The sequence below is a fragment of the Quercus robur genome, chromosome 5 (genome assembly GCF_932294415.1).
Source record: "Quercus robur chromosome 5, dhQueRobu3.1, whole genome shotgun sequence".
Taxonomy (NCBI): domain Eukaryota; kingdom Viridiplantae; phylum Streptophyta; class Magnoliopsida; order Fagales; family Fagaceae; genus Quercus; species Quercus robur.
Genome location: NC_065538.1, coordinates 20,610,744 through 20,682,832, shown reverse-complemented (window position 1 = coordinate 20,682,832; position 72,089 = coordinate 20,610,744). Strand labels below are relative to the sequence as shown.

Below are 72,089 nucleotides of genomic sequence, written 5' to 3'. Positions count from 1 at the left end.
GGTCAAAGTGCAAGCGGATCATTGTCAAGATCCTAATGCTATTTCCCTTACACAAGAGGAGATCTCAAACTTAGTGTTTAAGAAGAAGTCCGGTATTGTAAAAGGACTTGGCATGAGACCTTCCTCTTCTCTAGTAACCACCGCCTCCTCTAATTCATTGGTGGAGTATATCCAACGGTTAGAAAATGAGATAATTGAGCTCAAAGAGGCAAGAGTTAGAGATCAAGAGGAGCGAGTTAAGGACCAAGATGCACGAACTAAGCAAGATGAGGTCCAAAAAAATATTCTTAACTTTTTGAGGAGCAAGGGTTGTGATGATGCTCTTACTTATGGGGGTGGTTCAACTTCAAGTTAAAACACTTTTTGGTTAGTACTTTATTTGCTTTCTACAACTTATACATTAGGAGTTGTGATTTTAATTTATTGGTGTGGTTACTCTTAATGCATTGTTAGAAATATTTCTTATAACATAGTTAATGTTTTTACTTTACGGTTTTAACGAATTATTGTTTTTATATTTGTGCAGATTTCTTATTGGTGGCTTTTAGGGGATTTACTTTTGGCATTACTTGAAGACATATGAAAACATCTTCCGTTAGTTCTAAAATAGGGTTTAGGTAGAGTTATTGTCTGTATTGCAAACAATTATTGTATAGAAGGAGTTTGAATTAGATACTTGTTTTATTTTTTACTTGTGGAATGTATGGATCTTTTTTTATAAATTTGTTGTTGAGATAAATGTGTTATTCAAATGTGAGGTTTTAATAATGTAATGACAAGTTACAGGTTAATATCAAAGTCATGAAAAAAATAAAAACAGAAAATAAGTTTTAGTGACGAATTTTTTCATCACAAATATAGCAACAAAAAATTGTTTTAGTGACGAAATTAATATAGCAACAAAAAATTGTTTTAGTGACGAAAATTTCGTCACTAAATATAGCAAAATTTTGTAAGAAATGGTTTTAGTGATGAAAAATTTTGTTACTATATGTGCCTGGATTTTCTTAAAAATAGTTTTAGTAACGAATTTTTTCGTCACTATATGTACCCGAACATAGTTTTAGTGACGAAATTATTCGTCACTAAATATGATTTAGTAAACTAAAGTATTTTTAGTGACGAAATATTTTCGTCATTGAATAGTGTTTTTAGTGAGGAAAACATTTAGTGACGAAACGTTTTTGTCACTAAAAGTTTTTTTTTTTTTTTAAATCAAATCGGACTTTTAGTGACGAAATTTTTCGTCACCAAGACTTTTAGTGACTGGGCTACAGTAACGAAATGAGTTTCGTCACTAAAAGTCTAATTTCATCACTAAAGGTCCTTAGTGACGAAAAATTGGATTTTTAGTGACGATTTTTTTCGTCACTGAAAATACTTTTTTTTTTTTTTTTCCAATTTTTGAATCCTTCAGTGACAAATAAGTCTCCCCTTCCTTGATCACCAGTATCGGGTCTAAAAAGATAACAACATAGACAATATGCAGTATCTTTCGTAATGCTATATTCCAAGCAACTAGGATATTCTTTGAACCACAATGGATTAAATCGATGCTTTGTTTTGCCAAATTGACTTTGTGTAAAATCATGGTCAACTGGTTGACAAAATTTATTTTGTAGATAATGCCTTCTAATTTGATCTCTTTCATTAGGATGATAGTTAGAAATTTTTATTCTTAAACTAGGATTCGGGGGAAGATTTGCAACATCCTCTTCGATATGAGTTTGTTTAGGATTTGATCTAGACTCATTATTATGACCAGGATTCCCCATAATCTCAATTAACTACGAATATATATGTCATATCATTAAAATAAAGAAAAATAATTACCAATTTATGATTAAGAATAATCAAATTAAGAGATCAATATAAATAAAAATAGATTATACATATAATTTGAATTATAAATTCATGGTTAAGAATAGTCAAATCAAGAGATCCATCTAAATATAAACAGTTTAAACATATAATTTGATTTTTCAAAAAATTAAATAAATAAATAAATCAAAGTAAAAGTATTAAGAGTATGCAATATACTTGTGAATATTTGAACGTGATTTAAAGACTTTTAAAAATCCAGTTTGAATGTTTTTAAAAACTCCATAGAAACTCTAAGGTACAAACCGAAAGAGACTGGTATCAAAATAATTTTTTTTTTCTTTTTGATGGGAGGCATGCTTTGTTTACATTATATATACACTTTTTTTTTTCAAGAGTTCTATTAGGCTGTTGGTTCTGATTCCTATTCCGTGTAGGTGCAGCAGTAGTTTTTTTTTTTTTTTTAAATCATTACCAGGTGGGACCCATAGTTTTATATTAGAGATGTAGTACGTTTTTGTTTTCAAAATTCCATTAGGTTGCTGTGTTCAAACTCCTATTCCATATAAGGCTTGTTCTTTTTTGTTTTTGTTTTTTGTTTTTTGTTTTGCTTTTGTTTTTTGTTTTTTGTTTTTTTTTTTTTTTTTTTTTTTTTTTTTTTTTTTTTAAATCATTACTAGGTGGGGTCCATTGGTTTTATATATTAGAGTTGTAGTAGGAGTAGAAGTCTACTGAGAAAAATATGTCGTAAATTGAGAAAAAGTTAAACAAGTTAGTATATATACAACCCAATAAAAAGAAAAGTTTTTTGCCTTTATGTCAAGAGGGGCAAATAAGACATTTTAGTTCAATATAATATTATTATTAGTGAAAATTTTGAAAGTTCAAGGAGGGCACCTTCGCCCCTCCCTCTGCCCCTATACAAAAGTGCCAAATCAGTGGGTATCTTGAAGGAGATGCCTAACATCTACACAGACTCCTGGTTTCAGCACAATGGAGAGATTGCTGAACTTAACAAACTGATCAATGCCACATTGGATGTTATTGAGCACATCTTAAAGTTGGAAGACCTAGCTGTTAAGTATGTTGAAGAGGATTTTTCGGAATTGCCAGAAGCAGCCTTGCACTATATCCCATTATATGTTTACTATGCTATTGACACTATCGCAGCTTGCACAAGTCAAATGTATTGCCTCTTTAACGATAAGTAAGTCTTTTGCCACTGGAATTTTGTATATATGTTGAATTCATTTGAGTAGAATTTCACTACCATAACATATAATTTGGGTTTGACATAAAGTGAGTGTTCATCACTTTTCTTTTGCATCTCCTTCTTCTTCTTGTCTTCTTCTTCATCACTTCATCTTCTTCTTTTTCTGCTTCTTCTTCACTTCTTCTTCTTCTTTGCAATATGGGTTTCGATGATTCTTTATGGATTTGTATATGGGCAATATGACAAGTTTGGGTTTTAGATTTAGGATGAGTTTGACAAAGGAATAGAGTCAGGGAAGAGAGAGAATCAGTTGGCAGAGATGAAGAGAGAGAATTTGATAAGAGAGGTGAAGAGAGAGAAATATTTAAAAAATTAAATATATTGGGTTATAGATTGACCCCGGTTAATTAATTTAATTACCTAAGTTTATTAATTAGGTCAAATTATATGCAAATCGTGGAGGCACCAACAAATTACCAAATAAACTAATAAGCAGTGAAAAATAAATAACACGGAGATTTGTTGACGAATGGGGAAAATCTCTCGTAAGGCAAAAATCCCACCGGGTGAATTGTAGGTCACCACTCCTAAGAATCCACTAACCAAGAACAAGCGGTTACAAGTATAAGGAATCTCACCACTACCCTAGACTATCTCAAAATACCAACTTATAGTTGAATCTTTCCACCAATCTCCAATTGGACTTGTTCTTGTAAAAAACTTCTTCATATGCATGGATCCCAGTACGTGACTAACTCCAAGCAATTGAATGATTATTGTTGGCTACAAAGTTCTTCATTTTAAAGCATGTTGAAGATCTGGAAGCACTTAGTTATAAAACCCGAAGACACAAACACAATAGCTTCTCACAGAGAGTGTGAGTTCTCAAATTGTGTTTCTGTGTCTTTGATGACTTTAAATTAAGTCTTTTATACGGTCTAGGGTTGTAGAGGATGAAACCCTAGCAATCCAAGTCATCATGGGCTGAAATTCAGATCTGAGAATTCTGAAATCGTAGATCTTGATAAATCGAGCTTGCGTCGAGCTTCTTCTTTAAATCTTGATAGATGCTAGTGTCGAGAAATACTAAAATCATTTGTTGAGGGGAAATTTTTTGATGTTCCCAAATAGAAAATAGGGTAGCCAAGCCGAAACTCGACGATGGGCCCTTGAAATAAAGCCCAAAGGCTTTTGGTGTCGTGTAAGCCCGCCCAAGCAAGAGATGGAGGTTGCACCCTAACAAGAAGATAACAATAAAGCACAATAAACATGTTACTGCTGTTAGTTTGTTATAGTATTAGTCCTTTTACAATATCATAGTTCAAATCAATTCTCTAGTGGTACGGTATTATCTCCAGCCAAGGGTAATTTTAGGTTAATAAGAGTGTTTACATGGTAAAAATCATATGTTTTCCTTATTATTATTAAGTCAATATAAGGGAAAAACTTCCATAGTTTCCAATACATTATGGCCTTCATCATAATAATACTAAACAAGGATTAAAGACTTTATAGTTACAAATACATGAGGAAAAATAGGATGGAATGAAGGGAGAGAGAGATCCCAACTTAGTGCAACAAGTATTAAACTAAGATTTTGATGAGTAGATGTGCATAAGGCATGAATGAGGTAATGTGGGTTGTTCTGAGTGAGTGGGATGGGATTAACATTGAGGTTAAGGCTTTAGTGAGTAGTGGGCTAAACGGGGATGGTGAGCTTAAGGAGAGCTAAACCACTAGTAAAATGGCAAATAGATCAGGAATTTCAGAGGGAGTCTATCCCCCCTTGTGGGCTGAGATGCTTTTGCTTTTATAATGGAGTTTTAGAGAAGCATTAATTAACAAGAATCCAAAAAAACGTAGGATAGATTTAGGGGAGCCAGACAACTGCATTAATAACCTGGATTTGGCCTAAAAATGGGAGATTTGTTTTTGGGGCTGCCTTGCTTCTTTGGGTAATGGTGGGATTTTGGAGTGTTTGGGGTAATCTTGCATTAAAATTTTTAAGGTTAGCTCTACCATTGTAGCTCACTTTTTAGAATTGGTGGTGCTAAAAATAGCTATTTAGCACCACCAATGCTAGGGCTCTTATAGAGCTACAATGACTCTTCATGTGTGGAGAGCTACTGTAACTCTTCAAAACATTTTCAACACTTTGAAGAGACTGTTGGAGTTCGTACTCTCCCAAATGGATGGAAACATTATTTTGAAGAGTCTCGTGATGACATTATTAGGCCTAGTGAGATGTTGAATATTTTGGTTTGGGAAAATAGAAAGGGCTAAATATTTTAGCCCCCAAAATTCATTTATAGTGCTACAATGACTCTTCATGTGTGGAGAGCTACTGTAACTCTTCATAAAAAATTTCAACATTTTAAAGAGACCGTTGGAGTTGGTACTCTCCCAAATGGAGAGAAACATGATTTTGAAGAGTCTTGTGATGATATTATTAGGCCTAGTGGAGATGATGATCATTAAAAAGAGAAAATTTCAACCTAGAGCTTGAGAACTCTAATAGGTTGATAAAAATTGTATACTTGAACTGAAGGTCACAATTATTCTTTGAAGATTATGGAAAGAATTAAAAACGAAGTATGCTACAATTTGATCATAACTATCACAAATGTGTATTTCTATTAAACACGAGAATTATAGACAATGTTATGTTTCAACTTTCTATAACAAGATTATTATAATTTTTATTTAAAAATAATTGTTTATAAATTTACTATATAAAAATTTTAAGAAAATAAAATTATTAAGTAAAATTTGAACTTACTTTGTCCAATTGCGTCATCTATTATAGTTTATAAGTAAAATATATTGCAATTTTGAATATATGAACTTTTCACTAGAGATGATTATATAATATATTTGAAAAATGTATGCTTCTTTTTAACTTGGCACACCCTTAGAGCATTCTCATCAGTCTGTGTAAAATTTTCTATCTATTTTAAAATAAAAACCCACTTTTTCAATTTTACACATTCACTTGTCAAAACATCCCACATCAGAATAGCTATTTTACATCAAATTTTATTAAAATATTAATTTTTAATTATTCTCCCAAAAAATTTCTCTCCCCTCCTTAGCCAAAAACCACCCCTTCAAGTATAAAACAAAGTCTTCAACTCTAAATCAACCTCTGTAATAGATAAAGATACAGCCAGCTCTTATCTAAAATTCATATTGAGGATAAAAATAACTTCAGATGATGTATTTCAAATATTTGTTTTCAAATAATTTGTTGCGTATGTTCTCATAGCCCTATCAACCAAAGTTTCCTACAAAACCCAAAACCCATCTCAAAAATCAAATCTTACACAAAATTTCCAACAAATCTTAAATAAAACCTAGGTTCTCAAATATAAAAAACCTAAAACCTAGATTTTTAAGATTCTCAAATATCAAAACCCAACTTTTGCGTTTCCAGCAAAACCCAAAACACAACAAAATTTCCAACAAATCATACCCATAACCCTACAATTTTAGGCTATATACTATGAGAAAGAGAGAAATTGCAAACTCTAAAAATCACTCATCCACCAAAATTACCGCATCTAAACTTCCACACATACCAAAACTCCATTGATGAACCAGAAAAATTTCGAAGCCCAAGAATGAAGGTGATAAAATATTTTAGTATGATCTCCAACTCCAAGCCCAGAGAAGCAGAATCAAGGAGACGATCTTTCAAAGATGGCCATAGATGATTGTTGCTTAGACAAAGAGAGTGTGTGTGAAATTGAGAAAGAAAAGGCTTCGGAGCTAGAGGAAAAGAGAGAGAAGTTGAGAACAGTCTAACTTGGTGAGAGAAAAAATAATAAAAAAGTGAATGCAAAGCTATAGTAATCATGTAAATTAATATACATGGTTTTTTTAAGCGATTGCTGTAGCAACAATGGAAATTTGCACAAATTTAGCTCCACTGATGTGGGTCATTTTTGGAGTAAAATGTGTAAAGTTGTCTACTTTTTCTATTTTGGAAGGACTGATACGATTGTTCTTATGCTTTATGTCTAAACTCAAGAGGTCTGTGCTTAAGTGTGCTTGAAACTTTTAACTACATTGTTCCGTGTATGGATTTGATTTGCAGTGCAAGCATTTTATTTTAACTAAGCAGTACAAGATTGACTACTATGGAAAGGTTTAATTATTGCAAAGACAATTGCTACAGCCTACATGTCTCTCCACGAAGAACATTTTTTTTTTTTTTTTGGGTTTATTTCACACACACCACTAAGGAATTGTTGAAAGCCGTTAAATTCATTAGTACTTGGAATCAATTGTTCATGTTCTTTTACCATTTTCTTCATTATGTTTTTGGAATAAAGATGTCATTAATCATATTATATATATTATTATTCAATGTTTTAGTCTAAGATGGTGCCACTTTATATTATAACTGAGTAACTGACCAATGCTCTTGTTTTCTTCTCCTCCAGGTGATTCTACTCCAACACCATCAACTGGCTATCCCATAGATCTTTCTCAAAGTATATTTCCATATGAAGAATTAGCCATGGCAACTAATGGTTTCTCCGAGAACAACTTTATTGGTCAAGGTGGTTTTGGTCATGTCCATAAAGGGGTCCTTCCAAATAAGAAAGTGGTTGCAGTTAAACAGCTGAAATTGGACAGTAAACAGGGAGAGCGTGAGTTTAGGGCGGAAGTTGAGGTCATTAGTCGTGTCCATCACAAACACCTTGTTTCATTGGTTGGATATTGCATTTTTGGGGAACAAAGATTGCTTGTTTATGACTATTAATGTATATTATGTTATGGGCTTTAGGCCCAACTAGTTTACTTGTTTAGCACACTTGTACTTGTACTACACTTTACTTGTACCCCACACATAGGTTTACTTGTACTACACACATATGCCTCTTATATAAAGGCACACATGTATATTCTTTTATTACGAAATACAATACAATCATTCTGTATTTCTAACATGGTATCAGAGCCACTACTCTAATCCTTTGGTGTGCCGCTCTTAAGCAATCTTGTCTTCTTGGGTGTCATCTGCAGCCGTTGTTGTGAGTAGCACCGCTGCCTCCACCGTGACTTCAGTACATCAAAGACCACTGCCTTGCCGCCACCACCGCTTCCGCTTCTCCGATCAGACCACAGATTGCACCATTGGAAAGTAATCTCTTTGATCTACCTTTCTGTGAAATATCGTCTTCATCGGACCTTCCACACGCCACTATAATTCTCAGCGTTATTGGCACGCACCTCCACGTGCCGCCAATACTCTTCACATGCCATCACGCACCTCCTCTCTCCGTCATGCGCCTCCACGCGCTTCCACGCGCCAGAACTCGGTCCGCTGACGTCATCATTAGTGCCACGTCAGCCCTAGTTGCATCAGCATCTACTCATCTGCTGACATCAGCGCCACATCATCCTGTGACTTCATCTGCTGATCGTTGACCGTTGACTTTGACCAGCTGTTGACTTTTCTCCAAGGTTGACTTTTTCAATCCAGGTTCTCCTTACCCAGTTTTTCGCGTAGATTTCATTTTTGCAGTTTGTTTTTGCATATTGTGTCTCTAAATGGATAAAAATGATGTTTTTCTTCCTCGCCCCATCAATACTATATTGGAGGGGAACAAGAATTACTTATCTTGGTCTCAAGTTATGCGCAGTTTTCTCAAGGGTCGCATGCTCTGGCATTACTGTATTGGTGCAATCGTCATTCTTGTCAAAGGAGCAAGTGAAGAAGATGCTGCCTTCCTTGGTCACATGATTGAATGGGATAGTCACAACCACATGATCCTCATATGGATTCGGAACACTTTCATTCCCTCCATCTCCAATCTGTTGGGCAGTTTTGATGATGTAAAATTAGCATGGGATATGTTGGCCAAAAGGTACTCCACTACTCACGGCTCCATGAAATATCAGTTAGTGGTTGAATTACATCAACTCAGGCAAGAACCAGGGCAATCCATCAATGACTACTATGATCAGCTTCGCTTCATTTGGAGCCAAATTGACCTTTCTGATCCAACTTGGGCATGCTCAAAGGATGCTCAGCAATATGCTTTCATCAGAGATGATTTTTGCCTCTATGAATTCCTGATGTCCCTTCACAAGGACTTTGAGCCCATTCGAGGTCAACTTCTAAATCGCAGTCCTGCTCCCTCTCTTGATACTACTGTGAATGAGTTGGTTAGAGAAGAAGCTCGTCTTGCAACCCTTCAAGCTCAGAATAAGCTCAATGTTTTGGCTCTTACTCCTTTTGCTTTGCCCATAAAGCAAACTCAGCACTTAGGTGACTCCTCTGGCTCTAGCAATCGTCGCAAGCAAACCAACAAAAAGTTCTGCAACTATTGCAAGCATCCTAGTCACACCATTGAGACTTGTTACCGTCGCAACAAATCTACTGTTGTTGTTGCTAATACTGAGTCTACTCCATCGATGGCTTCCATTTCAGCTGAGTCCCAGTCTTCTAGATCTACTATCAACCTCTCTCCCACTGAACTACAGGAGATCATAGCTCAGGTTGTTCGTATGGCTGGTAATGCATCTCTTTCCACTACTCTCTCAGTTCTACCCGGTAAGTCTCAAACTTGGCTTTTTGATTCTGCCTGTTGCAATCACATGACACCTCACTCATCCTTATTCTCCAAACTTGACCCTGCACCATATTCTCTGAATATTCATATAGCTGATGGTTCCACCATGCATGGGAATAGTTTAGGTTTTGTTTCGACCTCCAACCTCTCTATTCTTGGAGTCTTCCATGTACCTGACCTATCCTATAATTTGTGCTCTATGGGACAATTAGCTGAACTAGGTTGTCGCCTTATTTTTTACTATTCTGGGTGTATTGTGCAAGATCCGAGGACGGGACAAGAGTTTAGGACCGGCCCTAGAGTTGGGCGTATGTTTCCCGTGGACAATCTTTATCTTCCACCTGTTGCTCCTATTTCTGTTGCTGCTGCAGTTTCTTCCTTACCGTCTCTCGCACTTTGGCATTCTCGTCTTGGTCATGCATCATCTTCTCGGGTACAACAATTAGCTTCTAAGGGTCTGTTGGGTTCCATGTCCAAAGACAATTTTGATTGTACTTCATGTCAGTTAGGAAAATAGCCAGCTTTACCTTTCAATAATAGTGAATCCATTTCTAATAGTATCTTTGAGTTAATTCATTCTGATGTTTGGGGACCTTCTCCTGTTGCTAGTATTGGTGGATCTCGATATTTTGTTGTTTTTATTGATGATTATTCTCGTTATAGTTGGATTTTTCCTATGAAATCTCATTCTGAAATTTTACTAATATACAGCAACTTTGCAAAAATGGTTGAAACACAATTCTCCAAACGTATCAAAACTTTTCGTTCTGATAATGCTCTTGAATATACTCAATATGCATTTTAAGCTCTGTTACATTCCTATGGCACTGTACATCATCTAACTTGTCCAGGTACCTCTCAGTAAAATGGTCGAGCTGAAAGAAAACTCCGTCATATTCTTGACACTATTCGTGCTCTTCTTCTTTCTGCCAAAATTCCTGCCCCATTTTGGGGTGAAGCTACTCTTCATGTTGTACATGCGATTAATCGCATTCCAAGCACTGTCATCCATAATCAGACTCCGTATGAGCGTCTTTTTGGGTCACCCCCTAACTATCATCACCTTCGCTCCTTTGGATCTACTTGTTTCATTCTTCTTCAGCCTCATGAGCACAACAAACTTGAGCCTCGATCTAGACTTTGTTGTTTCCTTGGTTATGGTGATACTCAAAAAGGGTATCGGTGTTATGATCCTGTCTCTCATAGACTTCGTGTTTCTCGTAATATTGCCTTTTGGGAACATCGATTATTTGTTGAACTCTCTCACTTTCGTTCTTCCCTGACTACCTCATCTGTTTTAGAAATATTCCCAGATGAGTCTCTTGTTCCTTCTACAAATACTTTTGATCATTCTTTGAACTTCTCTCCAGATATTTTTTATTCTTCTCCTAGACAGGTCGAAGATGAACGGGTTGATGACGAGCTATCCCACCTTCGGCCTGGGTCCCCTGCTCCTACTCCGCCTGAGGATCCTTCACAAGACATTCCGCCTCTCCACTCAACACAGGTAAGATCCATTCCTCCACATTTACTTGACTATCATTGTTACACTGCCCTTGCTACTCTTCATAAGCCTCAGACCTATCGTGAGGCCTCCACTGACCCTTTATGACAGATTGCAATGAAAGAGGAACTTGATGCATTAACCAAAAACCATACTTGGGATCTGGTTACTCTCCTTCCTGGACAGTCTGTAGTTGGTTGTAAGTGGATCTATAAGATCAAGACTCGCTCTGATGGGCCCATTGAGCGCTACAAGGCTCGTCTTGTTGCAAAAGGTTTTACACAGGAGTATGGGATTGATTATGAAGAGACTTTCGCTCCAGTGGCTCGTATCTCCATTGTTTGTGCCCTCTTAGCTGTTGCTGCTACTAGTAAATGGGATCTTTTTCAAATGGATGTTAAAAATGCCTTCCTTAATGGGGATCTGAGTGAAGAAGTCTATATGCAACCTCCTCCTGGCCTCTCTGTTGATTCAAACAAGGTTTATCACCTTCGACGTGCACTTTATGGCCTTAAACAAGCTCCACAAGCTTGGTTTGCCAAGTTCAGCTCCACTATCTTTCGCTTGGATTACACTATCAGTCCATATGATTCTGCATTATTTCTTCGTCACACTGATACAGGCACCATTTTACTTCTTCTATATGTGGATGATATGATCATAACTGGTGATGACCTCAGAGAGATTCAAGAACTCAAAGATTTTCTCAGTCAGCAGTTTGAGATGAAAGATCTTGGACATGAGCTAGTATCTGTCTGCTCCACGATTAACTCACTGTGCTGCTGTTCTGTGCATACTTCAATACCTGAAGGGCACTCTCTTCCATGGCCTTTTCTACTCAGCTCAGTCTCCTCTTGTACTTCGTGCATTCTCTGATGCTGATTAGGCAGGAGATCCCACTGATCGCAGGTCCACTACAGGTTATTGCTTTCTCCTTGGTTCTTCCTTGATTTCTTGGTGAAGTAAGAAACAAACTTTCGTGGCTCGCTCCAATACTGAAGCAGAATATCTTGCTCTTGTTGATACCACATCTGAGCTCCTTTGGCTATGATGGCTTCTTAAGGATTTGGGTGTGTCCACATCCTCTGCTACTCCCCTTAATTGTGACAACCTGAGTGCCATTCATATTGCTCACAATGATGTCTTCCATGAACGGACTAAACACATTAAGATTGATTGTCATTTTATCCGTTATCATCTTGTCCATGGTGCTCTCAAGCTGTTCTCCGTATCCTCCAAAGATCAACTTGCAGATATCTTCACCAAGTCACTTCCTAAGGGACGCACTCGTGATTTGGTTGACAACCTCAAGCTGGTCTCACATCCACCTTGAGTTTGAGGGGGGCTGTTAATGTATATTATGTTATGGGCTTTAGGCCCAGCTAGTTTACTTGTTTAGCACACTTGTACTTGTACTACACTTTACTTGTACTGCACACATAGGTTTACTTGTACTACACACATATGCCTCTTATATAAAGGCACACATGCATATTCTTTTATTATGAAATACAATACAATCATTCTGTATTTCTAACAATGGCTTTGTCCCAAATGGTAACTTGGAATATCATCTGCATGGTAAGTCATTTTCTATAATTTCAATCTTCTTTGGGGCAATTTCCACTAACTTATCTTTGTACTTTAAAATGGGATTTGCTTGGAATAAGGGAAAAAGATGTTTGTTGATTTTAGGAGAATGCTTATCGTTGTTCATATTATTAGAGCCAATAAAAAATTATAAGGTTTCGTGACATAGAAAGAATGATAAAGAGAAATCCTGTGGCTTGTAAAACTGCATAACAAAACATGTGGCTAGTATTAACGGTAGTATCACTGGTAAACGAAAATTAAAAAAGTAATTAAATTAGCCATACTTTTAGAAATAGATATAATATACAAAAAAATCATTTATTTTCTCATGAATTCTCTACTTAGTGATTCAAGAATACAGCAAGACTCCAAAAGAATACAGGCTTAAATGTGAAACCTGTATTCTTTTGTAATCAGTAATTAAGTAAGTGTTGGATCACAGCTTATTGTTCGGATTTTTACAATTTGAATTGGTAGTCTAACATGTTTATGTACGGTGAAACTACTATAAAGCGTTTTATTGGAGCAAATTGACAATGCAGGATTGAAGAGACCAACTATGAATTGGCCAACTAGACTAAAAATAGCTATAGGCTCTGCAAAAGGATTGGCATATCTGCATGATGAGGACTGTGAGTTCTCTTTGTTTACCACATTAATTGCGAACCTTATGAATATTTTCTTGTTATAGGTTATGTCTCCTTTTGAGCTCAATGTATCTTCAAGTCAGCCCAAGATCATACACCGTGACATCAAAGCAGCTAATATTCTTCTTGATTATAATTTTGACGCAAAGGTTAGGTTTATTCTTCTTGGGATTAAAAAATTCCACATCAGCAATTATATTAAAAATCTAAGTAAAAAAATATTTTCTTTTCTTTTCTATTTTCTCTCACTTTCTTGGCAACCAAACACTGAACAAATATGAAGAAATGTCATTTCAAGCTCAAAAACGCTAGAGCTTGGATGAGCTCTTCTCTTCTCTCCCAATACGATTGCTGGTCAGCTCTCAAGTACGCAAACGACACGAGCTTGACGAACGAGACAATGTCATTTTTGGACTCGTTAACCCACTTGACGAGCAATGCACTGAGCCTGTTGTTTTTGTACGATAATTTCGGAAACAACACCGCTTCGTGGGTTCCAACGAGGACCGAGTGTGATGGGTTTTGGGAGTCGGTGGGGAAGTCCAGTGGCAGGTTTAAAGGTGGGGTTCTGACGGACTTGAAGGCGGGCGTGACGGTGAGTAAGGACGGAAGTGGGTCTTATAAGACGGTGCAGGAGGCGGTGAACGCAGCACTGGAGAACGGATTTGATTTTGTTATGAGGTGTACCAAGCATTGAAGTCCTGTGACCAAGGCGTGATGACTCGGTCTTTGTTCGAGTTGACTCGGCTCTTCGCGTTGCTATCGACTCGTTGTTCCTCACTTGCCATCTCCGCAGTTGCAGTTCCCTTAGCCGACAAGAATGGAACAACGAACAGCGACGGCGGCAGCTGCTGAGACTGAAACCGGTGGCTCCAACTTTGATGTAGAAACATCAGAGATCGTCGCCGAAGAGAATTTGACGAAGAAGATTGAGGGAAAATGGTACACCGAAACACTGAAAAGTCTGAGTGTTTTTTTTTTTTTTTTTTTTTAATTGTGAAGGGTTGGGTTGAATTTGGGTATATTATTTTTGGGTTAAATGGTTTTTTTTTTTTTTTTTTTTTTTTTTTTTTTTTTTTAATTGGGAAGGGTTGGATTGAATTTGGGGATATTATTTTTGGGTTAAATGGGGCCCAGTGGGTTTTTAGTTAAAACCCAATAATCATTGGGTCTAATTGGGTTGATACCCATTTAACCCAACTAATAATTGGGTGGATTTGGGTTCAATTAGAGTGGGTGAGTTTGGGTGGGCAAATGGGTTTGGGCTTATTTTGCCACCCCTATCTCTAAGAAGGAGTTTTACATACATATATACTTAGATTAGGTTAGAATAAAAATTCTATCTTGTAAAAAAAAAAATGGAAGTTAACTTTTCAAATTGTCTTTTTGACATCACACGGCTTTGTACTTTTTATTATTATTATTATTATTATTATTATTATTAAAAGGATAGAAACATTAATGAGATGTAAATTGAATATATTCTTAGTATAAATAGTGGAACTAATGTAATACGTGTTTAATGACGCCTGCTTATAATTCGGTGTTTAATGACTTACCTGAAGCATCCAAAAGTGTAGAGAAGTCAACAAATGCTGCAACGGTGCAATCAATGAGAGAATACGTGGGTGACAGGCCAGGAAAGGAAAAATATCCGGATATGGGAGCAATTAATCCAGATATGGTGCAATCAATGGGAAATGAAGAGGGTAAGGCGCCAAAAAAAGAAAGACAGCCGTTTGTGGGAATTAATTATGGGAATTCTTCTGAAGAGACAAACGGCCAAAACAAATGTGAGCCGGCTAGGGTTACGCCCACTAGAATTTCGGACCAACCGAAACGTGTTCTCCCTGTTTGGACACGCAGAGATAGGCCAGCCACCAAAGGTCTGAGTAAACCAACAGAAAAAATTACAGGAAAGAAGAGACAATATGTGAGTACCGATGACCATGTAGAATTGTTTTCCAAACGCCTTCAGATTGCGGAGAATGGTGAGGAGGCATCTAGTATATTGGCGGAGGCTGATGTTCAGCCCCGCCAGGAGCAATGAGTTGCCTAGCCTGGAACTGTCGTGGGCTTGGGAACCTACGTACAGGGAGAGAGCTTGTGGAGTTGACACGGGCAAAAGATCCCTCTGTAGTGTTTGTGGCTGAGACACTTACAGATGATGCAAGGCTGGAGATTGTACAAAGAAGCATGGATTATGATCATAGATGGGTGGTTCCACGGGAGGGTAGAGGTGGTGGCTTGGCTTTGTTTTGGAAGTCGTCAATAAATCTGTCAGTAGTGGGGTCGTGCAAATATTATATTGATGCTATCGTAGATGGGGGTTCCAAAAATGAATGGAGGCTAACCGGATTCTATGGTGAGCCTGATACAGTAAGAAGATCAGAGGCATGGGATAAGCTCAGGTATCTCAATTCTCAATCTGAAGTACCTTGGTTATGCTTTGGGGATTTTAATGAGATAATTAAACAAGATGAAAAGGTGGGAGGAGCTCTAAGACCCCATAATCAAATGCAGTTGTTTAGAGAAGTGTTAGACGAATGTGGGTTTATGGATTTGGGGTATGTGGGACCAAAATTCACATGGGCTAGACATTATGATAATGGTAACTCAATATGGGAGAGACTAAACCGGGGTTTGGCCACTAATAATTGGTTTCTAAAATTTCCTGGTACAAGGGTTCACAATTTAAGGTGTGATTCTTCGGATCACAACCCAATCCTCATCGTGTTCTCAGGATTGGATCCTCCTAAAAGGAAGAAAGTGTTTAGGTTTGAAGAAACGTGGTTGTCAAATCCGGGGTGTTCTGAAATTGTTGAAGCAGTGTGGAATAGGTGTGATAATGAATCTTTGGAAGGGATTGTAGGTAGAGTTGAAAAATGTGGAAGGGATTTGGGTTGGTGGGAGAAGAATGTGTTTGGGAATGTAAGAAGGGAGTTGGAAAAATTGAAAAAACTTCTACCCAAGGCTGAGGAGGAGGCAATTCTTAGGGGTGACAATACTAGAATTAGAGAACTAAGAAAGGAAATTGAAGAATGGCGGGATAAGGAGGCGACAATGTGGGCACAAAGATCAAGAGTTTTATGGGCAAGACAGGGGGATAAAAATTCAAGGTACTTTCATAGTTGTGCTACAAAAAGGTACCGAAAAAATTTGATTGAAGGTATGAGAGATGAAGAAGGTGCATGGAAGACCAACCCGGAAGAATTTACAGAAATTCTTGTAAGCTACTACCATTCACTTTTCAACTCCACGGGTCAGTTGGATTCTTCACAGGTATGGGAGTGTGTACCTAGGGTGATTACTGATGAGATGAATGCCCTATTATGCAAGAAATTTGAAGTACATGAAGTAGAAGTGGCTTTGAATCAAATGGCTCCCCTCAAAGCCCCTGGTCCAGACGGAATGCCACCTCTTTTCTACCAACACTTTTGGGGAACCGTTAATCATGATGTTACTGCCTCCATCCTCATGTGGCTAAATTCAGGGCAACAATGGAGGAGTGTGGCAAAGTATTGGAGATTTTAAATGCCTATGAGTTTGCTTCTGGCCAAAAAATAAATAGAAGCAAGACAGCATTGTTTTTCAGCAAATCAACCAATGAAGTCTTAAAGGAGCAAATTAAAGAGGCATGGGGTGTACCAGAAATTATGCAATATGAGAAGTACTTGGGTCTACCATCCTTTGTGGGGAAAAGGAAAAAAGCAAGTTTCAATTACATTAAGGAGCGTGTGTGGAGAAAACTTCAAGGATGGGAAGGGAAGTTACTTTCACAAGCCGGTAGGGAGGTATTGATAAAATCCGTTATCCAAGCCATCCCCACATACACCATGGGATGTTTCAAAATTCCAATCGGTCTGTGCAATGAAATTGAGACCATGATTAAAAAATTTTGGTGGGGACAACGTGGAGATCGAAGGAAGATACATTGGGTCAAGTGGGATGAGTTGACTAAAGCCAAAGGAGTGGGTGGCATGGGCTTTAGAGACTTAGCAAAATTCAATGACTCTCTATTAGCAAAGCAAGCGTGGAGGCTCTTGCATAATCATAATTCCCTTTTCTACAAAGTGTTCAAGGCGCGGTTCTTTCCAAATTCAACCATTATGGAGGCCAAGGAATCAAGGATGGGGTCTTATGCTTGGAGGAGCATACTTGTAGGGAGGGATGTCATTCGAAGGGGAGCTAGATGGAGAGTCGGTGATGGAAAAAAAATTCGAATTTGGCAAGATCATTGGCTACCAAGAAAACATCCACCACAAGTACTTTCTTCTCCCTTGACAGATTTTGAAAACTCTAGAGTTGATATTCTTATAGACCCAAGTACGAGAAGGTGGGATGAAGAGATGCTACACGGTCTGTTCAGTGCAGAGGAGGCAGAGCTAATCAAGACCATCCCCTTAAGTAGTGGAGCTTCCGAAGATATCCTATATTGGCCTCACTCAAGCAATGGTCACTATAGTTGCAAGACCGGTTATAAATTCTTAAAAATGGATGAGGAGCTGCCTGCTGCACCACAAGTCTCTGTAAATGAAGAAAAGAAACTGTGGAATGGAATATGGTCACTCCGAATTCCCCCCAAGGTGAAAACACTGCTTTGGCGTGCATGCCGTGAAGCTATGCCGACGAAGAAGGCACTATTCCGTCGAACTATTGCAACGGACTCAGACTGTGTTAGATGTCACGGCCATGATGAAGACTCATTGCATGCTATGTGGTCCTGCCCAGAACTAGACACGGTGTGGTCGAACTTGGAGCTTTGGAATTGCAGGTGTGATGTTCAGTTCATGACCTTCAAGGAGCTGCTGTCGTGGTTAATTGCAAACAACCATCAAACAGAGGTCTTTGCTGTAACGGCTTGGACAATCTGGAACCAGCGGAACCGGGTTCGTCTCAACCAATCGGCGGACTCACTTCACCAAATCCCTCAGATTTCAAAGTCTTGGCTAGCCGAATATCAAGCTCGGCAACTTCCTGTGACTATTCCAGTGCAGCAGAACCGGAATACCAGAACTTTTTGGAGGCCACCACCATCGGAGCTTTTCAAAATAAATTTCGATGGCGCCGTCTTCAAACATGAAAAGAAGTCCGGCATTGGAGTCGTTATAAAAGATCACCAGGGCTCTGTGATTGCCTCATGCTCAAAACCGGTGCACCAGGAGCTAGGCAGTGAGGATGTTGAGGCAAAGGCTGCGGCATGGGCTCTGTTTTTTGCTTTGGACGTGGGGGTGAAAAGGGTAGTACTTGAGGGTGATTCTTTGTCTGTTATCAAAGGGTTAATGGGGGAAGGAAGGCTGCTAACTCCAATGGGATTGATCATTGAGGAGGCCAAAAATTTATCTAGACATTTTGAAGAATTACATTACTCTCATGTTAAGAGGGATTGTAATAATTTAGCTCATAATCTGGCTAGACATGCAGTTGGCATACCGGATTTGTTAGTTTGGATGGAGGATATTCCTTCACATTTTCATGATGTACTTCAAGCCGATTTATTAGGCTTATCTGAATAAAATATGTTACGTGTCTTCCTCAAAAAAAAAAAAAATGTAATAGATGCAGTACTAGTTCCCAATAAAACATATATATATATATATATATTTATTTATTTATTTATATTATGCAAAAGCTTAGTTGTAGGGGTAAATTATTATTATTATTAGTAGCAAACTAGTATTAGTAGTAATTACATCTATATACATTTTAAAAACTATTAAGTTTTGTTAATAAATTATATAAAATTTGACTAATAAATACATAAATAATATATAGCGCTAACTCCGAAACAGTATACCAATATTAACCAGTACCGAAATATATCATTATTTTGACTAAACTAAAACGGTCTCCAATACGAAATTGAGTACTCCTTTGTTACAAACTATTTCACAATTTCTTTGTTATGCCTTTAATGTGGCTAGGGACAGACCCTGGTGGGGGCTCGGGCCCCCTGGTCCAAAAAAAAAAAATATATATATATATACATATATATTAGTCATTCTATATTTCATTTTGTAGTTGATCCCCTTCTCTCCAATCAGTTTAGCAAGTCTGTAAGGTTGAATTTATTCAACCATCTTATTAGCTTTATTCCGTGCCAAATTTCCTTGTATTTCAGCATTTAGTAACCCTGTATTTAGGTGGGTTTGATGTAAAGGTAGTGAGTGAGATAGAGTGAAGTTTGCTCAAGAGTGTGCAAGAAAACAGAGACTCGCGGCTTGGCCTCGCGGGTGACTCGCGGCTGCTAGCCGCCAGACGAAGCACACGTGCCAAGCATGCCGGAAGGTGAACAGTCATGCTAGCTGGAGCACTACATGACAAAACAGGACAACTGGCCATACGGTTATCTTGCGACTGGATCTCGCGACTTAGTCAAGCCGCGAGGTCAAGCCGCGAGCCACCCATGTTTTGTAAAACCTGATGTTTCACATTCCTCTCCCACTCCAGTATAAATACCCCTTTTACCCACGATTGTAAGAGAGCTTCCAGAGAGAATTTTGAGAGAGAAACTCAAAAGAAAAACAAGATTGATTCACCCACAATCTATACATTAGAGTCTCTTCAAATTCCTCAACTCTCTTCCTCTCTATTGTCAAATCCTTGAGAGGCATTTTACCAAACCTGGTTCTCACCATTTTCATTACTATGAGAAAGCTATACGCCGAGGGCTTCGGTTTCCTCTTCGATAACACATCGCGTGTTGTCTTTGTGTTTGCATCTTCCTTCCTCTTTATCTTTGCCTTTTTATTATCTACTGTGGGTTGTGATTTTAATTTGGCTTAGATAGTTTTACCAATTCTATATTATAGCTTATGTTAAGTTTCCGCACACTAGTTGTTTGACATAATGCTTGAATTGGTTAAGTTGTAATTTGGGGGTCTAAACGTTCAAGCGTGTTTATACACATATTTGAACTTTCAATTGGTATCAGAGCAGGTACACTCTTATTGGTTTCAATACCATTGTGTGATCCTTGACTCCCTTTTGAGATGGATCGGTCTCAATCCCTAAATGCACCTCCGTATTTTGATGGTAGTAATTATGCTTTTTGGAAAGTTCGCATGAGAGCTTTTCTGTGTTCTATTGATGAATCTGTTTGGGATGCTATTGAGATTGGTTGGACCAGACCTGAGGCAGCAAAATCCACATGGGATAAGGCAGCACTTGCTGCATCTAATGCTAACAGTAAAGTACTCAATGCTATTTTCTGTGGTGTGTCTCCAGATGAATTTCACAGGATTTCTCACATTACTGTTGCCAAAGAAGCATGGGAGATATTCGAAACCACCTACGAAGGCACGAAGAAAGTGAAAGATACCAAGTTGCAAATGCTGACCACTCGGTTTGAGGAGCTCAAAATGAGTGAGGATGAGTCATTTGACTCTTTCTATGGGAAGCTAAATGAGGTGGTTGTCAGCAAGTTCAATTTAGGGGAGAAAACAGAGGATTCTAAAATTGTAAGGAAGATCCTTTGATCTTTGCCGAAAAGTTTTTGTGCTAAAGTGACAGCGATTGAAGAGAGCAAGGACCTTGATGACATCAAAGTCCAGGAGCTGGTTGGTTCTCTTCAGACTTATGAGATGTCGCTGCCCAATCAACGGAAGAGTAAATCTCTTGCTCTTAAGACCATTAATGAGAAGGTGGAAGATCAAGACTCTTCGGGAGAAGATGTAGTTGACAAAGATGTTGCATACCTTGTTAAAAATTTCAGGAAGTTCTTGAAATTCAAAATAATGGCAAATTTGATGATAAAAGAAAATTCCAAAGTTCTGGAAGGGAGAAAAGGGAATTCAAAAAGAAAGATGGAAAAGAATTCCAACCCACACAAGGTGTCACTTGTTTCGAATGTAACGGGCATGGACACTTTAAGAAAGAATGTCCGAATTATTTGAAATCGAAAGGCAAAGTGTATGCCACAACATTAAGTGACTCGGATTCATCCGACTCAGAATCTGAAGAAAGCTGTGATGGAGAGGGGAACTACTCAGCTTTTATGACTATTGCTCATGTTGAGTCTTCAGACGAGTTGAATCTACTTGTACGAGACCTTGGAGAACATAGTGATGAAGAATCACTGGGAATTGTTGAAGAATCAGATGCTGAAGAAGATGAAAGCACAGCCAATCTTCAAGAGAATTATAACTCACTCCTGGAGAAGTCGGGTGAGTACACAAGGGTGGCCAAGGCTGCTGTGAGAAAAATGAAGAAGGTAGAGGAGGATTACAAAAGTCTCCTAATTCGATATAGGGAGGCCAAATATGAGATAGAAACACTGAATGGTGATCTGTCCGAAACTTACACAAAAGTGAGATTTCTTGAGCAAGAAGTTGTGCAAGAAAATGCTAAAATAGAGAGGGTCACCACCAAGAAGCTAAATGATGTTATTTCATCTCAAAAGAATTTTTCAGATAAATCCGGATTGGGATATACCGGAGGAAGTAGCTCATCTGGAACTGTCACTAAAGAAGTGAAGTTTGTAAAGGATAAAGATCCAGTTGTAGTTGACCTTGCTACTGAGAAGCTCAAGATGGAGGAGAAGAAGAATGTGGAGAACCAACGGGTGTTGAATCCCCGCAATCAGTATGTGGGCAGGTCTGAATCTCGTGCCAAGTCTCGTCCACGACCACAAAGAGATCCTAGATCAACCTATGTGTGTCATCATTGCGGTCTTCAAGGGCATACTCGACCAAATTGCCAAAAGCTGAGAGCAAAAAATAGTGCAACTCCTCAAAGGTCACGAGGACCTAGAAATGATAGAAGAGATTGGGCAGGTGAACAATCTAGAGATCAGAATGGTGATCCCGAAATGATGAACGTGATGAAGATGATTGGTGAATTCACCAACTGCTTGGAAAGCTTCTCATGAAGGTTCGAAAGCCCTAACTCCCGTACCCAATCCTATAAGGAAATCACCCTAAACGCAAGTGACGTGTGGGTGAAAAAGGGTACTCATGCATAAGCATTACAACATGTCCATGCATTAATACTTCCTATGCTTTGCGACGATGTTTGTTTATTTGCTTGTTGGTTTTGCTGTTGGTTGTTTGCTTGTCTTCTTGTGCATACTTTTAATGTATTTCGTTTTTTATCAATCTTTTTCTTCTAGTGTCAAAAATCCAAAAATCACATAAAAAAAATTAGAAAATCAAAAAGTTTGATTGACATTGTTGAGTTTTTGTCTCAAAACCTGTTTTGCCTTGTACCTTTGTGCTAATGGATTTGTGCATTTTCGAGCATTGGTTGTTTCTTTGCACTCATATCACTGTGGGAGAAATCTTGAAATCTATGTAATTGTTGTAAATAGATCTTCAATCTTGTCATGAATGATTAGTGAATGGTTATGTTGATCTTGAGACATGCATAGACTTGTGTCTATATATCTTCCCACTTTTTATTTTTGTTTTTGATAAAAATAGCTCACCAAATGTAAATCTCCAAATGAAAAGAGATATTGAGCTGCAAAAGCCTGTCGCACATTCTAGTATTCGACTAGGAAAAAGGGTAAGCGACCTTATATTAAAGAGAATGTTTATTCAAACAGCCAAAAGCTTGTTCATTAAAGTGAAATATCAAATATCACTCTTACAATGAGAGGTGATTGCCTCAAATGATCAAAAAGATCAAATATTATGATTGAAAGTGGAGTCAAATGTAAAGCTCCAAGATATGTTATCAAGTTTTGTGGGAGGTCATATATACATATTTCTATAATTGAGATGGGTCACATGATTTAGTGCAAATTGTGTATGCCTTGGTTGAATTGATCATTGAAACTTCACATTAGACTAAGGACTATTTCATTGTTGATATCCACACACAACACACAAGTTTATGTTCAATAAATGCCATATTCATTTGTGTGATTGTACTTAATGAAATGTGTTTTCACATGCTCAATCTTTGTTAATTCAAACACAAAAAGATTTTTGAGTGTTTTTAGGTGTTTTTGGAAAGTATTTTGTTTAAAAAATCTGAAAATTTCAAAAACCCAGTTTTGCCCTGTTTTGGCGACTCAGTTGCGGGTAAGTCAAGTCGCGAGCCTCAGTCGCATCTTCGCGGGTCATTTTTGGCGACTTGTTCGCGAGTGGAAGGTCCAATCGCGAGGGTTACTCAGAGATTTTCGCGGCTCAGCTCGCGACTCACTCGCGGGTAGGCCTTCCAGTCGCGAAAAACACTTAGAAAAATTTTTCAAATTTTTGTCCTTGAGTGTTTTGGCGACTTGAACTGGCGACTTTGTGGCGACTCACTTAAGTCGCGAAAAACGCGTGTTTGGCAAAAATAGGGGCAATTTTTAAATCTTTTTCAGTTTTCCATCGAACATTTGTGACTGTTCATCTTCTTTCTCTACTGTCTCCTTCCCAAACACTCCGTGTACCCATTTTCAAACCTCATTGGTGTTTCATTTCTTATCCAAATCATCACGAAAAGGTATGGGTCTTGTTTTCCTCATCTCATTTTCCCTATTTCATGGATATTTTTATTACCATTTGGATTGATATTGTGTTCGAAACATTTCTCTCTTTGTGTGATGGGTATGGCTTGTTATGTTTGCTGTTGTTTTCATCTGTTTTCATGTTTAGTGGTCACAATGTGCTTTTTCATTGTTCTGATAATTGCCTGTTGTTGATTCTGAAAATCTTTTGTTAAATGGGTTTGGTATTTATATGACTTGCTCATTTCACTTGTTTGTGTGTTGATGTTGGCTTACGGCATTGGTTTACTGTGCTTTAATGTTTATATATCGTGTGGTTGATGGCTTCTTGAAAGTATTCTTTTGAAACAATTTTTTCTGAATGTTGTGTCTCACAGCCATGTGCTCTAGTTTGGATGCTCTGATCCTTCATTTCGAAATTTTTTCCCATGTTCATATCTTATGTGCTATGTTTTATGATATCTGTTCTTAATGCTCGGATGCTATCTTGGTATGCATATCATGGTCATGGTAGATTGTTTCATTGACAGTTCTGTTTGAACTTGTCTCTCTATGCCTTTTGCACTATCACCATTTTGCTGCATCTGTCATTTTGTGCACGTTAGTATTGTTGGAAGTTTGGTAGGGTCTGCACTATCTTCAGTTTGTATTTATGTATTAAAATCTCTGTTTTTCACTTCTATTAGCATTGAATCATGTTGATATTTATCTTGTGTGGTACTGGTTGGTTCTTTGCTGTAGGCCTATTCTCTTGCAGATGTCTCGTCGATCTTCCAGGGGTAAAGACATTGCTACTGACGATCCAGCAACACTAGTTGCTAAAAGGACTCGACTATCATCACAGGCATCTCAAGACCCCAATGAGGAGAGGCTCAGAACTCCGCTTACCTCACACATCTACTCAAACATCTTTGACAAGTCAACTCCCATAGTGGAACGGGTGGTGGAGTTTAACACCTTAGGGACCACTTTCATCCCTCGAATCTTTGAGAAACGAGATTGGGCAAACTTGTTTGGGAACTTTGACGATCCAATGGATGAACTGGTCAAAGAATGCTTCTCCAATGCAACTGATCTTGGAGCTAAACTTATTTTCTGGGTCAGAGGAAAAGAGTTTGGTATTTCCCCAAACTCCATCGCAGATCTCCTCGGCATCACTAGACCTCAGAATGTGGATCTAACTCCGTACGATGATCGAACTCCAGAGGTTGAAGAAATTCTACAAATCCTAGGATCCGATCATGAAGTATCCAATACAGGAACATCCATCAGCACCGCAAAGTTTGCACCAGAGCTGACCACACTGAAGTTGATCATGTTCACTAATCTCTACCCACTGTCCAACACTACATTCATCAATCTTGGGAGAGCTCTATTCCTTTGTGATCTTATTACAGGAGCTCCCATTGATATATGTGCTCACATCTATTACACCTTGAGGAAGACTGCGGTTCGAACTGCAGCTCAAGGTATTATTCCATTTTGCAGCCTAATCATGAAGCTCGTTCTTCGTGAAGGCATTGTTCCTCCCACAGATGGAAAAATGTTGACTCGTCAGCGTCCTATTTCCATGTTCACTCTTCAAGCTAGCAGGAGTAACTCCTCTAAAACACCAAGGAGTGCTCACATCTCTCCGGTTACTCCATCTGCCCCTGAGTCAGAGACACCTGCACATACCACATCTACTTCGCATGCTGTTCCTGAAGTTCCACAAGCTAGTACCCCGCAAGCACAGACTGCTTCTCATACTGATAGAGTGGGCAGTTTACTTGAGCATATTCAGAAACGCATTGATGAGATTGTAGCACTTCTCTACTCCACAAACAACCATGTCCAAATGCGTCTCAAGACTATGGAGAATTAGCTAGACGCTATTCAACGAAAGTTGGACGACAGCCTTTAGCTATTCGTGCCAAAAAGGGGGAGAGCATTCAGTAAGGGGGAGAAAGTTCAAAGGGAAGTGTGCATAGTGATAGGGGGAGTACACACATACTTTTGTCATACTTTTGTTTTAAGTTTTATCCTCTAAACTTATAGGTTTATGTTTTTGGACTTTTAGTATTTATTTGGGTTTGATACACTGTGGTTTTGGTGTATAGTTGTTTCTAACTCATAACTTATACTCTTGGTTTAATCTTTTATATATTTTGATGATGTTATTCAGGATATTTTGTGTTTGTAACCATGTGCTTTTGTAAGCTTTTAGGATTAATGTTTTATGCATATTATGTAGGCTTTATGGTTTGTACCTTGCTTAATGCAACCTTTTATGCTATGTTGAAATCAGTACTTATATCTAAATGTCTTGCATTTTGATTTATGTACTGTCACTCTTGTGCCCTTGTAGGATTGTTCCTAGATGCATATACCTTGTGTATTATGCATTGGTTGAGTGTTGAGCATACAAGTATCTTGCCCTGTGCTTGTTAACTTGTATGTCCTTGTGTTCATTCCAAGTGTGAATGAGCACTGTGATCACTACTTTGTGGTGTTCACTTGGTTGATCAAGCCATGGTTTGTTTCTTAACTCCATCTTTGCTTGATCACCTTTAGCTTGCTTCATATGCATTTCATGTTTTTCTGAATACAATGATCATGGTGTATTGTTGTGTTTCAGGAGTTTCATATTCTTGTGATTCAAGTGCTTCACAGCTTCTAAAGTTAGGTGTGAGTGAGTTTTGTTCAACTGTACCCAACTCACATGTTAAGTCTAGAGTCTGTTTTAGGGTTTTGTCACGGAATAGCCAAAGGGGGATATTGTAAGGTTGAATTTATTCAACCATCTTATTGGCTTTATTCCGTGCCAAATTTGCTTGTATTTCAGTATTTAGTAACCCTGTATTTAGGTGGGTTTGATGTAAGGGTAGTGAGTGAGATAGAGTGAAGTTTGCTCAAGAGTGTGCAAGAAAACAGAGACTCGCGGCTTGGCCTCGCGGGTGACTCGCGGCTGCTAGCCGCCAGACGCAGCACGCGTGCCAAGCATGCCGGAAGGTGAACAGTCATGCTAGTTGGAGCACTACAGGACAAAACAGGACAATTGGCCATACGGTTATCTCGCGACTGGATCTCGCAACTTAGTCAAGCCGCGAGCCACCCCTGTTTTGTAAAACCTGATGTTTCACATTCCTCTCCCACTCCAGTATAAATACCCCTTTTACCCACGATTGTAAGAGAGCTTCCAGAGAGAATTTTGAGAGAGAAACCCTAAAGAAAAACAAGATTGATTCACCCACAATCTATACATTAGAGTCTCTTCAAATTCCTCAACTCTTTTCCTCTCCATTGTCAAATCCTTGAGAGGCATTTTACCAAACCTGGTTCTCACCATTTTCATTACTGTGAGAAAGCTGTTTGGATTTCTGGGAAGCAGTTAGGAAGGAACCAATCTTCATTGGTTGATGCTACGGTCTAGTAGCGGAATCCAGGAAGCTAGAAAAGAAAAAAGGTTCGGCGCAACCTCGTTGAAGCAAGAAACTTGGAGGGCTTAGGTGCACTAGGTAGATTAGGCTTGGAGGATCTATTGCTATCCATGTATCCCAACTATATTTTCTAGTGGATTGTTTACCGCTTGGAGGGCGGCAGAGAGGTTTTACGTTGAGGGCTTCGGTTTCCTCTTCGATAACACATCGCGTGTTGTCTTTGTGTTTGCATCTTCCTTCCTCTTTATCTTTGCCTTTTTATTATCTGCTGTGGGTTGTGATTTTAATTTGGCTTAGATAGTTTTACCAATTCCATATTATAGCTTATGTTAAGTTTCCGCACACTAGTTGTTTGACATAATGCTTGAATTGGTTAAGTTGTAATTTGGGGGTCTAAACGTTCAAGCGTATTTATACACATATTTGAACTTTCAAAGTCTAATCCAAATAGCAGCTATCCAACCCAAAAACATAACAAAATAATAAAAATATTCACAGTGATAATTGTATTTTAGCCACAAAAAAAAAAAAAAAAAAAAAAAAAACCTACTTTACCACCAAAGAACAAAAAAATCATGTGTTATTGTAGAAGTTAAAGCAAAATTTGTTACAACTACAGTAAACTGGTATAAATACTAGTCAACTGTAGCAAGTTATTAAAAATAAAATACAATATTTTATTAAGATTATATCTCTTTCTTTAGTTAAAAAACTCAAATTCCCTCTCTTCCTTATTATTTTAAGGAGTTTTTATTTTTTTTATTTTTTTTTATATTATTTTAAATGAAGTGATAAAAAATAGAACATTTAATATTGGGTGTATTGTAAAGCGAAGTGGTAAAATAGATAAAGTAGCTTTTTGAGGTATTATAAGCTAAAATTTTTAACTCCGTCGCTGTGAATGCTCTAACTTCAAAAAAACAAAATCTTAACCAAGCCTAGTATTTAAAAAAACAAAAACATTATTTTGTTTTTGTTTTTGTCTTTATTGGTAGATGATTGCATTTTAGTATATTTAGAAACAATAATTTTATATATTTATAATTTTTTAATACTATATAGATGACTATTTTGAGTTTTTTTTTCTTTCTTTTTCCTTTATACTCTGGCCTCTGCTAGCTTAAAATTCTAAGTCTGTCTCTAGAAGTGATAGATTATGGGTGATTATTTTTCATTTACACATGTATGGACAATTTTTTTCTCCATCACCTACTCCACAACATCATAATTGTAAAAAAGAAGTTGTAAAATAATTTGTGTTACTACTTCCTATCTTTTCTTCCACGTTGCTTTACCTAAACCCAAAACCCCCCCCCTTTTTTTTTTTTTTTCATCCATTGGTTCACTTCTTGCTCATCTTCTTATTTTCCTTTTCTTTTGCTTTCCTCCGCATAAAGCCACATAGGGTCTTATCTTCTTGTATATTTTCATTTTCTCTTACTTTCCTCCACACAAAGCCACACACACAGAGGTCTCTCTCACTTCCTCTATCTAGTCCATATTTTCCTTTAATCAAAAACTCTACCGAATTCAAAAAGTTTTTTGAGATCAGATATATAAAAGAAAGGACCCAACAGTAGCACAGAGCAGAAAAAACGAAGAAGAAGAAGCATAGAGGAAAGAACCCAGCAGTAGAACAGAGGAGCAAAAACTATGATAGATTTGTGAGGTCTGTGATCTTGGACTGCACTGTGTAATAATCTGTCTTTTAAACAAAGGGGTTAAAATTTGTTTTTTAAGAAAAACAGTGGGCAGTTTGGGGAATTAGCTGAACCTTCCAATGAGAATATTGCAAATGCGTTGTGGCTTTTTGCAATTGCAGCTCCTCAGCTGCCACACGATATTGTGCGTCTCCTTCACCTGTCCTCTCGTGCTTATCCAGGAGATCCACTCCAACATGCACGGGATTGATCAGTCAGTACCTCTTTTCTTCACTCGCGTTCAAGGTACGTGCATTCCTATCACACTGCAGTTGGTTGCGGATGTGCTTCAGGTCCCTAGGATAGAGTTTCCTGACTATCCTAGTTGTGAGCGTCTAAGGACTGTATCTAGGGATAAGCTCATGTCTACTTTTTGTGAGAACCCTACTGCTTGGGGTGAGCGTCTTTTTACACCATGTCGACCTTTTGCTAAAGGTCGTAGATTCATGAACATGGTGATGACTTTTGTTTTGCATCACAGAGCCTCGTGCTCGATTTTTGTTATTATTTCTTGAGCATCTTACCATAGATTTTCCATTTCATTTCATTTTTTCTATTATAGATGTTCATCTAGATTCAGTGTCCCGTGATAAGCTCATCTTTCCTTTCGCTATCACGAGGATTTTATGCCATTTTTCCGTTCCTTTCCCTCTTCCGACCATTTTACCGTCATGTGTGCCATAGATTACACTATCGTTAAATGTAGCGAGGCCTAGCTTCAGTCGCGGCAATCGGATTCAGCAGCTCCTTCCTCCCGTTCAGCTCCATCCCGTTCGACTCCATCCACATCGGCTCCTCCTTCTTCTTCGGGCGATGTGTTTTAGGAAACATCATGGCGTAGCTGCAGCACATGGATGCTCACCTCGATACACTCTCTACGGAGTTGTATCAGGTGAATGTTCGTGTCGGTCGTATTGCACGATGACAGGCGTCCATGGGTGGTTTTGCTGCTGAGGTTACTCCTTCACCACCTTCTCGCGTGGCTTCTGATTCTAAGGATAAGGATGATGATGATGGTGATGACGATGATGCTTCGGATGATGCTGATGGAGATGCTAGCTCTACCGATGAGATGTCTACTTGATACTCTTACCCTTTGTCATTCGTGACAAAAAGGGGAAGTAGTTTTGGTATGAGAGTAGTCCATCTTAGGGGGAGAGTTAGTATATGACCATTTTGTTAGGGGGAGTGTTGATACATTTTGAGGGATGTAATGAGGATAATATGTATCTTTTCTTTTCTTTCTTTTTAGATACATTACTCTTGTACATGAGGTCTTGTGACCATTTATAGACATACATTGTACTTATCTCTTTCTTTATATTGATGTATGTTTTTCTTTCACCTACCCCTTCATGTGTTGTTTCTTTTCTAGACATACATTGTACTTATCTCTTTCTTTATATTGATGTATGTTTTTCTTTCACCTACCCCTTCATGTGTTGTTTCTTTTCTCCCTTTATACACATGTTTCTTATACTGGTATGCAATCTATTATTTCTGTTTCACTCAAAGATCCTTAATGAGTTTTGTTTAAAGTGTTTCAGAAATACAGGTTATCAAAGTCTACTTACCATAAACTCTCTTCTTACAAAGTTTTTCAAGAGTTTGTGTTAGGATAGATTTTATTATATTCAACAAGTGAATATGAGTTGAGTACTGATTTATGACTTCTCTCATATGTTTATTTGTTTGTTGTGGTTTTGTCATGGATTGCCAATGGGGGAGATTGTTAGGACATATGTATTTCATATGTTAAGAACATATGTCATGATTTTATCTAATTGGCTTATCCTTTGACAAAACGTACTTTACTTGTATTTGGGTAGATTTAGGATGTCTTTAAATACTTCAAGAAACTTTGTTTCAAGATCAAGTATTGAAGTCTTCAAGTCTATTCAAGAAAACAAGTTCAGAGTGCAAAATCATTAAAGCTCGACAACTGGCTCGACAGCTGCATCTATCGAGCTTAAGGAAGCTGTTCTACATTCGGTGTGCTCGACACCTACTCGACAGCTGCTATCTGTCGAGGTTTAAGATTTTCAGAATTTCAATATAATTTTCTTGGGATCCGTGAATGTGTCTTTGGGCTTTCTTTTCTCCTGACCCTAGACATATAAAAAGATCAGTTTAAGGGCCGTCAAAGTGTTCATAAGTTGCATAAATTTTGAGCAAACTCTGTTCAAGCAAATTGTGACCGAAGACGAAGTTCTTGCCCTAATTCATCTCCTTCTCTTGAAGAAGTTGCTGTGTATGTGCACCGTAGGGTTTTGTGACCAAGCATCTTCTTGATCTTCGTCGTGTGGATGAACTGAACAACTTTGCAACCAACAACCTTCTTAGTTGGTGATTGAAGTCGCGTACTGGGATCCGCGCAATTGGTTAGTCACGTACTGGGAGTCATGCATCTGAAAGGGGAACTATCACTATAGAACAAGTCCAATTGGGTATTGGGGTAAGAGTTCAACTGTAGGTTGGTAAGGTACTTGGATTCATTTACTTGTAACCGCTTGTTGTGATAATAGTGGAGTTTCGGGAGTGGTGACCTGAAAATCACCTGGTGGGGTTTTTGCCGTTAGGTTTTCCCCATTCGTAAACAAATCACCGTGTCTTTTATTTTCCGCTGCATATTTAGTTTATTGGTGATTTGTTTGTGCTATCATGCGTTTGCATGATAAATTGATTAATTAATAACTTGACTAATTAATTAATTAATTTTTATCACAAAGGGTCATTCAGTTTGTGGCCTATCAGATTTTACACCAATCCGGGAATACATATTTAGGCTTTCTTTTCTCACAACCCTAAACATATATAAAGATTATTTTAAGGGTCATCACACAAGATACAAGTGTGTGAAACTTGATGCAAAGGTTTTTCACAAGCATATTGTGATCGGAGACATATGCCCTAGTTCATCTTTCTCTGAAGAAGCTTTGTACACCATAAGGTTTTGTAACTAAAAAGCTTCTCGATCTTCATCGTGTTGATGAACCAAAGAACTTTGCAGCCAACTGTTAGGATTAGTGCCCTTAAATCCTATTGTATGATGTTATGTATGACATTATGTATGACTTAATATATGACTTAATGTTGTGATTAATAAAGTTGTTTTATTATTATCTGAAATAATGGTAATATGAATATTCGAAGATTATCATATAGTCCATGAGATGCATAGTATGTGATTTTTGTGATTTAGTCAGAGAAGATATAAGTCACAAGTTCTTTGTAAACTTAGAATTTTAGTTCGTAGTTGATGATGAAATTGGGCATTTCATCTGTGAAGACTATAACATATCAACTAAAATAATTTGTCTTGATCATGGAAGTGAAGACTTCTAGTTGATGTGTTGATATGTTTTAAGAGTTAAGACATATTGAACTGGACCACTGTGAGATTTATTATTCTTCTAACGACTGTCAAATGAATAATAAATCTCACGACTTCTATTTACATGAACTCTTAATCCTGAGAGAATAATCGACTTGATCATGAAGTGTAGGTTACTTTGATATATCAAGAGTGAGATCTAAAGTAACGGTCAAAACCTCAATATGTTAGGCAGCCACATTTAGTGTTGATGGAATATATATTCTCAAGATAGAATTTATAGTCTCTTAACGGAGATATAAAATATTCCCTTGAGATAAGTTTAATGGGTTTAGTTATTCAAAGAGTTAGGCCTAACCACTTTAGTAAAGAATTACTAAAGTATATATTTATGAAATTGGATTTCATAAATATATGATGAATAACTTAAAAGATTTAAACTGGGTACTTAAGGATTAAGATGTAGTAATCTACAAAGTAACAGTATTCATTCATGACTTTGTATTACTACGAATATTTTATGAAGGGGTGCATGTATAATAAAGTCTTGGGATATAATTTATTAATAAGGCCTAGAGTGCAATTATATTTATATAGTGGTATTAAATATAATTAATGGTAACTTTGGACTTGTTAAGAGTTGACAGAAAGGCCCAAAGCCCATTGGAGCTAGTGTCTTATTTATTGCCTTTTATTCCCACTCCAAGCCACATATTAAAGCCTAATTGGAAAGGTCCAAAATTTTTATAAGGAGAGAAACATACAGAATTTTTATAAGAACATGAAATGGTATGTATGTGAGGGTTGAACACTCTTTCATTCTCTCTTGAAAATACACATATAACTAATTGAGAGTCCACACTTCTTGGGCATCAAGTGGAATTGGAGTGAAGATTAAAAGTGTTCCCAAGTTTTTCTAATCTTTAGTTTTGAATTTCATTGCATCAAAGTATACTCTCTTGTTCTTATATTCTGAAACTTACATAGCACATGCTATCAATTACAAATGAAGCAGATTCATTAATTTTCTGTTGCGTATATTTTGTATGCGATACAAACATGTATTTTTCCAACACCAACATCCTTCTTAAGTTGGTGTGTCAGTCACGTACTTGGATTCGTGCAAAGGAGTAAGCCTCGTATTGGGATCTACGTATTGATTGGTTAGTCACATACTAGGAGCTGTGCATTGAAAATGAGAGATTGTCACTACAGAACAAGTCCAATTGTGTATTGGGGTAAGAGTTCAACTGTAAGTTGGAATAAGGTACTGAGATTCCTTTACTTGTAACCGCTTGTTGTGATAATAGTGGATTCTTGGGAGTGGTGACCATAAATTCATCCGGTGGGGTTTTGCCTTAGAGGTTTTCTCCATTCATAAACAAATCACTGTGTCAACTTTATTTTCCATTGCATATTAACTTAGTTGGTGATTTGTTTGTGCTACCACACGTATTGCATGTTAATTGAATTAATCAATTAACTTGGCTAATTAATTGGTTAATTTATCACAAGGCATCAATATATTCTTGGCCTATCATATGAGAATCTTTTTGGGGAGTTCTTAAAAAGCATGTTATGCCTTATTGTCATGCACTGGCAGAGCTAGGGCAAGCGAGGGGGTCAATTGACACCTGAGCTTCCCAAAAATTTGTTAAAAAATTGTTTATAATAGCACTAGTTAGAATTAGTTTTCACTAACATAGTTCAAAAGACCTTTTTTATACTACTGCACATACTTTTTTTTTTTAATTTTTTTATTTTTATAAATTTTAGGAAGAGTTTTACCTAAGAGTAATGTATTTACTTAGTAAAAAATATAAAAAAAAAAAGTTAGAGTCATAATATTTTTGCAACAATTTCACAATAAAATTTTAGTAAACTATTAATAGCAACTAAAAAAAAATATAAACAGTAGGTCTAAATGAGGACCAATAGTAGCTTATTTTTAAGATCCTAATATATATATATATATATATATATATATAACTGAAGCCTTAGACTTTTAAATTTCTTTTAAAAAAATTAAATTTAGTTGTTTGGTACCATACAACCACTACACTTAAAGGAGACCTAAATTATCACCTAATCAAGGAATTTTTAGATAATTAATCCTAACAAACTATATAATAACTCCATTAATATAAATCTATCTGAAAAAGTGGAATATATCTCAATTAATTTGATAATTATAATTTCAATAGAATTTAAACTCTATAATCACATCAAATGAGACTCAATAAATATATATCATTTTTAATTTCAATAGGATTTAAATTTTATATCAAATGGACTTTACCAACATATTATTTATTTAAAAATATATATATAACCAAATTTGATTAGGAATCCAAAACCCTACATTATATTATAAATAGTTTTTTTTTTAGGGATTATTTGTTACAATTTCAACTCAGCTTTTCATTCCTATATTATATTTTAAATAGTTTTTCTATTTGGGATTATTCTTCCAACACCACTCTACTATACAATCTCTTGCGTTGATTTTGGTTCTTAAAGCGCCTTTAAAACAAAAGGTATGTAAAGTTTTCTTATCAAGTTTAATGTTAACATATATGAGAGATGTGGGGCCTGATAATTCGTGGTCCAGACCCACTCTGCGCTTGGGCCCAAGGCCTGAGCCGAGGAGAGCTATTGCCGAGGATGCATAATGAAAGCCCAAGAAGGGCACGAGGACATGGCCGAGGATGATCTTATGCTCAGCACCTCTCAAAACTCCTGAAGGAAAGGGCAAACTCTGTACAGGGGCAGGGCAAGGGAGAAAGCTGCCAACATTGTAATACAGAATCCTGCATCTGACAAGCCCATACTCCAAACCATGCCATTTAACTTTTCCAACAACCCCCCACCACTCTAGGTATAGGTTGACAGGACAGGTCTGCACCCCAGAAAGTAAGAACTTACACGTAGACACTAAAAGGGGAATGAACACTAGTATAAAAGGGAAAGAAAGCGAAGAAGAAGGGGGGGGGGGCTAGAGGAGGAAAAATCCTGTAAAGGGGAGAAAAAGGGAAGGGTACAGAGCTCCTCAGACGCTGTCTGAGGACTTAAATCCTGTAACTCACTCTAATGAGAGGCTTAGCTAGTCAAGCTAAGTCCACCCATAGAGAAGCTTCCACAGAAACCCTGACTAAACCGTTAACTTGCGGCTAAGGTCCTGCCTTTCAAGCTCACTCTCTACAAATCATATTATTAGGGCCCTTTACTTACGAGCCCAATGTCATTCTTGGGCCGTTAAATAAATCGTGTCCTTATAAAAGCTATTTGATAAACTCATTATTTCCTTGAATATCAAACTCAAGACTATAAAATGTTTTTGGAAAAAAATTAAACTTAAAGTTAATTTTTAAGTATCTTCGTCAAATCTACTATGTGTTGATGTAAGAAATCATTCATTTGAAATTTTAATTATATGGCTTTTTTAGTGACTCTTGTGGCTTGTTAAATTAAAACGTATGAATAGTTTTATAAAATAATCAAAGTTAAAAATTAAATAAGACACATGATATACTACAATTAGTCGAGCATAAAGTATAATATAAAAAGTAGAATGGAGGATTCTAATTCCGCGTTAGAATTTCTTTTCCAATGATTTGACACCCATTATTATACAAAGAGATTTAGTGGCAGAAAAACAAAGGAGAACGAGTTAGCACCATTATCATACGAGTTAGGCAAAGAGACATGGAGGTAGTGGGGAGAAGAGACTAATTTTCGGGGTTGCCCATTAAAAAAATTATTTTAAGAAGTTAATGAAAGTCTTCCATTTCCATTACAATTTTTTGATTGAAAGAAAAGAAGACCCATTATTAGTCCAGGTCTCCCACTCAAGCAATGGCAGACCCATTCAGTCCAAGTCTCCCACTCAAGCAAAAGCAATGGCAGACCCATTCAGTCCAAGTCTCCCACTCAGTCCAAGAAGACCCATGATTGAAAGAAAAGAAGACCCCATTAATTACAAGTTTCACTTGGAGTATATATGTTAATTTTTAAAAAAATATTTATAATATGTCGCATGGCAGAGGGAGCAAGAGTAAAAAATAAAAAATATATTTGATAAAAAAAAAATGAAAGAATTAGTGCTTTTAAAACAACAATTAGTGTTTTTTTAAGTCATAATTAGGATCTCATATAGGCCTTTAACCAAAACAATTATTAATAAATTCATTTACAATAATAAAGCAAATCGGTAAAGAATTAATATAAAAAACTAAAGTATAATTAATTTTAGTTTTTTTTTTTTTTAAGAGAGTTTCAACTTATGGTGTCTACTCCTAATGATAGTTCTTTATCATTAGACTAAGACACCAATCAGTTTTTGGTATATGGATGACGTGGGGAAAAATTAGGTATGAAAGTGTTTATAGTATGTTAAAGAAAAGCATAAGACTATTGAATAGCAAACAGAATCGTTTGGTGATGAAAGCATGTTATTAAAACAAACAGTGTAGTCAGATGCTTTAAATTACATGCATGTACGTAAAGAAACGGTGTCGCATGGCTAAAGTGACTCACGAGAGGGATCACGCGAGGCTTATAGAAGTTTGTTAGTACAGTTAGACATGTGTATGTCTCTAATAGACCAAATGTAAACATAGTGGACTCTATTTCAAAGCAGTTAGCTCTGGTTTAGTGAGTTAGTGATATTTTTCCTTCTCTTAGTCTCAGATTACTGTATAAATAGAAGAGCTTAATCATCCTGTAATTTTTTCTATTTTCCAATAATAAAGATCTCGGATTCCATCATTCTATTTAGAGAGCGGCTTTTAAGTTTTGACAAGTATCAGAGCTTTCATTTTGCTCATCCATAACTTCTAGCGTTAAGTTTAATACTACTATTCCTACAAATATAAGCACTTTTGACAAGCACGCTGCTACATCCATAGCTATTCCAAATTTGTCTTCTCTATAGTTCCATTCTTGGACCATAGTTCAATTCATATAATATTAATTATGTAGAGTTACAGAGCTTTGAGCTTTTTATTTTTATTTTTATTTTTTCGTGTTCATACTCGTCCAACCTTCATGGTTAGCCCTTGCATGAGTTTGCATGTTCTCTTCTTCTCTATATTGAGCTTGTATCATTTTCTCCATAATCTATTGCATCAGCTACTAACGATAGAGGAGGGAATTGACATTTAGTTCCATCCGCTTCATTGGCTGATCTATAACCTGTTCTGATACGAATTCTTGAGGACGCAATTTTGTTATTAACTGGTTGCTTTGACCAATCCAAAATAATTTATTTGAATATATAGAAGTAGACCCAAAATGACGTTACTACTTACTAGGTCCTATGACGCCATATTGCAGTCAACTAATCTGTTCTCTAGGCTGCAGAGAAATTACAATTAACGTAATATTCAAATAATGAGATATTGAAATCTGTCGATTAGTCTATTGATTTTTCTTGGTAGTCCATATCAAATCCAAAGTTTTCAAAATGTGGCTGCCATTTTCTTCTATACATCATTAACTAATTATTGTACTTCAATTACATCATTCAAATTCAGAACGAGGACTTGACTATATTGAGAGTATAATTTCTACTTGTTAATTCAAACCATTTAACATTATTTTTATCTGATAGGAAAAAAAGAAAACACTCCTGCCTATTTGTCAATCTATATATGATGTCATATACTTTGCCTATATAAAGAGCCACTAATTCTCTCCATAAGAATCAATCCTAAGCTCACCCTATATTACTGGCATCTGCTACTCCTTGCTACTAGCTAAAGATGTGGTCAGTTTGGCTCCCTGTCGCTAGCTTACTTATAGTGATTGCCACACATTGGCTTTATAGGTGGAGGAACCCTAAATGCAGTGGAAAATTACCTCCTGGCTCTATGGGCTTTCCACTTATTGGGGAGACCCTTGGTCTTCTTGCGACAAGCAAGTCGATAGACACACCACCTTTTATCAAGAATAGGATGAAGAAGTAAGTCCACAATAACCCACATGCAATGTTTTTTGCATCTCATCTAATTTGTTTTTCACATTTCTGTTGCAAACTTTCTATTCTTGATATGGGTCATTATATTACAAAACCACATGCATTTTTTTTTGGTTTGCTTTTTGGTTATATTTACTCCATCTATATAAATATGACATCTTCGTGTAACCAAGATTTTTTTCTCTTTTTTCTTTGGGGGGGTCATTTTAGATATGGTCCAATATTTCGAACAAGCTTGGCAGGACGGCCAGTTGTGGTATCATCTGATCCAGAATTCAATTATCATGTTTTTCAACAAGAAGGAAAATTGGTTGAAAGATGGTATATGGACTCCTTTGCAAAAATTCTCCACCAAGATGCAGCAAGAATTAATGCTCATAAAAATGTTCATAAGTACCTTCGAAATGTAATCTTGGGTCATTTTGGTCCTGAGGCCCTCAAGGACAAGATGCTGCCACAGTTAGAGGATGCAATAAATAAAAGGTTACATGGTTGGTCTAAACTACCCAGTTTGGAAGTAAAAAGCAGCACATCAGCGGTAAGCTTTTACTAACTAATTTCCATCATGATAATGTCTTTGTATTTTTTTTATATAGATTTATAATTGATCCCAATAATGATTTTAGATGGAACTTATATTTTAAACTTCCAAGACATAACCTTTTCAAGAGGTACAAAATAAATGAGAAAAAGAAGGAGATAAATAATCTTAAAATTTTAGTTATTTTTTCATGAAACAATGGTAAATATTAAAACATTTGAAAATACATTATAATGATCATTATGGGTTCCGTACTCTCAAAAAACTTGATGCCACATACATTAAAATGGCGTCTCACCCATTTTTAATTGCAAAAATGCTAATAAAGCTTGGAAACATGGTTTAAGGATCATTAGATGTCCCTTTCTTAGCATTTTGAGTAATTAAAGTTTAAGTAGCTACTACAAAATAAACATTTTTCTTTCTTTAACTACTTATTTGTTGATCATTTGCAGATGATCTTTGATTTTACAGCAAAGCAATTGTTCAGTTTTCAGGCAGATAAATCAAAGGAAGATATTTGTGAATCTTTTACTAACTTCTTGCAGGGACTTATGTCATTCCCTATTAATATCCCCGGTACTGCTTATCATAGGTGTCTACAGGCAATTTCCTCAAACTTGATCCTTATAAATTTCAAAATCTAAAACATCCTTCTCATATTATACGTGAATGTAATCTAATATATTTATTCAATTTTCATACAGAACCAGAAGAAAGCAATAAGCATAATAACTAGCGAACTAGAAGAGAGAAAGAGTAATCCAGAAATTCGCAAAGGAGATTTTCTTGAGCAGATTCTGGCTGACATGAAAACAGAGACGTTCTTGACAGATAAATTCGTCATCTACATGATGTTTGGGCTTCTCTTTGCTAGCTTTGAGACCATATCGTCAACTCTTACTTTAGCCATTATGTTAACTAATGAAAACCCAAAAGTGATACGAGAATTAACGGTTAGTGACACAAAGAAGTTCCAAAATTTTACATAACATAGATTTAGAAGAAGCTTTTTTGGTTTTTAAATGTTAATATTACTTAAAAAAATATATATATATATGTTATTCCTAGGAAGAGCATGAAGCAATTCTTAAGAACAGAGAAGATATCAATTCTGGGCTTACATGGAAGGAATACAAATCCATGACTTTTACTCATAATGTGAGTAGATAGATACTCCCCCCTTTATTTTCAGGCGCACAATCTTTCTTTTTAATTTTTAACAAACTTCAAGCTATTGCCAACGATTCTTACAATCCAATGAATTGGAACATATAGGTTATCAATGAATCGCTTAGACTTGCTAGTGTTGCTCCAGGGATTTTGAGAAGAACCCTCCAAGACATTCAAGTAAATGGTAAGTTCAAAATCAAATAGGTTTTGTTGGGGGGGGGGGGGGGGGGGGGGGGGGGGGTACAAAAACTATTTTGTTTCACATGACTTTATAGGTTATATTATTTTGTTATTGGACCTGTTAACAGATGTTGTTAAAACATTTACTAATAAACGATTTTAAAAAAGTTTTAATACTAATTTCATGTGAAATATAAAAAAAATGTAAAAAGAATTCCTTGATTTTTTTTTTTCCATAAAAAACTTCTAAAAATGTTTCTTAAACTAATATTCTTAAAGCATCTATTAACTTTTTTTCATACTAAATCACTAGTTTTTATTGTTGCAAAGTAACAAGTTCGTTGTACTTCAAATGTGCTTAATAATTACTCTCGGAATGGGAGCTAGTATCATTGTAATTAGCTGTTGTCTTAATTATAATGCAAGTCAGAGGATATAAGACATGCACGTTCATTATGAAATAAGTTGAGAATAATAGGAGGCACGTTGACTGTAGGATATACAATTCCAAAAGGTTGGGCACTTATGGTAGTTCCAGCTGCCCTTCAACTAAACCCAAGCACTTATGAGGATCCTCTTACCTTCAATCCATGGAGATGGCAGGTGGGTTGGTTTTTGTTCTGTTTTTTTCCAGGTCAAAATCTTTATATACTCATCATGGACTAATCAGTTTTGGTGGGAATCCTTAATCTTTGTTCCTATGTTTGACTAATCTTTCATTTCATTATGGGATTAAAGAACGTCTCAGCAAATGTGTCAGCAAAGAATTTCATACCATTTGGGGCAGGCATGACATCATGTGCAGGAGCCGAGTTCAGCAAAGTTCTAATGGGTGTTTTCTTTCATATCTTGGTCACCAAATACAGGTACTCTATTTCTTATTCTTACATGCATTTATGCAGCACTTAGACAAGTTGAACAAAAACTGATTTTTATTTTGTTAATTTAATGTATTTGAATTATGGCTGATAAAGGATGACTACAATCAAAGAAGGAGAGGTGATTCGATCCCCTGCTTTAGGATTTGGAGATGGTTTTCATATTCAGTTTTCAGTAAAGCATGGATGATTTATAGAGCTTAATACCGGATCTCGACATTTACTGTACAACAAAATAAAATAAAAAGATCCCTAGTCAAAAAATCATCGTTTCCATATAGTATTAAATGTTAATAAAGTTGACGATGTTGGTCACACTTTGTCTTTCACTTACACAGTTACACTAAATAAAAAGAATTTCTTTTAGTATTTTTAATTAAGCTCTTGGCCTCTGTATGTTTACAAGAATGAATGTGTGCCTGACCGTATATTTCATTAAATGATTTTTTTTTTTTTTTTTTTCTACTAGATCTTCTTATATTTCATTCTTAAGATTCTGCCATGTGGCTTTTTTTCTTATAGGATAAAAGTATATTTTTTAATTAAGTAACCACATGGAAGAATCTTAAAAATTGAACAATGCCTAAGATATCGTACATAAATTTTGTCATTTCAAATATATATTTTGAAACTTTCTAAACGGATTTGTAAAGTTCAGCCACATTATGTATTATTGATTGTCTATTGATTTCAATAGCTTTATGACCATTTAAATGATAGAGAAATGCTATGACTATGACTACAACATTTTCATAACAAATTCTAAGTGGCAAGTTGGTTGTTATTATTGGGGAAAAAAAGTAATCTCAGTGATAGGTTCAAATTTAAACTAATAACAACTAACCACTTATGATTTATTGTGAAAATGTTGTGGACGTAGCACTTCTCTAAATGATATCAAACATTTTGATTATGTTTGTTTGTTTAGACCCCTTAAAGCAGATTATTTAACATAACATATTAGCCAAATGATTACTTAAGTTAATTATTTAGATCTACGTTAAAAAATAATAAATCATATCATGCAAAACAGTAAAAAGTAAATAATACCATGATATGATGACCTAAAAAAACCAATGAAATGAAACCGTTTCAAGGTAAAAATTTGGGGTGGATTTGACCTAACAATCCTCAAAGTAAAGCAAATCCATTATAAGAAAATCGAGGTTTTACAATCAGATTTAACTCTAAATCTATTACTACTTTAAGTAGTAACTTACTAACACGACCACGTGCAAACTCCAAATGTATGAACTCCTCTCTTCTTGAATTTATGCAACATAAGGACCCACGCTTGTGACTTTAAGATCCTACTCAAAGGTTCCAGATCACCTTCACTTGTTGGTCTTTGTAACAGTAACTAGGTTCTACCAATGGTTGATTGTAGATCTTACTCTAGTAGACACTTGTGTAGTTAAATGGTACAACACAGATCTCACAAGAAGCAACACACAAGTCTTTCAAAGGTCTCTAAAACGAAGCTAGGGTTTCCTTTTTATACGTAGACAAATCGAATTGAAACCCTAAATGTTTTCGCGGGCTTGGGCCTTGTTTTAAAATTTCACAGAATCTGATTTTTGCGATTCTTGATCGCTCAAATCTAATTTTCGATCGATCAAGCTTGGCGGATTCTGACTCTTCTTTTTTGTAATTAGCTTGAACTTGAACCTTGAAACATTCACCTTTGAGCAATGCTTAAACACATAGACTAGACAAGTTTTATTCTCGGTTTGCCAACATATACCAAATAGAATTTTAAACATTTAATCCTAAATTTGTAAAACTTAACACATTCTTTGGCCAGGGACAAGTAACATGCCTGGCTATTATATTTATAGAAAGTAATAAAAAGTTTCAGAATCACCTTATTTGGATTACTAAGCTACAGACTTTCAAAAAACAATTTTGTTGTTGTTCTAAACACTCACCATCTACTGGTTCTTACTCTTAACAAAATATTTTATTTTTAACTCGATATTTTGGGAAAAGAAAGTGCTATAGAGCTTATATCCTACAAGTAATGTAAGCTCACAAGGATAATCAGCAAGGTAACTGGATTGTTGTATCGTTAGGACAATGTGCAAAAATTATTTGTCTAACTACAGCGAATAAACTATAGACGATTTGTTTCAAGATAGTGATTTGGTGCATGCCTCATCTCTGCCACCTCTTTTGGTATATCATTTATGTGTAAATTTCAAGGAAAAGTAAGAGAATATCTCTCGCCTAAGATTTGTTATAAAAGTGTCGTGGATATAACATTTTTTTAACTTTAATGTCAGCCTTTCAGTAACCACTGCCCTGCCTTGCCGGTTTTTGTCTGGTTGTAAAATCCTTAAAATCTACTCTTCTACCAACCTACCAACAGCAGTTGTTTATAAATATAAAAACAGCAGTTGTTGGTCTTTGCCAAAGTCAGATTGTGGCTAGACTATATGAGGTATATGGGTGTCAACTTTGGAGACAACCTTTGACAAAGTTGGTGAAAACATAAAATGAGGGATTGTTCATGTGAAGCACAACGCGATTCTTTGTTGGAATTTCGCGCCATTTGAATAAAATTAAGTTCTTAAATCATCAGTTTGTGGTTTCCTTCCAACCCCTGTATATTTTGCATAAAATTTAACAAGTAGAAGAATAGTAGAACCAGCAGCAGCAGCCATGATACGGAAGCAATTGCAGCCTCTATTGATGCTAAAACCTCCATTTGCTTGTTGAGGAGTTCAAGCCACAGCTATGGGACACCACAAAGTGACACTTTATAATGTCCCACAGCTACGTGGTCTTTGAAAAAATTTGATAGGATAATTGTTTTCAAAAGTGACACTTGCAAGCCTAATATTAGGTGCCATTTTTGCTTAATTAATGGTACCCTTGATATTAACAAAAAATCTACAAAGTTACAAACACTCCAGTGGTCCTTAGTTAGCTCCTTCCCATGTCATTTTGTAGCTTAAACCACAATTGCGTATAATGTACATTCTGAGAATGTTCGGTCTTAGGAACCGATTCTTTTGTATCCTTCTCTGCTAGTTCTCTCCTTTAGCAATAAATGTTTTTCTTTTTCAATGGTGGAAAAAAAAAAAAATATATATATATATATATATTCCAAGTCGTCCCAAGTAAAACTTTTAAGAAATACAAAATTGTCAAAGCCCAAGAGTTCAATTTTTCTTGCCAACACTCTAAAAGGGTGACATTTTGTTGTGTCTGTAGAACGACAAAGTAAACTTTGACTATTTGATGCCCAATTAAACTTGTGAGTGCCACACAATTTTTCTTCCAAAAAGTCTAGAGACACACCCTTCGTGAGAAATTTCCAAAACGAGATTATCACTCTAACAACAACTCTACTTGGTTCTTTATTTCTTACTCACAGATTAGCTTTCACATTAACAGAGAACAATATGATCCCCAATTAAACTTGTGGGCGGCGCCACACAATTTTTCTTCAACCTTAAGTTCAAACATAGATTTTATGTCACTCTTAACTCCAACTCTACTACATTCTTTCTTTCATACTCATAGATCAGTTTTCATATTCATAGAGAATAATTTGATCCACAATTAAACTCGAGGGCACCACACAAATTTTCTTCACCTTTGACAAAAGTCCAAATATTGATAATATATCACCCTCATTCCAACTCCAACTCTACTCATTCTTTCCAATATATATATATATATATATATATTATTTAAGTACTTATTAAATGAAATCAAATATTACACATTCAAGCTAGGGCAAGACATGCATGACAAACAAAACTTGTCCTCGCCTTGTCATATCTTTAGAGTGGGGCAAAACCGCATAAAGCATAATGAAGTAAGGCATGTTGGATGATGTATGGGGAATTTTTATCATCTCTAATTTAAAAAGAAAAATATTTCTATAAGGAAACATAAGTTAATTCTTATTTCACATCATCTTTTTCTTTTTTCTTTTTTCTTTTTTCTTTTTTTTTTTTTTTTTTTTTTTTTTTTTTTTTTGAGAAACCGGCCAAGAAGGCTACTTGAATTAAAAGAAGAAAAATCTAACAAATAACAATTATATAGATCCAGTGGAATAGACTCCATCCAAACCAACAACGGACAAGAAAACTTAGCTATTTTAGCCAAGGCATCAGGTAGAGCATTACCTTGCCTACACACATGAGAGAAAGAAAAGCTCTGAAGGGAGCTAGCAAACAACAAAATGTCTTGAATAATATGACCACAAGATGAATGAAATAATAGTCTATTACTAATAGCATGAATGGAAGACTCTGAGTCACCCTCAAAGACAGCATTACTAAGGCCAAATTCCTGAACAAAATGAACCGCACGCCTAGCTGCCAAAGTTTCAAGAGTGAAAACAGAATCTGGTATGGGAATTTGCTCAGCCAAAGCCGCAACCACCTCACCATGTTCATTACGAACAACCACACCAACACCTGCTGCCTTTAAACCTTCAAAGATCACCCCATCAAAATTCGGCTTCATAAATCCCGCATCAGGAGGCTTCCACCGAGGTCTCTTTGAATGGACCTTCTTGCTAGGACAGAGACGAACCTGTTGAAATTCCTGCAAATGTCGACGCACTACACCAGCAACGTTACTCGACGGCCAGACCTCCTCACCAACCCGCACTTTATTCCAACAATTCCAGATAGCCCAGCAAGTCATCGCAAAGACTTCAGAATTCAACGAAGAACGGAATACTAAATCAAGCAGGTCACTAAACGAACTGACCCTGGAAAATTCAGAAGGTAAAGAAGCAAAACAAGAACCCCAAACCAAACTAATACCCTCAGAAGACCATAAGGCATGAAGAACAGATTCCTCCCCTTCACGACAGAGGCTACACACTGAAGACGAAACAATCCTGTACTTGTGTAAATTAAGCATAGTCGGGATGGAATTGGTGCAAGCTCACCAAAGGAAGAATTTCACCTTATTTGGAACATTTAATTTCCAAAGGCTATTCCAGAATTTATTCTGCCGAGCTGTGTCAGAGGATAAAGCTACATCACTACTATTTAAATCACATAACAAATTATATCCCAAACGAACCTGATACATGCCAGTCCGAGAATGAGGCCAGAACAGAGAATCCTTCTGAGAAGAATGATAGACCGGGATGGACTTAATCAGCTGAGCTTCAAAAGGTAAGAAAATAGAATCCACCAGACTTGTATTCCACCACCTTGAATCACTATCTATCCGCTGGTCCACCGTGGCATCCTTTGACAACACTGAAATAGGGGATAAAACTCTGCCTGAATTATTACCAGGGAGCCAAGAATCCTTAAAAATCTTTACCGAGGTCCCATTACCTATCCTACAACGAGCACCCAACAAAATCACCTTTCAAGCATATGACCCCGACCTGGCCTTGGCATAAAAAATGGACCCCGTGGGATAATATTTAGCCTTAAAACACTTTATAAAATAAAGAATCCGTGTCATGAACTAACCTCCAAACCTGTTTTGCTAACATGGCATCATTGAACTTACCCAACTCTCTAAAACCAATGCCCCCTTTTGATTTTGGTTAATATATCCCATTTTTTCCAATGAATCTTCCTTTGATCACCCCATTGGCCCCACCAAAATTTTCTAATCATAGATTCAATATCATTCCAAAGACCCACAAGAAGTTTAAAACAACTCACAGCAAAAGTGGGAATAGCTTGCACAACCGCTTTCAATAACACTTCCCTACCGACTTGAGAAAGTGATTTCTCCTTCCACCCTTGAAGCTTACCCCTAACCCTCTCTTAAGTATAATTAAGGCTGGCCCTTCTATTCTTCCCCACCACAGCACGAAGCCCCAAATAACGTTCATATTCCTTAATCTCAAGTACACCAAGCAGATTTTTAATGGCATTCTTCGACGAAAGAGAGACAGATTTACCAAAGAACAGAGTGGTCTTATCAATATTGATCTTCTGACCCGAAGCGAGCTCATACTTCTTTAAAAGATTTTGAATAATCTGGACCTCCTTTAGCTCGGCTTTACAAAAATAGAAAGTATCATTCGCAAAAAATAAATGAGATATCTGAGGACCATTACGATAAAGGGAAAAGCCCTTAATATCACCAGCTGCCACAGCTTGTTGGATTACACCATTAAAACCTTCAAACACCAAAAGAAATTAATAAGGATGAAAGTTCAATTAGTGTAAAACACCAATGAACATTTAGACCCCCAAATTTAAAATTACCAACACAAGCTTATACACAAACAGTATATGTGCGGAAAGATGAATATAAGCTAAATCCAAATTGGTAAAACACTCCAAACCGAAATTAATCACAATCACAGCAGTAATTAAAAGGTAAAGAGTAAGGGAATAGAGATGCAAACACAAAGATAATGCGGCGAAGTGTTATCGAAGAGGAAAGAGAAGTACTTGGTGAAAAACCTCTCTGCTGCCCTCCAAGCGGTCAATAATCCACTAGAGAATAAAGTTGGGATACATGAATAGCAGAAGACCCTCCAAGCCTAATCTACCCAGTGCACCAAAGCCGACCAAACTTCTTGCTTCAACAAGGTTACACCGAATCTCGTCTTCTCTAGTTTACCTGATCCAGCAATAGCCCATTGCATCAACCAAATGAATTGGTCCCTTCTGAACAGCTTCCTAGACACCAAAACACCTCCTCATTGATATGGGTATGGTGAGATAAGGATTTGGCAAAATGTACCTCTCAAGGATATGTCAATGGAGAGGGTAGGAGTAGAGGAATTTGGAGAATTAAATGATGAAGATTTTGGATGAGTCAATCTCGTTTTTCTCTAGAGTTTCTCCCTCAAAATTATTTTTGGAAGCTCTTTACATTTCGTAGGTATAAGAGTATTTATAGTAGTATGTATGAGGAATGCAAAAAGTCATGTTTTAACCAAATAGGGCATTCTGGTGACTCAAGCTCGCGACTGGAATGAGTCACAAGTTTGAGTCACGAACTAACTGCCTGGCCAAATTGGAAGTTTTGTCCTGTAGTGCTCCAGCTGTCGTGACCCTTCAACTCCCTTTGCATGCTTCACACGTGTGCCATTCTGGCGACTTACTAATCACGAGCCAGTTGTGAGATCTAGTCCCGAGACTCCTTTGAATTGCACACGTCTTGAGTTTTCTTCACACTTTCTCACACACTACTCTTACATAATTCCCACCTAAATTCAGGGTATCTAATTGCTAAATTACAAGAAAATTTGACATGGAATAAAGCTAATACATGATTGAATAAATTTAACCTTACAAAAGAGACAAAGGATCGCCCTGTCTAAGTCCCCTAGTAGGTTTAATATCACCATGAGGTTCCCCATTAACAAGGATGGAATAAGAAACAGAGCTGATGCACCCATAAATCAATTGGATCCAACGATCCTTAAAACCCATCTTCTCCATAAGTTGACACAAGAAAATCCATTCTACACGATCGTATGCCTTACTCATATGTAGCTTCATAGCCATAAAACCAGATTTGCCCACCTTTGTATGCTTCATGCGATGGAGAGATTCAAAAGCCATAAGAATATAATCAGAGGTCACCTTATCAGACTGGAAAGCACTTTGGGAATCTAAAATAATGTTTGGTAAAAATTTCTTTAACTTGTTTGCCAAAACCTTTAACACAAGCTTATACAAGATATTACATGAGGCAATAGGACGAAACTCCATAACTTGCTAAGGGCACTTAACTTTAGGAATTAAAGTCTATAAGGGTGGTTTAAAGATGAAAAGATAGTACCTAAATTTAGCCAAGTCAGAACCGTTTGAGCCACATCCACCACAATCTTATCCCAATAGTGTTGATAAAAAATAGGAGGCATTCCGTCAGGCCTCAGAGCCTTTAAAGGCGACATCTGTTTTAATGCCAAATCAACCTCACTTTTGGTGAAAACAAAAATTGGTCTATATCATGAGTCACAACCCGTGGGTTAGCTGCAAGGACTTCTTCCATATTACTGACAGCGGAATCATCAAACTGACTGGCCCCTCCTAGTATTCACGGCCTTGGCTTCAGCTTCCTTTAGACTTTTTCTAACAATAGCTAGCAAGTTGTTTTGTAATGTTACCGATTGAGGTTCTACTCCAAAGCTTCAAACCCGCTTGACACCTCTCCTCTCCAAATTATTCTTTACCGTAACCATTGGAGACTTACAGACCTGTACCGACCTCCAAACCTCCTCAACAGTCTTATGGCAACCTTCATCTTGCAACCAAACTTGTTCAAATCGCCAAGGTTTATGATGCCAAATAGGAATACCCAAGGGATGAATAATAATTGGCTCATGATCAAAACACCCACTCTCTAAATGAGAAACTTTTGACACCGGAAATAAAGCCACCCAATCACCATTCGCAACAACTCTATCAAGTCTTTCCCACATTGTATCGCCACCCATAACAATCTTGTGCCAAGTGAATTTATTACCAACAAAACCAAGATCCCTGAACCCACATTCATTGATCACATCTCTGAATTCTTGCATCTAAGCTATTGGACAAGGCCTCCCACCCACCTTCTCATGAGACTTAAGAATCCCGTTAAAATCCTCCACACATAACCAAGGAAAATTAAATTGGGAATTCAAACTTCGAAGGAGATTCCATGAAATATAATGATTTGATGTTTCAGGAGCACCATATAACCCAATGAACCGCCAAGTATTATCCCTACCTTCATTGATAATGGCATCCACATGATTAAGAGGAGAAGAGACCACCCGAAGTTGAATATCAACCCTCTATAAGAGCACTAGACCACCCCCCCCCCCCCCCCTGAAATTTACCTTGGAGACAACATGCATATTCCCAAAATTCAAATTCTTCAAAAAAACTTTTAGCCTTGCTTCAACCAGCAATGTTTCGGCTACAAACACAACTACAGGATCTTGTGCTCAAAGCAAATCACCGAGCTCTTAAACTATCTAGGAGTTCCCAAGCCCCCAACAATTCCAATAGAGAAGACTCATGGCTTTTGGCGGGGCTAGACACCAGCCTCTGCCATTAACAAATCACCACCCATGTCTTTTCAAGAAACAACTATACGTTTCCATGGTAACCCGTGAAGAGCATTTGCCTCACTAGTTCGTTTTACAGGAGCCCTGCCAACATCAATAGAGATGACATAGTCAGAATCCACTCTCACAAGCCTTTTCCGTCTTGCAATGACTACTTTACCACCCACAGAAAGAGAACCTAAGTCAGAAACATCACAAAAAAAAAAAACTAAAGAGGGATTAGGTACAGAAAGACAATTAATTTAGGTGTCACATAGTTTAGTAGTAGGAGCTAAATCACTTCTAAAGTCCTGTCCGAAAGGAACAACCACAGCAAGCCCATCACTTGTAGAGACATCACCATCATTTGTGTCAAAGCACGAAAGACCACGATCAATCTCAAGGATTTGATTTTCAAGAAACTCCCCCTGTGTAACTAGAGATAAAGAAGTTAAACTAGGAATCTGTATTGAAGCTAAAATACCTTTATTAGGGGTCGACTCACCACCCTCGCCTAGCTGAGATTTATCTCTGTCCAATAAGCCCGAAGAGACTTCATGACTTCCCTAATTCCCGAAACGTCCTGGGGTTGCACTTGGGTTATTGCTTGAGGGGCAGAATTAACAGGCATGTAAATAGAAGCAACACTCACATCCTTTGCTCGGGAGACCCCAGCCAAATTCTTCTTTCTGACCTCGTAAAACCCAGGGACTACCACCATTGATCGCTTGGGATTTGGAGTAAAGGGAGCCCTCAACCACGAACCATACTCTTGATCACCAGACTTTAAGGTACCATCACTGTTGATCCATACTTCACAATCCCAATCACTACAAGTCAAGCACCCACACCAATAACAAATATTCGGCAATCTTTCATACTTAAAATTAACCTATACGTCACTCCCATCCTCCAAAGATAAAACCCTACCACGACAAAGCAGAAGAGATATATCAATTGATACTCTCATGCGCATAAAATTACCTTTTTCCATCTCATCAGTAGAGGTTGTGCGATCAACAACTCCAACCACAGCACAAATCTCCTCCGCAACCACTCTATTCATATAGCGGAATAAGATGTCATGGATTTGAACCCAAATTGTAGTCCTTATATGATAGGCCAAAAATAAATTGACCTATTGTGATAGATTGATCAATTAATTTAACCAAGTGAATTAATTAAGTTAATTAACATGCAAATGCGTGGTAGCACAAACAAATCACCAATAAACTAATTACACAGTGGAAAATAAATAACACAGTGATTTGTTTACGAATGGAGAAAACCTAATAGCAAAAACCCCACCGGGTGATTTTTAGGTCACCACTCCCAAAACTCCACTATTATCATAACAAGCTGTTACAAGTAAAGGAATCTCAAGTACCTTACCAACCTATAGTTGAACCCCTCCTCCAATAACTAATTGGACTTATTCGGTGGTGACAGATCCTCCTTTTGATGCACAGCTCCCAAGTACGTGACTAACCAATTGTGCGAATCCCAGTATGCAACTTTAATCATCAACTAAGAAAGTTGTTAGCTACAAAGTTCTTCAGTTCATCCACACGATGAAGATCAAGAATATGCTTGGTAAAAAATCCCTACAGTGCACATACACAACAACTTCTTCAAGAGAAAGAGATGAACTAGGGCAAGAACTTCATCTTCGGTCACAATTTGCTTGAACAGTGTTTGCTCAATGCTTATACAACTTGTGAACACTTTGATGGCCCTTACAATAATCCTTTTATATGTCTAGGGTTAGGAGAAAAGAAGGCCCAAAGACACATCTACGGATCCCAAGAAAAACAGATCAGAAATTCTGTTTTTGTAAACCTTGATAGATAGAAGTTGTCGAGCATCTGTCAAGCTAGCAGTCGAGCCACAGGGCTGAAACAGCTTCTTAAACCTCAACACATGCTAGTTGTCGAGTTAGCTATCAAGCTTTAGTAACTCTGCATTTTCAGGTTGTTTTCATGAACAGACTTGAAGGATTTAACACTTGATCTTGAAACGTAGTTTCTTGAAGTATTTAAACACATCTTAAATCTACCCAAATACAAGTAAAGTGTGTTTTGTCAAAGGATAAACCAATTACATAAAATAGTGACATATGTTCCTAACAAGTGAATCACATATGTCCTAACAATCTCCCCCTTTGGCAATCCACGACAAAATCACAACAAACAAATGACCATATAAGAGAAGTCATAAATCACTCAACTCATACTCACTTGTTGAATACAATAAAATCTATCCTAACACAAACTCTTGAAAAACTTTGTAAGAAGAGAGTTTATGGCAAGTAGACTTTGGCAACTTGTATTTCTGAAACACTTTAAACAAAACTCATCGAGGCATCTTAGTGTGAAACAAAAAGAATAGATTGCATACACATAATAAGAAGCATGCGCATAAAGAGAGAAAAGAAACAACACATGTAAGGGGTAGGTGAAAGAAAAATATACGTCAACACATATAAAGAAGATAAATACGGTGTATGTCAAAAATAATTACAAGACCCATATACAAGAACACATGTATCTAAAATAGAGAAAAGAAAAAGATACATGTAATCCTCACTACATCCCTCAGATATCAACACTCCCCCTAACTAAATGTCCTATACTAACTCTCCCCCTAAGAATGACTACTCTCATTTCTAAAACTACTCCCTTTTTTGTCACGAGTGACAAAGGATAAGAGTGTCAAGTAGAAATCTCATCGGTAGAGCTAGCATCTCCATCATCATCATCTAAAGTATCATCATCATCACCATCATCATCATCATCATCATCATCATCCTCAGAATCAGAAGCCACGAGAGAAGGTGATGGAGGAGAAGCCTCAGAAGCATAACCATCCATGGACGCTTGTCGCAGTGCAATATGACTGACACGAATGTTCACCTGATACAACTCCATAGAGAGAGTATCAAGGCGAGCATCAATGCCCTGCAGCTGTGCCATGATGTCTCCAAGTGACACATCGCTTGTAGAAGAGGTGGGAGTAAATATGGATCGAGCAAATCGAGATGGAGTCGAACGAGTGGAAGGTGCTGAATCCGTCTGTCGCGACCTAAACTGAGCCTCGTTACGTTTAACGGTAGAATAATCTATGGCACACATGAAGGTGAAAGGGTCGGACGCTGGAAGAGGGACGAAAAAATGGTGTAAGATCCTCACAATAGCAGAAGGAAAGATAAGCTTATCATGAGATGCCAAATCTAGATGAACATCTATAATGGAAAGAATAAAATGAGAAGGGAAATCAATGGTAAGATGCCTAAGAAGGGACAACAAAAATCAAGCACGAGGCTCGATGATAAAGTTATAATGAGAGAGAGGATGGAGTACAAAGGTCATCACCATGTTCAAAAACCGTGGGCCTTTTGCAAAGGCTGAACAGTAAGTGAACTGACGCTCACCCCACTTAGAAGGATGCTCACAAAAAGATGATTTGAGCTCATCCTTGGACACAGTCCGTAGACGCTCATAACTAGGATAGTCAGAAAACTCTACCCTAGGAACCCTAAGCACATCCGCAACAAGCTACGGTGTGACAGGAATGCATGTACCTTGAACGGAGTAAAGAAAAGAGGTACTGAACGATCAATCTCATGCATGTTGGAGTAAAACTCCTGGATAAGGATGAGAGGACATGTGATCGGGACGTCACATAGTGACTCCCATCCCCGACTGTGAATGACAGTGGGAAGGTTGGTGTTGGCGAAATCTGCCTGAATGACTTGGCATTCAGAATGAATGCCGCATCTAGAAAAGTTCTCCGAGAATGCCTTGTGAGCATCATCATCATGGAACTGAAGAGAGAGAGGAGCAGAATCAGAAGATGAAGAGGCACTGGAACGAAGAGGGTTCTGGGCCGAAGTGGACTTACGCTTAGGTGCCATAAACACAACTAACGTAAACAAAATAGAGAGGGGGAAGAAAGAAACAATCAGAAAAGCTTCAAAATAGTTCAAATATAACAAGTATATTGAAAAGTAGAGAATGTATGCATGGGAAATACATGAACAGATGACATGCAAAAGAAATTGTATCATGGGCTCAGCCCAATCCAATCCTATCAGCACATAAACAAATTGCACACATCCAAATGCATGATAATACTGTTATAATGCAAATGTGATGTAATGCATGAAGTTTTAAAGATCAAATCTTCAAACCCAACCCAAAATTTCAACAAAAACTCAACAATTTTGAAAAACCCCAAAATTTTTCAAAGACCCCAAATCCTAGGTTTCAAAACATGAAATGCATGAATATGAGAGATTAGAAGCTTACCAAGTGACGAAAATTTTGAAAAAGCTTGAAGAAACCTTGAGGAAGAAGACTGGAGTGAGTGAGAGAGGTTTGGGAGATGAAAAGACAGAGGTATCGAGAGAGAGATCGACAGAAATGAGAGGCAGATTGCACGAGGTGTTTAAATAGAACCTCAATAAATCTCGACAGATGAAGGGGTCGAGAGGTGTCGAGACATCTGTCGAGGTAGGTGTCAAGAAAAAGGCCATCGACAGCTACAGTTGTCAAGCAAGAAACACCAAAAGCAAGAATAGAAGCTTGATCGATTAAACTAGCTGTCGAGAAGCTGTCAAGGATCCAGGAACTTTCTCGTTCAATCCACCAACTGTCGAGAATTTGTCGAGATTGCGATAAGAAAAGGCCTTAAGAGCTCGATAGATAGCCAAGTGTCAAGAAAGTATTGAGGAGGTGTCAAGATTGCTTAAAAACCGTTTTTCAAGAAGAGAAAAAACTTAGATATGAATGCAATCAAATATGCAACATAACCAATGATCCAAACACCATATAAACCTCTCAAAATCATCTCTCAAAAGCAATTTTAAGCACGTGGATCCCAAAAACACACACACACACACACACACAAAACAAGTATAACCAACTTTTATATTTCAAAAAACTAGTCAGGACAGTTTAGTGAGCATACATTAACACATATAAAATGTTGTGATGACCAAATCACATTGTACCTGCACATGTATCAAGAGCAGCAAAGAATATTGCGTATTGTGTGTGAAAAACATTGCAAGATTACATAATTGTATACATGTTATGACGATTTGAGATATGAGAAAATTACTTTAACTCACACACAATCATAATTACTTGATAGGGACTATCACTTTCGAGGTACAGCCTATAACTCCCACGTCTCCTAGAATACACGTTTGAAATCATATTTAAAGCATTTTTGATCTTTTTGCTTTTTATTTTCTTTTCATATTTTTCTTTTAAGCAAATCATGCATATAAGAGATAGAAAAGAAATACCCAATGATGGTAAGCATTTAACATTCCAATTTTGCTATGCTGAAGCACACAAATGTCATTGACATTGCACTTTTGCTATGCCGAAGCATATAGGTGTCATATTATGATTGGCGGGTAATAGTAGTAAGATGGTTATTTATGAAGCACACAAATGTCATTGACACTGCACTTTTGCTATGTCAAAGCATACAGGTGTCATATTATGATTTGTGGGTAATAGTGGTGAGATGGTTATTTATGCCTTTCTCTTAGGATTTTCCAGTAAAAAAGAGTTATACGAGTGTTTAATATAAGAGATAACTTAATCTTACTCATCACAAACAAGAGCCACAGAACTCACTTGCTTAGTTGTGTAGAGAGATGCTTATCTAAGTTACAAGAGATATAAAATTTAGAAAACTTTATTTCAATGGCCATCCAAGGTATACAAGTACCAATGTACACAAAACACGTACTGTTTTTATATATATATATTTTTTATTTTCAATTTTTTTTAATATGAAAAACAAAACAAAGCAAAACTGAAAAATAATCAAACAAAAACATGTTAAACTAAGCAAAGCATAAAAAGGTAGACTGACTCAAAACTTGAAAGCAAAACACACAAGTAATGCACACACAAAAACAAGAAAAGAAAAGGAGAAAAGTGATAGAATCACTTAGGGCCCCTTTCCTTCCACACCCTGGAAGAACCTTTCCTTTGACTAAACCCTTGAACCGACGATGAAGGGGAAGAATTAAAACAGTTCAAGTTCGAAAGGAACATGAAGGTTTTGAGAAGATCTCCAAAGGAAGCAAGAGAGGATTGAAGCTGATTCTGGCTTCCAGATGCTATCATACCATTGCTCTGTTGAGTGGCAAGCCACTTATAGCAATTTGGTCGAGTATGATTGGCGACTCTACAATGATGACAGAGATGCTGCTTCTTTTGTTTAGGCTTCTGAGAGTTAGGCTTCTGAGAGTTAGCCTTCTTAGCTCTAGGATTCTTAGCTTCCTTCTTATCTTACTTAAGGGGTGCTCCTAAGATAGATTTACCTTTGTCTAAGTTCTCACTAGCTAAATCAGTTTTAACATTATTATTCTCAATTTCAACATTATTGCTAAGAGGAACAAAAACAGTAGTACTAGTAGAAGCAATATTAGAGGAAGAGAAACCATACCCTAAATTTGTTTGATCAGAAGCAAATTTCTGAAGACTGAGCATCTCATCAAGCTTTGCACTTGAAGTCCTCTCTAATTGAGCTCTAACTTGAAACAACTCTGCTTCAAGATTCTTGGTCTTTTCATCCAAGAAATTGTTCTCATACCTCAGTGCTCCAATAGTCTAATTAGCCTCATCAAACTTTGTGGACAGCTCTTTACGATCAAGTTCCAATCATTGAGCTTTTTGGTTGTTAGCCTATACAATTTCTCATGCTTCTTAGGCTGTATGGATGTCATCTTGATCATCCATCTTCTCAAACTTGGATTCCACCAATTCCTCTTCTTTAACCACATCTTCAACAATCCCATCAGTAGGATTAATAGTGGCAGTGAAGGCATTCAAGATTCCGTTGTCCTCATTGTTGGAATCATCCTCAAGCTCGGTGTCGCTCAAGGTAGCAGCAAGCGCCTTGCTCTTCCCAATGCTCTTGAGATGTGTAGGACACTCGTGTTTCATGTGACCGAAGCCTTGACACCCAAAGCACTTAGGTCCTGTGGGAACAGTGTACTGACCGCCATCCCTTACATCCTTCTTCCCTTTATCTTGGCTTTTGAACTGAGAAGAATTGGATTGCCTACGGTCCTTGTCAAAGCCCTTTCCATTGGCATTTTTCGTAAACTTCTTGAGCTGCCTGGCGATGTAGGACTTCATCTTAGAATCTTCATCATCTAAAGACTCATCTGTCTCATTGCTCTTAGCCTTCAGTGCCATGTTCTTGCCTTTACCCGTCTTGCCAATCCTTGATAACCCTAACTCGTAGGTCTACAGATTACCAACTAGCTTTATTAAAGGAATCTCGTCAAGATCATTTGATTCCTCAATTATAGTGATCATGGCATGAAATCTCTCGGGTAGATATCTGAGCACTTTTTTCATAATCTTGGGTTCAGGAATGGTTTCCCTAAAATTGAACATAGAGTTTTCTCATCCTCCTCCCTCTTAATCTCTTCAAAGCTTGTAGTGAGCCTCTGTAGTTTTGAATCTTTGACAGCCTTGGTTCCCTCATAGGTTGTCTGGAAAATATTCCAAACCTCCCTAGTAGTTTTAATCGAGGATATCTTATTAAACTCCTCATTGGTAACTGCACTGAATAAGGCATTCAATGCTCTACTATTGAAGTTTGCTGCCTTGATCTTGGCATCATCGGCCGGTGCTTCCTTTGGCTTGGTCCAGCCTATCTCAATAGTTTGCAACACTTCCTCATCTAAAGACTGTAAGAAAGCTCTTATGCGTACTTTCTAGTACGTATAGTTAGTGCCATCAAATAAAGGAGGTATGATTAAAGACTATCCTTCATCCATGACAAACAGGGGTCAATGGATCAAAACAACAAAGATTAAAACTTAATCAGAGTATACCTGCTCTGATACAACTTGATAGGCCAAAAACGAATTAACCAATTGTGATAAATTAACCAATTAATTTAACCAAGTGAATTAATTAAGTTAATTAACATGCAAATGTGTTGTAGCACAAACAAATCACCAATAAACTAATTATGCAGCGGAAAATAAATAACACGGTGATTTGTTTACGAATGGGGAAAACCTAACGGTAAAAACCCCACTAGGTAATTTTCAGGTCACCACTCCTGAAACTCCACTATTATCACAACAAGCGATTACATGTAAAGAATCTCAAGTACTTTACCAACCTACAGCTGAACCCTTACCCCAATACCCAATTGAACTTGTTCTGTAGTGATAGTTCCTCCTTTCGATGCACGGTTCCCAAGTACGTGATTAAAAAATTATGCGGATCCCAGTATGCGACTTCAATCACCAACTAAGAAGGTTGTTGGCTGCAAAGTTCTTCAGTTCATCCACACGATGAAGATCAAGAAGATACTTGATCACAAAACCCTACAGTGCACATACACAACAACTTCTTCAAGAGAAAGAGATAAACTTAGGCAAGAACTTCATCTCCGGTCACAATTTGCTTGAATAGAGTTTGCTCAATGCTTGTGCAACTTGTGAACTCTTTGACAGCCTTTAAAACAATCGTTTTATATGTCTAGGGTTAGGAGAAAAGAAGGCCCAAAGACACATCTATGGATCCCAAGAAAAACATATCAGAAATTCTGTTTTTGTAAACCTCGACAGATAAAAGCTGTTGAGCATCTGTCGAGCTAGCTGTTGAGCCACGGGGCTGAAATAGCTTCTTAAACCTCAACACATGCTAGCTATCGAGCTTTAGTAACTCTGCACTTTCAGTTTGTTTTCGTGGACAGACTTGAAGGCTTCAACACTTGATCTTGAAACATGGTTTCTTGAAGTATTTAAACACATCTTAAATCTACTCAAATACAAGTAAAGTACGTTTTGTCAAAGGATAAGCCAATTACATAAAATAGTGACATATGTTCCTAACAAGTGAATCACATATGTCCTAACATTGTAAAACTCCAATCACGACCTGGCAAATTGTTCTCAAACCTCTTCAAAACCACTACGTGCTTATCGAAGCTCCTAGGTTCACTCGAAAAAATCTTCTTAACTCCCTTCTTATTATCAAAGACAAACGATAGGATATGATCACCCATGTTACTAACTTTAAACCCATTCACTACTCTCTATAACGGACTAAAGATCCTAATAATAGCATCAATATTCAAGGCTCTATTTGTCAAAAACTTGGCAGCAATCATCAATTCCATCGAGCTTTGTTCCTTATTTAGGCTTATCTTTCCCCCTTCCTATCATTCAGTGAAAGATTACTCCAGTGTTTCGTGAAAGAATCCATGGCTTTGCAAAAAACTCACAACTTCAAAACAAAACAGCAAAACTGCCCAACAACATGCAAACCAGCCTTTCTTCCATACAAAACACAAGTAAGAATACTAAAAAAACTTAACAAACCACACGGCCTAAAGGTAACGAAGTCACCCTAGGAATGACAGTCCTATCAGAGAAGGAACAAAATTCTATCACCTACGACAGGTTTGGAAGCCCAAACCGCCCTAACGCAGAGAAACCCTTCTTATATCACATCTAATCTTACAAGAAACAAAACCATTTACATTCTCGCTAACCTTTACAATGCATGCAAAAGTTCGACGACAAATTAAATGTGTGTGTATTTTAATCAATACATATTAATAAATGCAAAGTTAAATTAGAGATTTCATAGAAAAGAATGGAAATAATTTAGTTAGAATTTGTTTAGTGAAGATCAAACCTAATTTAATGATGTTAATTATTGGTTTGCTTTGGTAAAATTTATGGGGAATTCTAAATAATATGTGGTTTATATATATATAAGGTTCAAGTTACACCTAGTGTAATTTTAAGGAATGATACACCACTCAATATTTTTTAATTGAAAGTGAATTTTGACAAATCCACCATTAAATTACATTATCGTCATATATTCTCCATGGTTGCAAAATTTGAAGGTGATCAAATATTAATAGCCATGTCAAGAATCAATTATTTAAATTCAAGTTTTTGTAATTTAAAATAATGCATAAAAGATGAGTTTATGAATTGAATGATAAGTAGAATCCAGTTGATATTAAAATTGGCATGAATGTTAAGAACATATAATTCAACGGTAAGAATTTCAAAATATGAATTCTATATGTAACATTACTTAAAGTTACATCGGGTGTAATTTTAACCTAATCCATATATATTGAATAATATTTTACATATTCTATACAAAATTCTAATACCAAGTTTGGCTTGGCAAATCTTGCAGGTATAATAGAACATCCCTTGTGTCCTCAACACTTTAGAACTTTGTGCTATAGATCTAGTGCCCAATCATGACACCGATTAGGTGTACATGTGTTGTAGAAGCTGTAAAGTCCATATTTTTAGGTTGAAAATCATGAACAAATTGTAACATTTAGAACTTAGTTTGTCTAGTTGTTTAGTTTAGAAATATTCAATTTAACAAGACAAATGAAGTTCAGCACAAATGAAGACTCAAAGAAATCAGAAAAGGATGTGCAGATAAGTTTTACTTATCCCGATCAATCGAGATGCACATCTCAACCGATTGAGATTCGGGCCAGAATTCAAACCTTGCTTTTATCACAGCCTTTAGATATAGGGTTTTTGTAAGGTTGAATTTATTCAACCATCTAATTGGCTTTATTCCGTGCCAAATTTGCTTGTAATTCAGTATTTAGTAACCCTGTATTTAGGTGGGATTGTTGTAAGGGTAGTGAGTGAGATAGTGTGAAGATTGCTCAAGAGTGTGCAAGAAAACAGAGAGTCGCGGCTGGGACTCGCGACTGGACTCGCGGCTTCAACCCGCCAGAATCTGCACACGTGCCAAGCATGCTGGAAGATGAACAGTCATGCTAGCTGGAGCACTACAGGACAAAACAGGACAACTGGCCATACGGTTAACTCGCGACTGGAACTCGCGACTTAGTCAAGCCGCGAGGTCAAGCCGCGAGCCACCCCTGTTTTGGAAAAACCTGACGTTTCGCATTCCACTCCTCTTCAGTATAAATACCCTTTTAACCCACGATTGAAAGAGAGCTTCCAGAGAGAATTTTGAGAGAGAAATCCTAAAAAAAAAACCAGATTGTTTTACCCACAATCTCTACCTTAGAGTCTCATCAAAATCCCTCACTCTCTTCCTCTCCATTGTCAAATCCTTGAGAGGCCTTTATACCAAACCTGGTTCTCACCATTATCATCTCTGTGAGACAGTCGTTTGGAGTTCTGGGAAGCAGTTAGGAAGGAGCCAATCTTCATTGGTTGATGCTACGGTGTAGTAGCGGAATCCGGAAAGCTAGGAAAGAAAAAGGTTCGGCGCAACCTCGTTGGAGCAAGAAGCTTGGAGGGCTTAGGTGCATTGGGTAGATTAGGCTTGGAGGGTCTATTGCTGTCCTTGTATCCCAACTGTATTTTCTAGTGGATTGATTACCGCTTGGAGGGCGGCGGAGAGGTTTTTCGCCGAGGTCTTCGGTTTCCTCTTCGATAACATATCTGGTGTTATCGCTGTGTTTGCATCTTCCTTCCTCTCTATCTCTGCCTTTACATTATCTGCTGTGGTTTATTTTGTTGTGGCTTAGATAGTTGTTTAATCAATACCATGTTATAGCATATGTTAAGTTTCCGCACACTATTGTTTAACATATTGCGTGTGTTGATTAAATTGGTTTTTGGGGGTCTAAACGTTCAAAAGTGTTTTTGTACACGTTTTTGAACTCTCAATTGGTATCAGAGCGGGTACACTTGTTTTGGTTTTATTACCTAAGTGTGATCCTTGACCCCTTGTGTGTTTTGCCATGGATAATGCTTTGTATGCTTCTATGGATATTGTTGATTGTAACATGCCACGTGTTTGTGAAAATGCCTCTATGAGTGCTAGTCCTCATAATTGTGATGACATGTTAATTGAATCCATGGGTGTTGTTGACAAACTCTTGAAGAAAAATGCTAAGAAGTTTCAAAAGAATTTGAGCAAGTTATTTTGTGAAAAGGATGATTTGATTGCTAAGCTCAATGAATCCAACAAATTGGTTGAGAAATATAAAAAACTTGCTGAAATTTCTCTTGAAAAGCTGAAAAAGTTTGAATGTTTGAATATGGACTTGGATGCTAAACTTGTTTTGTCTAACAAACTTGTTGATGATCTTAAATGTGAAAATGAATCTCTTAAGATGCATGCCAAGTGTTTGATTGCTGAACCTATTGTTAAAAAGGATGAAAATATTTGTTGCAATCATGTTGTGATACCCGATTTTGTGCCTAGTGTGTGTTCTACCTTAAAGGACAAATCGGTGTACATTCCTCCACATAAAAGAAATCAAAAGGTGCAGAGAAAGACTGTTAAGTCAAAGCTTCTGTTTAGGTCTCAACCTAAGGCTTTGGATGGATCTAAGTTTGTTCCAATTTGCCACCATTGTGGTGTGATTGGTCATATAAGACCTCAATGTCATAAGTTGAAGAGAGAACAAAACCATATTGCTAGATTCCTTCCCAAAAGGCCTAGTGGACCTAAACACATTGTGTGTCACCATTGTGGTGCCTTTGGTCATCTAAGACCTCAATGCTCTAAGTTTCATGCTTTTAAAAGAATCAAAAGAAAAGAAAAACTTGAGCTTCTTGGAATTTGTGCTAAAAAGGATAAACCGGATTTGAGTGATAATAGCATGTTGTTAAAGAAAGTGTTTAATGCTCTTAACTCCTTGTCTATGTGCATCTCCGGTTCTCATTCTTCCAACCCTCGTCTCACTTCTCATGAGACACTCATTCCAAACAATTGTTCTGTTTGGATGAGGAAGGGTTCCTATGGTTGAGCTTTTGCTCCTTTGGTCCTTGATCTAATTCTTTCGATCTTTGTAGGACCCTTCATGCATTAGATGCTTCATTGTCATGCATTTGTGCATCATGCATATCTTTATATGCATTGTTTTGTTTTTGTTGTGATCTTACTTTTATGTCTTTGGTTTGTGTGTGTAAAAATCCAAAACCACATAAAAAGTAGAAAATCAAAAAGCTTGATCGACGTTGTTGAGTTTTGTCTCAAAACTTGTTTTGCCTTGTACCTTTGTGCTAATGGCTTTGTGCATTTTCGAGCATTGCTTGTTTCTTTGCACTCATATCACTGTGGAAGAAATCTTGAAATCTATGTGATTATTGTAAATAGATCTTCAAACTTGTCATGAATGATTAGTGAATGTTTATGTTGATCTTGAGACATGCATAGACTTGTGTCTATATATCTTCCCACTTTTTATTTTTGTTTTGCTAAAAAGAGCTCACCAAATGTAAATCTCTAAATGAAAAGAGATATTGAGCTGCAAAAGCCTGTCGCACATTCTAGTATTTGACTAGGAAAAAGGGTAAGCGACCTTATATTAAAGAGAATGTTTATTCAAAGCCAAAGGCTTGTTCATTAAAGTGAAATATCAAATATCACTCTCACAATGAGAGGCGATTGTCTCAAGAGATCAATATGATCAAATGTTATGGAGTCAAATGTAAAGCTCCAAGATATGTTATCAAGTTTTGTGGGAGGTCATATATACATATTTCTATAATTGAGATGGATCACTTGATCTAGTGCTAATTGTGTATGCCTTGGTTGAATTGATCATTGAAGCTTCACATTAAACTAAGGACTATTTCATTGTTGATATCCACACACAACACACAAGTTTATGTTCAATAAATGCCATATTCATTTGTGTAATTGTACTTGATGAAATGTGTTTTCACATGCTCAATCTTTGTTAATTCAAGCCAAAAAGATTTTTGAGTGTTTTAGGTGTTTTTGGAAAGTATTTTGTTAAAAAATCTGAAATTTTTCAAGAAACCCAGTTTTGCCCTGTTTTGGCGACTCAGTCGCAGGTAAGTCAAGTCGCGAGACTCAGTCGCGTCTTCGCGGGTCATTTTTGGCAACTTGTTCGCAAGTGGAAGGTCCAGTCGCGAGGGTTACTCAGAGATTTTGGCGGCTCAGCTCGCGACTCCCTCGCGGGTAGACCCTCCAGTCGCGAAAAACACTTAGAAAAATTTTTAAAATTTTGTCTTTGAGCGTTTTGGCGGCTTGCCCTGGCGACTTAACTCAGTCGCGAAAATCGCGTGTTTTGCATATTGAGGGTTATTTTCAAAGTTGTTTTCAAAAAAAAAAAAAAAAAAATTTCATTTTTCCCCTCATGCATCATTGGCATTGTTCGTACCTTCATCTCTTGCCCTTGTTTCTCCTTGACCCTTTGTCTATTCCTGACAAAAAGGGGGAGAGTATACTCTAGAGTATGTTTCGGAGTATTTTGTCATTTCTATATGACTCTTGTGCACATCCTTAGGGGGAGAAATTCTATTTCTCATGCACATTTGTAGGGGGAGAGATATTCCATAGGGGAGATGCATATACCAAGGGGGAGAAGACATTGTGTTAACTAGAAAACCTTGTTCTGTTTGTTTTCTTGTTGGCTTTATGGTGCTTTGTGTTATGCTTTGGTGTTCTCATTGCATCATGTTTGTGCTTTGGTCATGCATATATCCCTATGCTATTATGCTTCATTGAATGCATGTTCAGATAATCATTTGCTTTGCTATGTGATCATTATAGCCATTTCTATACTTGCTATATTATACTTGTTCTTTATTACTTACTTTACCTTGAGGGTCTAATGTATTTTGTGCAAGTGTTTCAGGTTACAAGTATATATGTTCCAAGTGCATCACAGCTTCTCATCACTTTGAAGGGGAGAAATTTTAAGCACTTTTAGTTTATATTGTTTAAGTTTTTATTCAATATAATGTGTTTGTACCCATATGCTTTTGTAAGCTTTGAGGGTTTATGGTTTATGCATAGTTTGTAGGCCTTGTGGTATGTACCATGCTTAAGTGCAGCCTTTATGCTATGTGAAATCAGTATTTTAAATCTAAATGTTCTGCATTGTGGTTTATGTACTGTCACTCTTGTGCCCTTGTAGGATTGTTCCTAGATGCATATGCCATGTGAGCTATGCATTGGTTGAGTGTTGAGCATACAAGTGTCTTGCCTTGTGCTTGTTAACTTGCATGTCTTTGTGTTCATTCCAAGTGTGAATGAACACTGTGATCACTACTTTGTGGTGTTCACTTGGTTGATCAAGCCATGGTTTGTTCATTAACTCCATCTTATGCTTGATCTCTTTTTGCCTGTTTCATATGCATTAATAATTTTCTGCTTACAATGATCATGGTGTATTGTTGTGTTTCAGGAGTTTGTGTTCATATGATTCAAGTGCTTCACAGCTTCTAGAATTAGGTGTGAGTGAGTTTTGATCAACTGTTCCCAACTCACATGTTAAGTCTAGAGTCTGTTTTAGGGTTTTGTCACGGAATAGCCAAAGGGGGAGATTGTAAGGTTGAATTTATTCAACCATCTAATTGGCTTTATTCCGTACCAAATTTGCTTGTAATTCAGCATTTAGTAACCCTGTATTTAGGTGGGATTGTTGTAAGGGTAGTGAGTGAGATAGTGTGAAGATTGCTCAAGAGTGTGCAAGAAAACAGAGAGTCGCGGCTGGGACTCGCGACTGGACCCGCGGCTTCAACCCGCCAGAATCTGCACACGTGCCAAGCATGCTGGAAGATGAACAGTCATGCTAGCTGGAGCACTACAGGACAAAACAGGACAACTGGCCATACGGTTAACTCGCGACTGGAACTCGCGACTTAGTCAAGCCGCGAGGTCAAGCCGCGAGCCACCCCTGTTTTGGAAAAACCTGACGTTTCGCATTCCACTCCTCTTCAGTATAAATACCCTTTTAACCCACGATTGAAAGAGAGCTTCCAGAGAGAATTTTGAGAGAGAAACCCTAAAAAAAAAACCAGATTGTTTTACCCACAATCTCTACCTTAGAGTCTCATCAAAATCCCTCACTCTCTTCCTCTCCATTGTCAAATCCTTGAGAGGCCTTTATACCAAACCTGGTTCTCACCATTATCATCTCTGTGAGACAGTCGTTTGGAGTTCTGGGAAGCAGTTAGGAAGGAGTCAATCTTCATTGGTTGATGCTACGGTGTAGTAGCGGAATCCGGAAAGCTAGGAAAGAAAAAGGTTCGGCGCAACCTCGTTGGAGCAAGAAGCTTGGAGGGCTTAGGTGCATTGGGTAGATTAGGCTTGGAGGGTCTATTGCTGTCCTTGTATCCCAACTGTATTTTCTAGTGGATTGATTACCGCTTGGAGGGCGGCGGAGAGGTTTTTCGCCGAGGTCTTCGGTTTCCTCTTCGATAACATATCTGGTGTTATCGCTGTGTTTGCATCTTCCTTCCTCTCTATCTCTGCCTTTACATTATCTGCTGTGGTTTATTTTGTTGTGGCTTAGATAGTTGTTTAATCAATACCATGTTATAGCATATGTTAAGTTTCCGCACACTATTGTTTAACATATTGCGTGTGTTGATTAAATTGGTTTTTGGGGGTCTAAACGTTCAAAAGTGTTTTTGTACACGTTTTTGAACTCTCAGTTTTGATGAATCTTAAGTAGATATAAATACAAACCCTAGAGCATATTTTTACCAATTAAAAAAGGGGGGAGTGTTATATACACAAATTTGGAGATTTTCCATACCCTTTTGGAGTTACAACTGGAAATCTTGTGCAAGCAATAGATTCAGTTATAAAGCAAAGCTGTTGCATTCAATCAACCATTGTTGCTGATCTAAAACTTTGAGTAGAGATCTCAAAGTCACAAACTAGTGAGTTTGTGTTGATGATCTAAACCTTTGAGTGGAGTCTTAAAGTCACAAATTGGACTATTTGTGTGCAATAGTTTCACAGTAGAAGAGCCTGTGGATTCGGAGCTACGTGTGATCACGCAAGTAAGCACTACATGAGATAGCAGTAGATTTAGGGTTAAGTCTATTGTATAAATTTCGATTCTATTAGTGAAATGTTGCCTTAAGGATTGTTTAGGTTAAATTCTTCCCAGGTTTTTTACTTTAAAACCACAGTTTTAAAAGTTTTCCTGGGTCATCATTCTTGGTGTTCATGTGATCTATACTGTTTGATGTCTAATAGATTCAGATCTATTGCATAATTAATCTAATTAATTATTTGGCTAAGATTTAATAAAATTTAAGACAATTGGGGTCTAAAATCCTAACAATTGGTATCAGAGTAAGTACACTCTGATAGGACTATTTGTTTGGAATGTGATATTTGACCCTTGCTATCATGGAAATTGCTAATTGTCTTGATGTGCATGATCTTATTGATTCAGGTAATTTTGATGACATTCAAGAAGCATATAATAAGCTTTTTAAAGAGTTTATAAAACATGCCAAAAAATCTATAAGATTTTAGGCTAAACTTGAGGAATCCAACAAGTTAGTTGAAAAATATAAGGAAATTTTGAAAAGTCCTTAAATAAATTGAATAAAATTGAGCATGTCAAAGAGGATGTAGAAGTAAATCTTGAAGAGATTAACAAGTTGGTAGATAAGGTTAAAATTGAGAAGCAATCCCTCAAGGTTAAGGTCAAAGGCTTAGAAGAAGATCTACTTGAGTCTAAAGCTAAACTAGAAAATGTGTCTTGTCTTAAGCCTGTTGTTGAAATTAAATCTAAATTTGCTCACATTAAGCCTAATGATGTTAAAGTGTATGTTCCTCCTTTTAAGAGGAATCATAACGAAGAAAATGCTAATTTTTCTAAAATTGGACCACTTCCCGAGCCCTCAAATGATATTGGTTCTTCTTGGGTATAGGTTCCTCATTTTGTTCTTATAAAAATGACAGTGATTTATTTATGCTGTGTTTAAAAGTTTTTTTTTTTTTTTGGAGAAACAAACACACAAACGCAAGAGAGAGAAAATTTGTATATAATATTTTTTGAAATTGTGGTATTCCTAATATATCTCTATATCCAATAGGTTTTAATCGTGAATCATTTTAATTTTTTTTTTTTTTTTACAAATCATAAATTTATTGTTAATATTATTATTTGTTAATGCATTATTAGATTGTACTTTAAACATCATTGTAGGTATCATTGTATTTCTTTGCTATTAATTATTTTTAAAAAATTAATTTTAGATATTTTACGAATAATTTTGATGGTTGTTACATATTCTTTAACCTAAAGATACATAAATTATTCCTTAAGAAAAATATATCCAAAAATAAATATTAATTAATTATAGTGTCTTCCCTATGTTCAGTCGAGGGAGGTTAATACTGTACTAGTACCAGTTGCACTAGGGAAATATACCATATATGCCATTAAACCAATATCGATACTCCTTTAAAATGTATCAAAAAAAAAAATTTCAGGTTGTATTAGCTTGTACTAGCAATGTTGGGCATATTTTGGGTGGTGTTTCGGTCGGTGCAAGAAAAAATTTAAAAATTATTAAATTTTGAATTTTTTTATTAAGAAATGCTGTTTAAGTTAATATATTGGTTAATATACTTAGGCTAGTATTAAGCTTATAAACTATGTGGATTTTAAATTTTTATGTTGATAAAATAAAAAATAAATAAATTCATATTTACATAAATAAATACAAACACACACACACACACATATAGAAATACATAAATAGCAGTAATCTTGAAACGATACACTGATATCAATCGAGACCTAAATATTTTATTCCCCCTCGATTCTGTCTTAATTTATAAAAATTTCCTTGTTGTCATACCCATAGCCCATGTTATTTTGTGTTTGTGCGTTTTATTAATTAGGTTAGATTCACTTACATTTTCTTTTGTTGGTTTAGAACTTTACAATGGTTCCCATATATATATATATATATATATATATAAAAGACACCTTACAATGGTTTTAATTAATTAGAATATGAAAAAAGATGATGTATGTTGATTTAAGTAGACAATTATCATTATACATAATTGTTAGGCTCTAAGGATTTAGGACTAAATGTTTAGAATCTATTTTGTATGTATTGGCAAATGGAGAACAAAACATGTCTAGTTTATGAGTTAGGCATTGCTCAAAGATGTGTGTTTCAAGCTTCAAGTTCAAGCTAACTGCAAAAAAGAGAGTTGAGTATCTGGTACACTCAATTGATCGAAAATTAGATTCAACAGACCGAAAATCGCAGAAATTAGATTCTACAGAATTTTAAAACAAGGCCCAAGCTCACGAAAATGTTAAAGCTTCAATCCAACTTTTCCACATATAAAAGGGAAACCCTAACTATGTTTTGGTGACCTTTGGAAGAATTGTGAGTTACTACTTGTGAGATTTGAGAGGTGTTGTACTTTCTAACTATACAAGCATCTACTGGAGCAAGATCTACAATCAAGTATTAGTAGAACCTAGTTGCTGCTACAAAGATCAACAATTGAAGTTGGTTTGAAACCTTTAAGTGGGATTTCAAACTCACAAGCATGGGTGCTTGTGTTGCAGTAAGTCCAAGAAGAGAAAGAGTCCGTGGATTCGGAGCTTACATGTGGTCGTGTTAGTAAGTTACTATTTGAGGTAGCAATAGATTTAGGGTTAAATCTAATTGTAAAAACTTCAATTCTTTTACAGTGGATTTGCTTTACCTTAAGGATTGCTAGGCCAAATCCTCCCAAGGTTTTTATCTTGATACAATTTGTTTCATTGGTTTTCTTAGGTTATCATATCGTTGTGTTCTTTGTTTTACACTGCTGTGCATGATATGATTTATTTTGTTTAACCTAGATCTGAATAATTAACATAAGTAATAACTTGTTTAATATATTAGGTTAAACAATCTGCTTTAAGGGGTCTAAACAAACAAACAAGTGGTATCAGAGCAGGTTGGCTCCGGTTTTTATGTTTTTATACCTAGAGTTGATCATGGAACATGATCACTCTCTTGTGATCCCTCTCCACTTTGATGGGAAAAACTATGCTTATTGGAAGGCCAGGATGAAAGCCTTCTTGAAATCTCTTGATGAGAAAGTATGGCTATCTATTGAAAATGGTTGGGAAAGACCAAGCACTACTATTAGTGAATGGACAACTGCCCAAAAAGAAGCAGCAAACTTCAATAGTAAGTCAATGAATGCAATATTCAATGTTGTTTCTAAGGGAGAATTAAAGAGGATCTCCAATGTTGAGGTTGCTCACACTGCATGGAACATCTTTCAAATAGAGCATGAAGCCACTAACGTAGTAAAAATCAATAAACTGCAGTAGTTGACCTCTAAATTTGAAATCATTAGAATGTTTGATGATGAGTCTTTTAATGAATACTATGCTAAGCTGGATGATATTGTTAATTCTACTTTTAACTTGGGTGAAGTTTATGATTAACTTAAAATTGTTAGGAAAATTCTTAGATCATTAACTGAGGACTTTAGACCCAAAGTGACTGCCATAATTGAAAGTAAGGATGTGGACTTCATCCCTGTAGATGAACTTGTAAGATCTCTTCAATCCTTTGAGTTTGACTTACCCAAAACTAGCAAATCCAAATCAATGGCTTTAAAATCTGTTGATGATTGTGGATTTGATGATGAAATCTCATCTACTGAGATTGCTTATCTTGCCAAGAACTTTAGAAACTTTCTGAGAAATAATAATAGAAGGGCAAGAAATAGAAACAATGCTGACCCTAAAAATTTGAAGAAGAACGATACAACTAAAAATAAAAATTCTAAAAAATCAAAAGAAAAAGTTGTCCAATCTTCTAACAATCCTTTAGGTTAACAATGTTTTGGTTGTCAAGGGTATGGTCATCTCAAGTCAGAATGTCTCTCATTCTTGAGATCTAAGGGTAAAGCTATAGGTGTTACCCTAAGTGATGATGAAGTTTTTGATCATGAGTCTGAAAGCGATCAAGAAGGAAACTTCATGGCTTTCACTGCTACTGTTGTAGTAAGTGAAACTGAAATTGTTGATGAGAACCTTTCTGATGGGGAACTCTCTAAGAATGTTCACTTGCAAGAAGCTTACAATAAGCTTTGCAAGATTGCAGCAAAGGATGCAATGAGTGTTGATCTAGAGTTGAAAAAAATAAACACTTTTGAACAAGGGAGAAAAATTTGGTGTTGAAACTATTTGATGCTAATGAACTTTTAAATTCTATTAAGATTAAGAACATGTCCTCAACTAAAAAAGTTAAAAGTTTGGAACTTGAACTATCAATTGCTAGAGAACAACTTAATGGGACTTCTACTTCTAAACTTGATAACATGCTCAATGTTCAGAAATCTTCACACGATAAAACAAGATTAGGGTTTGTTAAGAGTGTTTCTGACTTTGTTGTACACTCCACTAAATTTGTTCCTTCTTCATTTGAACCTAAACTAGATGTTAGGCTGCCAAAAGAAGAAGTTCTTGCTACTAGGAAGATTATGGTAGATCTTAGTGAGTCAATACCCAAGAATCCCAATCAGACTAAGAGTAAGAAATAACATAAACCTTAGTGGTTTTGTCATTTTCGTGGAGGAGCTAGGCATACACACCCAGATTTTTTCAAGTTGCAAGCCTCCAAATTGTTTCAAGTTGCAAGCCTCTAAGAAAGCAACTAAACAAAAAGTGTCTGTGCCAAAAGCACATGATCGTATAACACTTGTTCATGAATTGGTAAAGACTCTTAACTTTTATGCCAATGTTGGAGTTGAACATCAATATAATTTTTCTAGAAACTCCAGCTCTTAGTTTGCATCTAAGAGAGTGTGGATGTAAAAGACTCAATCTCGGTGAGTCTCTTTAACATGGTCCTTGTGCTTTAACTCTCGATCCTTTGTGACCAAAAAGGTTTTTTTTTTTTTTTTTTTTTTTTTTTTTTTTTTTTTTTTTTTTTTTTTTAAAGGTTTTGCATTGCATTACATTCATGCATTTTGTAAAGTTGTGATTTACAACTAATTTGTGTTAGCTTTAATTCTGCGCCAAATTTTATTGTAATTTTGTTCAATCTTTTGTACCCCATATTTTATGTGGGATTTCATTGTAAGGGTTGTGTGTGTGATAGAGTGTGAAGACTTAAGGCAATTGAAGATCAAAGAAATTTTCGTGAATAGCTCGCAAGAAGCCTTCTCGCGAAGTGAAGCATGTGTTCAACACATGACTGGAATGCGAAGAGTCATGATAGATGGTTACAGCTGGTGAAGGACAACTTATGAAGGCACCAAAAAGGTGAAGGACACCAAGTTGCAAATGCTTACCACACGCTTTGAGGAG

The 72,089-nt window shown here is 36.7% G+C and overlaps 3 protein-coding genes across 3 annotated transcripts; all 3 read left to right on the top strand.

Moving 5' to 3' along the window:
* Positions 1-2,777: 2,777 nt before the first annotated feature.
* On the top strand, positions 2,778-7,802 carry LOC126727961 (proline-rich receptor-like protein kinase PERK1). The gene is made up of 2 exons (XM_050433856.1): positions 2,778-3,000; positions 7,480-7,802. The coding sequence occupies exons 1-2, from the start codon at positions 2,778-2,780 to the stop codon at positions 7,800-7,802; spliced, it is 546 nt and encodes a 181-aa protein (XP_050289813.1).
* Positions 7,803-15,408: 7,606 nt separating this feature from the next.
* LOC126727960 (uncharacterized) lies at positions 15,409-16,896 on the top strand. Its single transcript, XM_050433855.1, has one exon. It carries the CDS (start codon positions 15,409-15,411, stop codon positions 16,894-16,896), a length of 1,488 nt encoding a protein of 495 aa, XP_050289812.1.
* Positions 16,897-37,974: 21,078 nt separating this feature from the next.
* On the top strand, positions 37,975-41,379 carry LOC126725467 (cytochrome P450 87A3-like). The gene is made up of 9 exons (XM_050430226.1): positions 37,975-38,212; positions 38,438-38,765; positions 39,224-39,373; positions 39,476-39,724; positions 39,840-39,929; positions 40,047-40,125; positions 40,618-40,724; positions 40,860-40,987; positions 41,096-41,379. The coding sequence occupies exons 1-9, from the start codon at positions 38,013-38,015 to the stop codon at positions 41,187-41,189; spliced, it is 1,425 nt and encodes a 474-aa protein (XP_050286183.1). The 5' UTR covers positions 37,975-38,012; the 3' UTR covers positions 41,190-41,379.
* Positions 41,380-72,089: the final 30,710 nt, after the last annotated feature.

Bases quoted from the DNA above. Each gene is read 5' to 3' on its own strand.
- LOC126727961 (XM_050433856.1), top strand. From the start codon at position 2,778: ATGCCTAACATCTACACAGACTCCTGGTTTCAGCACAATGGAGAGATT. The intron at 3,001-7,479 runs GTCAAATGTATT...CTTCTCCTCCAG, and splicing joins CACTATCGCAGCTTGCACAA to GTGATTCTACTCCAACACCA.
- LOC126727960 (XM_050433855.1), top strand. From the start codon at position 15,409: ATGAGTTGCCTAGCCTGGAACTGTCGTGGGCTTGGGAACCTACGTACA.
- LOC126725467 (XM_050430226.1), top strand. From the start codon at position 38,013: ATGTGGTCAGTTTGGCTCCCTGTCGCTAGCTTACTTATAGTGATTGCC. The intron at 39,725-39,839 runs GTTAGTGACACA...TGTTATTCCTAG, and splicing joins AAGTGATACGAGAATTAACG to GAAGAGCATGAAGCAATTCT. The intron at 40,126-40,617 runs GTAAGTTCAAAA...CGTTGACTGTAG, and splicing joins CCAAGACATTCAAGTAAATG to GATATACAATTCCAAAAGGT.